Source organism: Balaenoptera borealis, assembly GCF_965194805.1.
Source record: "Balaenoptera borealis genome assembly, chromosome: 1".
Lineage (NCBI taxonomy): Eukaryota > Metazoa > Chordata > Mammalia > Artiodactyla > Balaenopteridae > Balaenoptera > Balaenoptera borealis.
The window spans coordinates 86,882,036-86,954,124 of record NC_138860.1 but is presented as its reverse complement, the minus strand read 5'-3'; the positions used below and the strand labels follow the sequence as shown (position 1 = coordinate 86,954,124).

Sequence of the window (72,089 nt, the reverse complement as noted above, 5' to 3'; positions counted from 1 at the left end):
CTGCAGTGTTTGCACCTGGACAAACTGAGGCAGAAGATACATGGTCCCCAGGCTGACCAGTTGGAATCCGTCCCCTGTGGACAGATACTCCAAGGTAAAACTAATAGCAGCAGCAAGGTGGAGCTGAGTCCTACTTGGATAGAATATAAAGAGAACACATATTTCTTATTCTTCAGGTCAAGGAGACCTCCCAAACTATACATGCTCAGAAAGGTTCCTCTGGGGTCAAAAGGGAGGGAGGGAGCCACCCCATAATAGGTGATGTCAACCTCTCTGTAGGCCTCTGGGCCAGAATCTATCTTGGCAAAAAGATGCACACGCATGTCGGGAAGGGCGCTAGGACAGGTTAGGTGTGAATAAGAATCGAGATAATTGGCTAAAGGTAAACAAAGACGCAGAAGAAATGCCCTATATAAGTGATTTGAATCACCTCTCTGGTGCGCTCTTCCTCATTAGGGAGGATGGCCACACCCTTTATCTCCGGGTGTGTATCTCTGCCTTGCTTCTGTCTTAAACTGTTTCTCCCTCCCACTTGTGCTGTGGCTCTAATAATAAACTTTGAACCTGTTTTACAGTTTTGCCTCCTTGAAAAATTCATTTTTCAATAGGGGCAAGAGCCAGGGCAACTTTGCTCCTAGCCCTAGCTCCTTGTGGACTGCTGGCTAGGATTCCTGCTTTTCACCCAGGCCACCCACGTTCAATTCCTGAGCAGGAAACAAAGATCTCAATTCAAGCCACCACTGGCTGCTGTCTCCTCGAGATCAAAACATCTCCTCCTTCAACAAAATACAAAGAAACTATATGAGACTAAAAATAACTGCGAGCATGCTCAGTTGGGAAGAATTATGAACAACAAGATACAAAAAGACCAAAAACCTAACTGCCACCTCTGAAGAACTAGTAGCAAAAATAGAGTACTGCACATGCCCCCTGCACACACCACCACCAAATGGAGGGGCTAATCTAAGCCACCACCCAGCCCAACCCCGGAACCCACCCCTCTCCTGGTCCCATATAAGAAACCAGTTGGCTGCTTCCCGCCCCCCCCCCCCCCCCCCGCCACCTCCATACCAAGCAAGGGAACCTATTACTAGTTTTCCTGCATCAGGGATCGCAGTAAAGCCTTGCCTGAATTTCTTTTCTGGCCTGCTATCAATTTCTATTGATTAAGAAAGGCCAAGAACCCTTGGTAAACAAATAAGCTAAAAGCCATCAAACTGCTAGTCCGGATAGGTTAATCTGGTGAAGATGACTAATCAGGTAAATATTTTTGGCTATATGTGGATGCTCCAAAAATTCTTGAGAGTTTAGTGGTGAAATGAATGTGACGGCTTTTCTTTGTGTACTACCTGCCAGTGTCCTCCTTTTGGCACCTCTGAGTTACTTAAGCCTAATTGAACTACTTTCCTTATCAGAATTTCTCAATTTCATATACCCCCCCCATCCTTGACTCGTATTGATTCTTAAAAGAGCAAGATTTGATCATGAACACTTGGTTCTCTCTCTGACACAGTATTAACACTGAGATGTCAGCTTAAGGTAATGGTTGTGAGCAGCATATGCGTAAGTAGTCAGATATCCGATAGTGAAGGGAAGCCAAAAATCTGAGGACAGCAAAAATATCACAGTAACTACTTTGAACTGACTTTCCCTCCTAGCCCAGGACAAAGCAGAAGAAAAAGTATCAACATCACTTTACCAATAACCAAGTGGCATTAAACTTTAAAACAATGAGGCATAATATGCATAAAGTACAAAGAGTGTACACTTCCCAAACCATCACCAGGGTACACCAACCTGAATAACTGATGAAGCAACCTAAATAACTAAGGTATGCAAAATTACCAGACCACAGAAGGCTTCCTCATGACTCTTCCCATGCAAGAGCTCAGAGTAATCACACACATACCCCTGCCAACCTCTCTGCCTGTTACTTTCACATAAATTGAATCACAGGGCATGCACTGGGTTTGGGGGGATGGAGGGGCATGGGTCTGACTTCTTTCACTCAACATTATGTCTATGAAATTTAACCCTATTTTTCACGTAGTTCTTTGTCTCTGTGTGTATGCCTTGTAAGAATATAACTCCACATAGTATTGAACTGTTGGACATTTCAGTTGTTTCCAGTTGAGGATATTCTGAAATGGTATGAACATTTTTTTATGACTTTTGGGGGACATACACATTTTTCTAGAGCACCCCATTCCAACAGAATAATGCCAGTGTTGACTTTCAAAATAATACTTTTGGGGGTTTCCCTGGTTGCGCATTGGTTAAGAATCCGCCTGCCAAGGCAGGGGACACGGGGTCGAGCCCTGTTCCGGGAAGATCCCACATGCTGTGGAGCAACTAAGCCCATGCACCCCAACTACTGAGCCTATGCTCTAGAGCCCGTGAGCCACAACTACTGAGCCCTCATGCCACAACTACTGACGCCTGCCCGCCTAGAGCCCGTGCTCCGCAACAAGAGAAGCCACCACAATGAAGAGCAGCCCCCAATCACTGAAACTAGAGAAAGCCCTCGCCCAGCAACGAAGACCCAACGCAGCCAAAAACAAATACACAAAATAAATTTTAAAAATTTAAAAAAATAAAAATATATAAAAGTTGGGGGGGGGTTTGTTTTTTGTTTTTTTCCAGCAAAAAGCGTTTATTCAGGAATAGCGGAAGAATGGCAATTCAGGACAAGCAAGCTATAGCAAAAGCCATAGGCAAGTCCCACAAACAAAGGAGAGGAAGGAACCTTATTTTACAGAGAGAGAGGAGGAAGCTGAGGGAGGTTGTTTTGAACCCAAGTCCACTGGAGAAAAGTGAAAGTTCAGGGTGATGACGGTTTCTCATTGCCAAGTTGCTGATTTCCTGCAGGAGATGCAACGTGCATGTCTTTCTGTTGGGGCCTGTAATCGATGATTCTTCCTGTTGATGCTTCTTCTGTTTGGGTTTGTAATTGACGATACTTCCTGTCTTTGAACTTGAGTGGTACCCCATGAGAGCTCCCACTTCTGGTCTCCCGACTTCATCTGAGTGACGTTTCCCTTTATTAGTTTTCAAACCTGTCACAAGGAATTTTGAATTTTCTATTTTAATCTATTTTAATGTTTTAGGAGACTTACTACATCAAAATATTATCATTACAACCTGTGGCCCTAGCAACTTTCAAGTGTTCAGTAGCTACATGTGGCTTGCACCTATCACATTGGAGAGCACAGGTCAAAGGTATAGCACAGCTAAAAGTACGATTTCTGAGCCACAGCATATAACTGTGTATGTATGACCCTCAGGGGATGCTGCCAAATTTTCTTCCAACCTGTGGAACTTTTTTATACCCTTTCCAGAAATGAATAAGAATTTCCAGTGCTCTCCATCCTGTCACCATTTGGTTTTGTTTGTCCTTTTTTTTTTTAAAGTAAGCTTCATTGAGGTGTAATTTACATAGTAAAACCTGCCAACATTAGATTATTCTACATTCTTTTCAATGATATCATTTCTTTGCCAAGCTGGATTTTGGTGCTTGCTGTGATAAAAAGCAAGTGCCCTGCAAAAAATGAATGTGTAACAAGAAGCAAGGAGGCGCTCTGAGAAGGTTTCAGAAGCCGTGCAGTGCGCAGCATTAAGGTTATGATTCTGACGTGTCAGAGCAGTGAAAACACAAGCCACTCTACTGAACTTTTGTCAAGGGAACACATAAGAATAGCCACAGCACCAGCCACAAACCTACAAACTATAGAAATATATGTGAAGCCAGAAAACAACAGCATTCCCCAACGAAAGCACTGTTGTCGACCGACCTATCATGAAATTAGGGCAAACGGGAAGGACAAAGACAGAGAGAATTTGCAGGCCACCAAAGATGATTCGTTAATTAAATCAATTTACTGTTAGTCAAAGGATTGAAGTTAACTCTAGATCTTGAACTTGTAATTTAAGCTGACGCATGTTGGAACATGGGAATGTTGGAATCATATATTGGTATATAAGGAATCACATATTAGATGACGCCTAAAAATATTTACCAAAAATTGTAAGTGGAATAATTGAGTCGTCTGGTTTCTAGAATTACAAGTATTCATTCCTCTTTAAAGATATTAGTATATTTAATGTAGTTGACTAGTATATTTAATATACTTCAACACATAAATTTAAATTTTTAGTCGTTGAAAACTTATTGGATACGTTTGCTTATTTAACCAGTACACCCAGTACAGGAAATTTAGGAAGTCCAACGTAACTCAGATTTTCAAGCCAAAATAAAGCCAGGACTTACATAACAGTATATTATACCACCATTATTTTCTACATCAGAACATAATCTGAAAATACATATATAGTCGTTTTTAGACCAAAATGATTAAACCAATCTAATTTTTCTGAGTAACCTCGATAAAAGCACATGACATGACATCAACATTTTAAATGTCATTATATGTAAAATGTATAAATTATTTAAATTGCTTAAAAGTATTAAGGGTCATCTTTGTAATCCATTTCATTTCGTTTCTCACTGTTGTTCCGAGTAATCAAGACCATTAATTTAATCTACAGCTAAATCTGCTATTGTTCCTTGTCACCAATTCCACAACAAAATTTTTCCTTATATAAATACCACATTGAAAGCATAAGTAGTAAAGCATTCTTCCCAGAAATTCTTAATTTTCTTATTTTGAATTTATACGAGTGATTATTACTTTCCTGAAATTAATTGGGGAACTGAGTTTTAATTAATTTAAATTTTTAGAGGCCTACTTTGTCTATTCTCTCCCAAGGAAGAGAAAGTATATTGTTTTGCTTCTGAGAAGATATATTTAAAGGGAAAAAAATTCATCAAACTAGTGGGCATTATTTAAGGTGAAAGCAGAGGCAATGACAGGTTTTAACAGCAACTGACAGTGAGGGAAACAAAATGAAATAAGTAAGCCACATTAGGTCCTTGAAGGAAGCTCATTAATGAAACTCGGAGTAATTCTGTGATATGCTTTTGAGTCTCCAGGGTATGTATCTGTGCATGAAGTCATTGCTCCTCATCCATTTTTATTAAGGACCGAACTGGCTTACAGTTCTGGAGGGTTTAAATCTTGATTTGTAGGGTTGTCACAAGTGCTCATGTTGCTGACTTTGTTGCTTGTTTGTAATGCTATGTCTCTCCTCTGCTTTCTGTAGTCTGATTTCAGCCATCCCTGAAGGACATTGGTTTGAATTTTTTCAGTTATTTAGAACCTTGAGTATACCAATGAAAGAAAGCTGCCTATTCCGTGCTAAAAATTCCATATTCTTCCTGTATTAATCCCCCTTATTAATGTTGAGTTCCTTATGAGGGAACCATTGCATATTAAGATCGTCCTTATTGTAGCTACTACACTTTTGCAGTTATTGACAAGGGTTGACTGGGCCCACGTGGTTCTTAGCAAATAGTGGAAAGACAAGAGGTGGACAGCTTCTCACTGCTGCGGTGTCTCATACCAGGAAATACCAGAATCCTCAGGACAAGCATCAGACAAAAAAGACTCATGGTCCGGATTAGCTGTCATCTTCTACCTAACAGGGAATGGATCCCTGTCAACCGCCACCCAACAGGGATTATCCCCAGAAGTTCACTTCCTAAAATTAAAACCAGAATCCCGCACTGAGACGAGAAATTAGTGCTGCACAAATGAGAGGGAGAGAGAGAGACAAAATCCGTGTCCAGTAACCACACAGTATGAAAAAGCCAAAATGCTCCATTCCTGCACATGAGATAGAACAGAAGAGAGCAAACACGAGCCAATAGCTCTAAGGGTCCAGGTCTGAAGCAGGAACTTGTGGGGGGCAGGATTCTGTTGGCTCCCACGAGGTGTCTTAGATGGGCTAATTTTTATCGTCACAGCCAAAAAACAAACAAAAAACGGTCAAGGAATAACATAGAAACACTTATTGCCATGCGAATTCCCCATTTTATAGGAGGAAGGACAGGCATTAGATTGTTTGCATCAAATTAAAAGTATAACCAAAATGTATAAATAAAAGAGAAAAGGGGAGAAGGAAAAAACCTCTGGGATCAGCGAGATTCTTCTCTTTGGATAAGTTGCTTGGCAGGACGTTGTCAAAGAGGTCACTCTGGGCAGTCTTCTCTGGACCCTGTTGACTAGGTCTGCAGAGAAAACCATTACAGTTATTGGGAGACTTTAAAAATATTGAATGTTGAGCTTTCGAACGTATGCAATAGAATATCTCTGTGTACTGCCCACAGTGTCCCCCTGTTGTCCTTCCCCTTAGTTATGTCGGGAGGGCACTGCTCCCTTTATTAGTTAGACTACCATAGAGAGATGTACAGAAAGGTTGCTGTGTTGGCAAGTAAATGAAGAAAGGGACATTGAAAGACTGGAAAATAAAATGGCATATGATTCAGTGCCACTTCTGTGGAGGGCAAACTTGAAGGATTTGCCAACATTAGAAGCATAGAAACACTAAAGGTAGCACTTGCACTTGCAGTTCTCTACGCTCTGGAAACACCTGCACGAGTGGTCAGAGGTGTGTGTACAATAATGATGGTTGCAGCCTATTCGTCATCGTGAAACCATGAAACCAAATACTACACAACCATGGAAGAAATGCCTTTATCAAAAATAATGCAGAGGAGAATTATGATGATGAGTTCACCGATAACATCATTCATAGGAGAATTACTAACGTTCACAGCTGAAAAATTTGAGACACATAAAATATAACTTTCTTGTCCAAGTCTGTAGACTTGGCAGAATAAAGACTATCTATCCCACCAGACCGTGGCTTCCTCGATCTCTTTCAGAAGGCCGTAAGTTAGGCAAGTATAGAGTCCAATAGAGACGACAGACAATAGAGCTGGGAAGGGGAGTGTGGCCCAAGACTGGCAGCAGTCGTGAGGTGGATAGGACCCCGATTGCAGTTCGGTAAACTTTGTGGGAGCAGATGTACAGGTGATAATCAGCATGGAACACCTGCAATGGTAATCAGCACGGAAAACGCTGAATGGGTTCTAAAACCTCTACCCACCGTCCCTGGGTGGGCTCGAACCACCAACCTTTCGATTAACAGCCGAACGCGCTAACCCATTGCGCCACAGAGACAGCAGCACGCCCCTCTCCTGGCCTCTCTATGGAGTAGACACTGACTAATTCCTAGGATGTGCCGCCTTTCTCGCAGGAAAACGGTACCAGTTCCAAAGCTTCGGAAAAACGGAAAGTTTAGAGCAGCCGATCCCACTGGACCTGAGACTGGGTCGAGGTCAGGAAAAGACAACACTAAGCACTATTATCATAGGGCAGCCACCCATGCAGACAATTCTGACAAGCACTTGAGAATACACCCCCTCCCTTGGACGCATTTCCCCTCTGGTCCTCTCATCCTCCCACTCACTACAGGGAAGGATTCGTCACCTTTGTGTCCTGTCAGAACCCTTTACGCTCCGTGCAGGGCACAGAGATCCAGGCAACAGCCAAGGGGCAGCTGCACTTCCCAGAAGGGCCTTTCGCGAGGTAGGCGGTTCCAGCGCTCAGGCTGACCCAAGACCCCACTGCCCGCCAAGGCAACCGGGAAGGAGACCGGAGGGCAGCCGGCCCGGGGGGATTCCTACTAGCACAGAACGTGCCTGGCCTGCACTTCGGGGGAAGCTGAATAAAACTCCTCTTGAAGCTTCTCTACAGCCTGAAGAGAACGGATTTCAGGCTCCTGAAAGGGCAAGGGGGCCTCCTCGCGAGGACAGAGGCTTCCCCTGGTCTTGGAGGACAAGTCCCGCAGAAGCTGCCTTTGAGAGACACGCCAAACGAAAGGAGCAATCTTGAGTGGAGAGGTCTGCACGGAACTCTCAAGTGGTGTCGCCATTCTTATGTACGGAGAGAGAGTGAGAAACCCAACGTGGGAACATGTTTACTGTGCACTTACGTACAGAATATACGATGTTATTCCTCTTGCAACTTTCTTGTATGTTTCAAAGGGCTTTGGTGTTGGTTCTTCATGGATGTTTGGAACTCGAGTCTCCGATTCTCTTGGGATGAAAACGCGGTAAATAAGACTTCGGGTTTGTAACATGCAGGGGGAAAAGAGCCGAGGCGAGAGCCGGCCAGCCCAGGCTGTTCATTACATCTCACGTCCTCCAGCCTGCGCGATGTCAAGGACCCTGAGGCCGGCACTCGCCGGCATTTGGGGACTCAGTGCAGAAGCTCTTCTGCATCTGAACCTTGAAGCAAAACACAGCTCTGGTCGGGGCAGGAAGAGGAAGACTCCTGCCAGTGGAGACGCTGAAGGGGAAAAAAACGAAAAAAACTTTTGCAGAGGCTTCCCTGACCGGGAATCGAACCCGGGCCGCAGCGGTGAAAGCGCCGAATCCTAGCCACTAGACCACCAGGGAACCATTGAGGAGCCTCGACGTAGCGTCTCCAGGTGAAAATTGTAAGAGTCAAGACTAAACTTCAGAGACCCGGAGAGCAGGAACGGAGATTTCCCAGAAGCCCAGGGCTGAAAGCAGCTGTGCAAGGCTCCCAGCCCTTGCCCGGCTGCTCATCACCCTTCACCTCTCCAGTCCTGGGCGACGCCTTGGGCCCTGAGACAGGACACAAGGTCCGTCCTGGTCTAGCTTCAGCGCTGTGTGCTGCCGAGCCAAGGTCCTGCTCTCTTTCTGAACCTCGCTTTTCCCTTGAGTCAGGTGCCGACTGGGATGTCAGCAGGGGATGGGCGGATCCGTCCACTTCCTGATCTCTGCCCTGGCTCTGGGGGCTCTCCTGGAGACGGCACCGCTACGGGCTCCTTCCTTCCCCTCCGCGACCGGCTCAATTCGTGGAGCCTGACATTGTTCATTTCCGTGTCTTTGGCTCGGGTCCCCGGTGCACAGTCGGGTTCGGTCTCTTTTGTGGCGTCACGCAGATCAAACTGTTGCGTAGGTGTGCCGAGGTGGGGGAAAGCCAAGTGTGCTTCCCAGGGATGAACTCCTGGGTTTTCAGAGACATAACTCGTGTGAACATGTGGAAGAGGTTTAGGCGCCTGCTTAGTGGGTGAGGGGATTTCCGGATGTAAAACTGACCCGAAGTCAGCCTTGTCCTTTGCCCACTTGGATTAGCTGGCTGTGGCCTGCGCTCCGCGGTGCCTCAGAGCAGAGAAAGGCGGGCGGGTTCCTGGTGCTGAGCAGGCTCTCAGGCAGTAAGGGAACTCCTGGCCTGTACCTTGGGGATGGAAACTGAGGCTGCGCCCGCCGCCTCACCCCCTGCCTTTCGCCCGTTTTGGTTTTTGGAATGGGAAGGTAAAAACTTCAGAAAGGAAGGACGCTTGTTTCCGCCCGGTTTCGAACCGGGGACCTTTCGCGTGTGAGGCGAACGTGATAACCGCTACACTACGGAAACAAGGCGCGTGCTGCCGCTTAGTGGCGCATCCCTGAAATCCGTAGGTCCTGCCACCACTATCCTAGTCGCCAACTTTTTAAACTGCAGAATGAACCTTGAAGCCCCGAGATCTCTCAGGCAAGGAGACTGCGGCTTCCGAGAGGCCCTGCTTTCAGGGTTCCTCGCCTGGCCCGAAGGGAGGACCCGCGAGCCTCCCACAGTTGGCCTTCGGGCTCCCGCACCGACCGCAGAGTCCTCGGATCCACGGCTATGCCCCCGAGTGCAGGGGTCGCCCCCGCTGCTGACTCCTCAGCTCCCAGAAGCCGCGGGAGCCGGGGGTTCGGGCGAGTGCCCTTTGGGCCTAAGGGGAAAAGGTAGAGAATTAGGTTCATTCCAGTGAGCTTCTCTCTCTCTCTGGAGCGGATCCTGTGGGTCCTAGCTGCATTTCTCCAAAGCCTTCAAACAGAATTCCTTTCATCCAGACTGGATTGAGTCGTCTTCAGGGTGAATGCTAGCTTGCTACAAACACTCCGTCATACCTGAAGGAGGAAATCTACAACTCCCAGGTAAATTCTATTTTCTTCCTTTGATTTCTTCAAACAACAACAACAACCAAAAAGACAGGTCACTGGTACATACTTGCACTTTTCTTATAATACTTAAGGTATGTCTGACTATCTATGAAAAGCTCTTGCTATAGAAACATGTGCAAGAGATTGTCTACCATGAGCTAAACGATCGTCATGCCTGCCCAAGGTCCAAGAATCTGATGAAGCTGGATCCAGTCCCCCACTGCCTATAGATCACCAGTTCGATCACCATCCAAAGCAACCAATTTCCCAGATGCAGGTCACTAACATGAGGGAGAAGAGGTCAGCTAAACATTTAAACAATCGCAGTTTGTTCTGGGGAATGTTGAAAGTCAGCAGTGGTACAGTTAGAAGGGGAAATAAAAGACTTCATAATAACGATAATACCAGCTTGCTCGCGCTTTACTCAGTGACCAGCACTGTTCCTCAGTGCTTTACTGTGGAATCACTTACTAAGTCCACATAACAACCCTGGAAGATAGTGTAGGACTTTACCACCCCTTGTTGCAGATGAGAACACTGAGGCACTGAAAAGCTGAGCTAACCTTTCCAGGGTCTCACCCCTCCCCCCCCCCGCCCCCGTGACAGTGAGAGCCAGCACTCAGACCCAAGCAGTTTGCTTCCAGAGCCCCTCCCCTTGGCCACCATGCTCACGGGTAACTGAGAAAACTTCACTGAGATTTGCATCCCTTCCTTGTTCAACCTCCAATATATCAAAAGGAAGAGAAGATTGAAAGGTAGGCCTACCAACCTCCCCAAACTCATTAATGAAATGAAGAAGAAGAGGAGAAAGAGTAAACAGGACCATTGGAGAAGCAACGACGTTAGACGCAGAGAGAATGACGATGCGTTTGTTAAACACATACTAACTGGAAACTGTCTCTTTAAAGACTAAGAAGGGCCTAGCTTCCAACCATTGAAGGCCTAAACTTTCCCGTTCCATGGCAGTCTCCACCCAAGAATAGATTTCAAAGCTACCAACATAGTGTATACACATGTGAATATGAAAATCATACTTCAACATTAGTAGTAAAGAGATTATTTTTGAATTTAAAAAAATATTTTTAATACAGCAGGTTCTTAATAGTTATTTTATATATATTAGTGTATATATGTCAATCCCAATCTCCCAACGCATCCCACCACCACCAACCCCTCTGCCGCTTTCCCCCCCGTTGGGGTCCATATGTTTGTTCTCTACATCTGTGTCTCTCTTTCTGCCCTGCAAACCGGGTCATCTGAACCATTTTTCTAGGTTCCTCATATATGCGTTAATATACGATATTTGTTTTTCTCTTCCTGACTTACTTCAAGTAGTAAAGAGATTTTGAATGAGTTAGCTCACATGGTTACTAATAAAAATGGGAAACAGTTATTAGGATGTTGTCATTAAACAAAGACAGGATTTATAAAAAGAGCCAGAAAAGAGATGAGAGGAAACACACACACACACAAACACACAGACACACACACACAAAGCCTGAGAAAGGGGAGTTTTCCCTTTCCTGGAGGAACAGATAGCTGAAAGCCATCAAACAGCTTATCAGGAGGGTTTAATCTAGTGAAGTTCCGAGCTAATCAGATAAACGCTTTTGGCTATGTGTGGATGCTCAAAAATTCTTGAGAGTTGAGTGGTGAAATGCATGTGGCGGCTATTCTTTGTGTACTACCTGCCAGTGTCCCCCTTTGGCACCTGTGAGTTAAGCCTAATTGAACTACTTTCCTCATCAGAATTTCTCAATTTCATATACCGCCCACATTCCTTTACTCATATTTATTCTTAAAAGAGCAGATTTGGTCATGAACACTTGGTTCTCTCTTTGACACGGTATTAACAGTGGAATGTCAGCTTAAGGTAATGGTTGTGAGCAGCATATGCGTAAGTAGTCAGATATCCGATAGTGAAGGGAAGCCAAAAATCTGAGGACAGCAAAAATATCACAGTAACTACTTTGAACTGACTTTCCCTCCTAGCCCAGGACAAAGCAGAAGAAAAAGTATCAACATCACTTTACCAATAACCAAGTGGCATTAAACTTTAAAACAATGAGGCATAATATGCATAAAGTACAAAGAGTGTACACTTCCCAAACCATCACCAGGGTACACCAACCTGAATAACTGATGAAGCAACCTAAATAACTAAGGTATGCAAAATTACCAGACCACAGAAGGCTTCCTCATGACTCTTCCCATGCAAGAGCTCAGAGTAATCACACACATACCCCTGCCAACCTCTCTGCCTGTTACTTTCACATAAATTGAATCACAGGGCATGCACTGGGTTTGGGGGGATGGAGGGGCATGGGTCTGACTTCTTTCACTCAACATTACGTGTATGAAATTTAACCCTATTTTTCACGTAGTTCTTTGTCTCTGTGTGTATGCCTTATAAGAATATAACTCCACATAGTTTTGAACTGTTGGACATTTCAGTTGTTTCCAGTTGAGGATATTCTGAAATGGTACGAACATTTTTTTATGACTTTTGGGGGACATACACATTTTTCTAGGGCATCCCATTCCAAGAGAATAATGCCAGTGTTGACTTTCAAAATAATACTTTTGGGGGCTTCCATGGTTGCGCATTGGTTAAGAATCCGCCTGCCAAGGCAGAGGACACAGGGTCGAGCCCTGGTTCGGGAAGATCCCACATGCTGTGGAGCAACTAAGCCCGTGCACCCCAACTACTGAGCCTATGCTCTAGAGCCCGTGAGCCACAACTACTGAGCCCTCATGCCACAACTACTGACGCCTGCCCGCCTAGAGCCCGTGCTCCGCAACAAGAGAAGCCACCACAATGAAGAGCAGCCCCCAATCACTGCAACTAGAGAAAGCCCTCGCCCAGCAACGAAGACCCAACGCAGCCAAAAACAAATACACAAAATCAATTTTAAAAATTTATAAAAATAAAAATATACAAAAGTTGGGGGTGGGGGTTTGTTTTTTGTTTTTTTCCAGCAAAAAGCGTTTATTCAGGAATAGCGGAAGAATGGCAATTCAGGACAAGCAAGCTATAGCAAAAGCCATAGGCAAGTCCCACAAACAAAGGAGAGGAAGGAACCTTATTTTACAGAGAGAGAGAGGAGGAAGCTGAGGGAGGTTGTTTTGAACCCAAGTCCATTGGTGAAAAGTGAAAGTTCAGGGTGATGAAGGTTTCTCATTGCCAAGTTGCTGATTTCTTGCAGGAGATGCAACGTGCATGTCTTTCTGTTGGGGCCTGTAATTGAAGATTCTTTCCTGTTGATGCTTCTTCTTTTTGGGTATGTAATTGACGATACTTCTTGTCTTTGAACTTGAGTGGTACCCCATGAGAACTCCCACTTCTGGTCTCCCGACTTCATTTTAGTGACGTTTCCCTTTATTAGTTTTCAAACCTGTCACAAGGAATTTTGAATTTTCTATTTTAATCTATTTTAATGTTTTAGGAGACTTATTACATCAAAATATTATCATTACAACCTGTGGCGCTAGCAATTTTCAAGTGTTCAGTAGCTACATGTTGCTTGCACCTATCATATTGGAGAGCACAGGTCAAAGGTATAGCACAGCTAAAAGTACGATTTCTGGGCCACATCATGTAACTGTGTATGTATGACCCTCAGTGGATGCTGCCAAATTTTTTTCCAACCTGTGGAACTTTTTTATACCCTTTCCAGAAATGGGTAAGAATTTCTAGTGCCCTCCATCCTGTCAACATTGGGTTTTGTTTGTCCTTTTTTTTTAAAAAAAGTAAGCTTTATTGAGGTGTAATTTTCATAATAAAATCTGCCAACATTAGATTCTTCTACTTTCTTTTCAATGATATCATTTCTTTGCAAAGCTGGATTTTGCTGCTTGCTGTGATAAAAGGCAAGTGCCATGCAAAGAATGAATGTGTAACAGGAAGCAAGGAGGCACTCTGAGAAGGTTTCAGAAGCCGTGCAGTGCGCAGCATTAAGGTTATGATTCTGACGTGTCAGAGCAGTGAAAACACAAGCCACTCTACTGAACTTTTGTCAAGGGAACACATAAGAATAGCCACAGCACCAGCCACAAACCTACAAAAGATAGAAATATATGTGAACCCCGAAAGCAACAGCATTCCCCTACGAAAGCACTGTTGTCAACCGACCTATCAGGAAATTAGGGCAAAGGGGAAGGACAAAGACAGAGAGAATTTGCAGGCCACCAAAGATGATTGGTTAATTAAATCAATTTAATATTGGTCAAAGGATTAAAATTAACTCTAGGTGTTGAATTTTTAATTTAGGCTGACCCATATTGGAACATGAGACTCTTGGAATCATATATTGGTATATATGGAATCATACATTAGATGACGCCTAAAAATATTTATCAAAAATTGTCAGTGGAATAATTGAGTCGTCTGGTTTCTAGAAGTACAAGTATTCATTCCTCTTTGAAGATATTAGTATATTTAGTGTACTTTACAAGTATATTTAATGTACTTCAACACATACATTTAAATTTTTAGAAGTTGAAATACTTAGTGGATATGTTTGCTTATTTGACTAGTACAACCAGTATAGGAAATTTAGGAAGTCCAACTTAACTCAGATTTTCAAGCCAAAATTAAGCCAAGACTTATATACTAGAATGCTATACCATCATTATTTTCTATATTACAAGGTAATCTGAAATATATATACATATATATATATATATATATATATATTCAGTCATTTTTAGAACAAAATTATTAAGCCAATCTAATTTTACTAAGTCGCCTCAAAAAAAAAAAAAAACACAACATGACAGAAACATTTTAAATGCCATTTTATATCCAATGTATAAATTATTTAAATTTCTTAAAAGTATTAAGATTCATCTTTGTTATCAATATCCTTTCTTGTTTGTCCTTGTTGTTCCAAGTAATCAAGACCATTAATTTAATCTATTGCTAAATCTGTTATTATTCCTTGTCACGAATTGAACAACAAAATTTTTCCTTATATAGATACCACATTGAAAGCATAAGTAGTAAAGCAATTTTCCCAGAAATTCTTAATCTTCTTATTTTAGATTTATACAAGTTATTATTACTTTCCTGAAGTTAACTGGGGAAGTGACTCCTTTAAATTGTTAGAGACCTAATTTGTCCATTCTCTCCAGAGGAAGAGAAAATACATTGATTTCTTTCTGAAAAAAATAGATTTAAAAGGGAAAAGAAGCCATCAAACGAGTGGGCATTATTTAAAGTGAAAGCAGAGGCAATGATATGTATTAATAACACTTGCCAGTGAGGGAAACAAAGTGAAATAATTAAGCAACATTTAGGTCTTCGGAGGACCCTCATTGCTGAAAGTGATACGTTTTTGAGTCTCCAGGGTATGTACCTGTGCATGAAGTTATTGCTCCTCATCCATTTGTATTAAGGACCGAACGGGCTTACAGTTCTGGAAGGTTTAAATCTTGATTTGTACGGTTGTCACAAGTGCTCATGTTGCTGACTTTGTTGCGTGTTTGTAATGATACAAATGTCTTTCCTCTGCTTTCTGTAGTCTGATTTAAGCAATCCCTAAGGGACATTGGTTTGAATTTTTTTAGTTATTTAGAAACTTGAGTATACCAGTGAAAGAAAGCTGCCTATTCCGTGCTAAAAATTCAATATTCTTCCTGTATAACCCCCCTTATTAATGTTGAGTTCCTTATGAGGGAACCATTGCATATTAAGATCGTCCTTATTGTAGATATTACACTTTTACAGTTATTGACAAGGATTGCCTGGGCCCACGTGGTTTTTAGCAAATAGTGGAAAGACAAGAGGTGGACAGCTTCTCACTGCTGCGGTGTCACATACCAGGAAACACCAGAATCCTCAGGACAAGAATCAGACAAAAAGACTCATGGTCCGGATTAGCTGTCATCTTCTACCTAACAGGGAATGGATCCCTGTCAACCGCCACCCAACAGGGATTATCCCCAGAAGTTCACTTCCTAAAATTAAAACCAGAATCCCGCACTGAGACGAGAAATTAGTGATGCACAAATGAGAGGGAGAGAGAGAGAGAGAGAGAGAAAATACCTGTCCAGTAACCACACGGTATGAAAAAGAACCACACGGTTCAATCTCACATGAGATTGAACAGAACAGAGCAAACATGAGCCAATAGCTCTAAGGGTCCAGGTCCGAAGCAGGAACCTGTGGTGGGCAGGATTCTGTTGGCTCCCACGAGGTGTCTTAGATGGGCTAATGTTTATAGTCACAGCCACAAAACAGACAGACAAAGAAACAAACAAAAACGTGTCAAGGAATAACATAGAGACACTTATGCCCATGCGAATTCCCCATTTTATAGGAGGGAGGACAGGCATTAGATTTTTCTCATCAAATTAAAAGTATAACCAAAATTTATAAATAGAAGAGGAAAGGGGAGAAGGAAAAAAAAACCTCTGGGATCAGCGAGATTCTTCTCTTTGGATAAGTTGCTTGGCAGGACGTTGTCAAAGAGGTCACTCTGGGCAGTCTTCTCTGGACCCTGTTGACTAGGTCTGCAGAGAAAACCATTACAGTTATTAGGAGACTTTAAAAATATTGAATGTTGAGCTTTCAAACGTATGCAATAGAATATCTCTGTGTACTGCCCACAGTGTCCCCCTGTTGTCCTTCCCCTTAGTTATGTCGGGAGGGCACTGCTCCCTTTATTAGTTAGACTACCATAGAGAGATGTACAGAAAGGTTGCTGTGTTGGCAAGTAAATGAAGAAAGGGACATTGAAAGACTGGAAAATAAAATGGCATATGATTCAGTGCCACTTCTGTGGAGGGCAAACTTGAAGGATTTACCAACATTAGAAGCATAGAAACACTAAAGGTAGCACTTGCACTTGCAGTTCTCTACGCTCTGGAAACACCTGCACGAGTGGTCAGAGGTGTGTGTACAATAATGATGGTTGCAGCCTATTCGTCATCGTGAAACCATGAAACCAAATACTACACAACCATGGAAGAAACGCCTTTATCAAAAATAATGCAGAGGAGAATTATGATGATGAGTTCACCGATAACATCATTCATAGAACAATTACGAACGTTCACAGCTGAAAAATGTGAGACACATAAAATATAACTTTCTTGTCCAAGTCTGTAGACTTGGCAGAATAAAGACTATCCCACCAGACCGTGGCTTCCTCGATCTCTTTCAGGAGGCCGTAAGTTAGGCAACTATAGGGTCCAATAGAGACGACCGACAATAGAGCTGGGAAGGGGAGTGTGGCCCAAGACAGGCAGCAGTCGTGAGGTGGATAGGACCCCGATTGCAGTTCGGTAAACTTTGTGGGAGCAGATGTACAGGTGATAATCAGCATGGAACACCTGCAATGGTAATCAGCACGGAAAACGCTGAATGGGTTCTAAAACCTCTACCCACCGTCCCTGGGTGGGCTCGAACCACCAACCTTTCGATTAACAGCCGAACGCGCTAACCCATTGCGCCACAGAGACAGCAGCACGCCCCTCTCCTGGCCTCTCTATGGAGTAGACACTGACTAATTCCTAGGATGTGCCGCCTTTCTCGCAGGAAAACGGTACCAGTTCCAAAGCTTCGGAAAAACGGAAAGTTTAGAGCAGCCGATCCCACTGGACCTGAGACTGGGTCGAGGTCAGGAAAAGACAACACTAAGCACTATTATCATAGGGCAGCCACCCATGCAGACAATTCTGACAAGCACTTGAGAATACACCCCCTCCCTTGGACGCATTTCCCATCTGGTCCTCTCATCCTCCCACTCACTACAGGGAAGGATTCGTCACCTTTGTGTCCTGTCAGAACCCTTTACGCTCCGTGCAGGGCACAGAGATCCAGGCAACAGCCAAGGGGCAGCTGCACTTCCCAGAAGGGCCTTTCGCGAGGTAGGCGGTTCCAGCGCTCAGGCTGACCCAAGACCCCACTGCCCGCCAAGGCAACCGGGAAGGAGACCGGAGGGCAGCCGGTCCGGGGGGATTCCTACTAGCACAGAACGTGCCTGGCCTGCACTTCGGGGGGAGCTGAATAAAACTCCTCTTGAAGCTTCTCTACAGCCTGAAGAGAACGGATTTCAGGCTCCTGAAAGGGCAAGGGGGCCTCCTCGCGAGGACAGAGGCTTCCCCTGGTCTTGGAGGACAAGTCCCGCAGAAGCTGCCTTTGAGAGACACGCCAAACGAAAGGAGCAATCTTGAGTGGAGAGGTCTGCACGGAACTCTCAAGTGGTGTCGCCATTCTTATGTACGGAGAGAGAGTGAGAAACCCAACGTGGGAACATGTTTACTGTGCACTTACGTACAGAATATACGATGTTATTCCTCTTGCAACTTTCTTGTATGTTTCAAAGGGCTTTGGTGTTGGTTCTTCATGAATGTTTGGAACTCGAGTCTCCGATTCTCTTGGGATGAAAACGCGGTAAATAAGACTTCGGGTTTGTAACATGCAGGGGGAAAAGAGCCGAGGCGAGAGCCGGCCAGCCCAGGCTGTTCATTACATCTCACGTCCTCCAGCCTGCGCGATGTCAAGGACCCTGAGGCCGGCACTCGCCGGCATTTGGGGACTCAGTGCAGAAGCTCTTCTGCATCTGAACCTTGAAGCAAAACACAGCTCTGGTCGGGGCAGGAAGAGGAAGACTCCTGCCAGTGGAGACGCTGAAGGGGAAAAAAACGAAAAAAACTTTTGCAGAGGCTTCCCTGACCGGGAATCGAACCCGGGCCGCAGCGGTGAAAGCGCCGAATCCTAGCCACTAGGCCACCAGGGAACCATTGAGGAGCCTCGACGTAGCGTCTCCAGGTGAAAATTGTAAGAGTCAAGACTAAACTTCAGAGACCCGGAGAGCAGGAACGGAGATTTCCCAGAAGCCCAGGGCTGAATGCAGCTGTGCAAGGCTCCCAGCCCTTGCCCGGCTGCTCATCACCCTTCACCTCGCCAGTCTTGGGCGACGCCTTGGGCCCTGAGACAGGACACAAGGTCCGTCCTGGTCTAGCTTCAGCGCTGTGTGCTGCCGAGCCAAGGTCCTGCTCTCTTTCTGAACCTCGCTTTTCCCTTGAGTCAGGTGCCGACTGGGATGTCAGCAGGGGATGGGCGGATCCGTCCACTTCCTGATCTCTGCCCTGGCTCTGGGGGCTCTCCTGGAGACGGCACCGCTACGGGCTCCTTCCCCTCCGCGACCGGCTCAATTCGTGGAGCCTGACATTGTTCATTTCCGTGTCTTTGGCTCGGGTCCCCGGTGCACAGTCGGGTTCGGTCTCTTTTGTGGCGTCACGCAGATCAAACTGTTGCGTAGGTGTGCCGAGGTGGGGGAAAGCCAAGTGTGCTTTCCAGGGATGAACTCCTGGGTTTTCAGAGACATAACTCGTGTGAACATGTGGAAGAGGTTTAGGCACCTGCTTAGTAGGTGAGGGGATTTCCGGATGTAAAACTGACCCGAAGTCAGCCTTGTCCTTTGCCCACTTGGATTAGCTGGCTGTGGCCTGCGCTCCGCGGTGCCTCAGAGCAGAGAAAGGCAGGCGGGTTCCTGGTGCTGAGCAGGCTCTCAGGCAGTAAGGGAACTCCTGGCCTGTACCTTGGGGATGGAAACTGAGGCTGCGCCCGCCGCCTCACCCCCTGCCTTTCGCCCGTTTTGGTTTTTGGAATGGGAAGGTAAAAACTTCAGAAAGGAAGGACGCTTGTTTCCGCCCGGTTTCGAACCGGGGACCTTTCGCGTGTGAGGCGAACGTGATAACCGCTACACTACGGAAACACGGCGGGTGCTGCCGCTTAGTGGCGCATCCCTGAAATCCGTAGGTCCTGCCACCACTATCCTAGTCGCCAACTTTTTAAACTGCAGAATGAACCTTGAAGCCCCGAGATCTCTCAGGCAAGGAGACTGCGGCTTCCGAGAGGCCCTGCTTTCAGGGTTCCTCGCCTGGCCCGAAGGGAGGACCCCCGAGCCTCCCACAGTTGGCCTTCGGGCTCCCGCACCGACCGCAGAGTCCTCGGATCCACGGCTATGCCCCCGAGTGCAGGGGTCGCCCCCGCTGCTGACTCCTCAGCTCCCAGAAGCCGCGGGAGCCGGGGGTTCGGGCAAGTGCCCTTTGGGCCTAAGGGGAAAAGGTAGAGAATTAGGTTCATTCCAGTGAGCTTCTCTCTCTCTGGAGCGGATCCTGTGGGTCCTAGCTGCATTTCTCCAAAGCCTTCAAACAGAATTCCTTTCATCCAGACTGGATTGAGTCGTCTTCAGGGTGAATGCTAGCTTGCTACAAACACTCCGTCATACCTGAAGGAGGAAATCTACAACTCCCAGGTAAATTCTATTTTCTTCCTTTGATTTCTTCAAACAACAACAACAACCAAAAAGACAGGTCACTGGTACATACTTGCACTTTTCTTATAATACTTAAGGTATGTCTGACTATCTATGAAAAGCTCTTGCTATAGAAACATGTGCAAGAGATTGTCTACCATGAGCTAAACGATCGTCATGCCTGCCCAAGGTCCAAGAATCTGATGAAGCTGGATCCAGTCTCCCACTGCCTTTAGATCACCAGTTCGATCACCATCCAAAGCAACCAATTTCCCAGATGCAGGTCACTAACATGAGGGAGAAGAGGTCAGCTAAACATTTAAACAATCGCAGTTTGTTCTGGGGAATGTTGAAAGTCAGCAGTGGTACAGTTAGAAGGGGAAATAAAAGACTTCATAATAACGATAATAGCAGCTTGCTCGAGCTTTACTCAGTGACCAGCACTGTTCCTCAGTGCTTTACTGTGGAATCACTTACTAAGTCCACATAACAACCCTGGAAGATAGTGTAGGACTTTACCACCCCTTGTTGCAGATGAGAACACTGAGGCACTGAAAAGCTGAGCTAACCTTTCCAGGGTCTCACTCCTCCCCCCCCCCCCCGCCCCCATGACAGTGAGAGCCAGCACTCAGACCCAAGCAGTTTGCCTCCAGAGCCCCTCCCCTTGGCCACCATGCTCACGGGTAACTGAGAAAACTTCACTGAGATTTGCATCCCTTCCTTGTTCAACCTCCAATATATCAAAAGGAAGAGAAGATTGAAAGGTAGGCCTACAAACCTCCCCAAACTCATTAATGAAATGAAGAAGAAGAGGAGAAAGAGTAAACAGGACCATTGGAGAAGCAACGACGTTAGACGCAGAGAGAATGACGATGCGTTTGTTAAACACATACTAACTGGAAACTGTCTCTTTAAAGACTAAGAAGGGCCTAGCTTCCAACCATTGAAGGCCTAAACTTTCCCGTTCCATGGCAGTCTCCACCCAAGAATAGATTTCAAAGCTACCAACATAGTGTATACACATGTGAATATGAAAATCATACTTCAACATTAGTAGTAAAGAGATTATTTTTGAATTTAAAAAAATATTTTTAATACAGCAGGTTCTTAATAGTTATTTTATATATATTAGTGTATATATGTCAATCCCAATCTCCCAACGCATCCCACCACCACCAACCCCTCTGCCGCTTTCCCCCCGTTGGGGTCCATATGTTTGTTCTCTACATCTGTGTCTCTCTTTCTGCCCTGCAAACCGGGTCATCTGAACCATTTTTCTAGGTTCCACATATAGGCGTTAATATACGATATTTGTTTTTCTCTTTCTGACTTACTTCAAGTAGTAAAGAGATTTTGAATGAGTTAGCTCACATGGTTACTAATAAAAATGGGAAACAGTTATTAGGATGTTGTCATTAAACAAAGGCAGGACTTATAAAAAAGCCAGAAAAGAGAAGAGAGGAAACACACACACACACACACACACACACACACACACACACACAAAGCCTGAGAAAGGGGAGTTTTCCCTTTCCTGGAGGAACAGATAGCTGAAAGCCATCAAACAGCTTATCAGGAGGGTTTAATCTAGTGAAGTTCCGAGCTAATCAGGTAAACGCTTTTGGCTATGTGTGGATGCTCAAAAATTCTTGAGAGTTGAGTGGTGAAATGCATGTGGCGGCTATTCTTTGTGTACTACCTGCCAGTGTCCCCCTTTGGCACCTGTGAGTTAGTTAAGCCTAATTGAACTACTTTCTTCATCAGAATTTCTCAATTTCATATACCGCCCACATTCCTTGACTCATATTGATTCTTAAAAGAGCAGATTTGGTCATGAACACTTGGTTCTCTCTTTGACACAGTATTAACAGTGGAATGTCAGCTTAAGGTAATGGTTGTGAGCAGCATATGCGTAAGTAGTCAGATATCCGATAGTGAAGGGAAGCCAAAAATCTGAGGACAGCATAAATATCACAATAACTACTTTGAACTTACTTTCCCTCCTAGCCCAGGACAAAGCAGAAGAAAAAGTATCAACATCACTTTACCAATAACCAAGTGGCATTAAACTTTAAAACAATGAGGCATAATATGCATAAAGTACAAAGAGTGTACACTTCCCAAACCATCACCAGTGTACACCAACCTGAATAACTGATGAAGCAACCTAAATAACTAAGGTATGCAAAATTACCAGACCACAGAAGGCTTCCTCATGACTCTTCCCATGCAAGAGCTCAGAGTAATCACACACATACCCCTGCCAACCTCTCTGCCTGTTACTTTCACATAAATTGAATCACAGGGCATGCACTGGGTTTGGGGGGATGGAGGGGCATGGGTCTGACTTCTTTCACTCAACATTATGTCTATGAAATTTAACCCTATTTTTCACGTAGTTCTTTGTCTCTGTGTGTATGCTTTGTCAGAATATAACTCCACATAGTTTTGAACTGTTGGACATTTCAGTTGTTTCCAGTTGAGGATATTCTGAAATGGTACGAACATTTTTTTATGACTTTTGGGGGACATACACATTTTTCTAGGGCATCCCATTCCAAGAGAATAATGCCAGTGTTGACTTTCAAAATAATACTTTTGGGGGCTTCCATGGTTGCGCATTGGTTAAGAATCCACCTGCCAAGGCAGAGGACACAGGGTCGAGCCCTGGTCCGGGAAGATCCCACATGCTGTGGAGCAACTAAGCCCCTGCACCCCAACTACTGAGCCTATGCTCTAGAGCCCGTGAGCCACAACTACTGAGCCCTCATGCCACAACTACTGACGCCTGCCTGCCTAGAGCCCGTGCTCCGCAACAAGAGAAGCCACCACAATGAAGAGTAGCCCCCAATCACTGCAACTAGAGAAAGCCCTCGCCCAGCAACGAAGACCCAACACAGCCAAAAACAAATAAACAAAATAAATTTTAAAAATTTATGAAAATAAAAATATATAAAAGTCGGTTTTTTTTCTTTTTTTCCAGCAGAAAGTGTTTATTCAGGAATAGCGGAAGAATTGCAACTGAGGACAAGCAAGCTATAGCAAAAGCCATAGGCAAGTCCCACAAACAAAGGAGAGGAAGGAACCTGACTTTACAGAGAAAGAGGAGGAAGCTGAGGGAGGCTGTTTTGAACCCAAGTCCATTGGTGAAAAGTGAAAGTTCAGGGTGATGAAGGTTTCTCATTGCCAAGTTGCTGATTTCTTGCAGGAGATGCAACGTGCATGTCTTTCTGTTGGGGCCTGTAATTGAAGATTCTTTCCTGTTGATGCTTCTTCTTTTTGGGTATGTAATTGACGATACTTCTTGTCTTTGAACTTGAGTGGTACCCCATGAGAACTCCCACTTCTGGTCTCCCGACTTCATTTTAGTGACGTTTCCCTTTATTAGTTTTCAAACCTGTCACAAGGAATTTTGAATTTTCTATTTTAATCTATTTTAATGTTTTAGGAGACTTATTACATCAAAATATTATCATTACAACCTGTGGCGCTAGCAATTTTCAAGTGTTCAGTAGCTACATGTTGCTTGCACCTATCATATTGGAGAGCACAGGTCAAAGGTATAGCACAGCTAAAAGTACGATTTCTGGGCCACATCATGTAACTGTGTATGTATGACCCTCAGTGGATGCTGCCAAATTTTTTTCCAACCTGTGGAACTTTTTTATACCCTTTCCAGAAATGGGTAAGAATTTCTAGTGCCCTCCATCCTGTCAACATTGGGTTTTGTTTGTCCTTTTTTTTTAAAAAAAGTAAGCTTTATTGAGGTGTAATTTTCATAATAAAATCTGCCAACATTAGATTCTTCTACTTTCTTTTCAATGATATCATTTCTTTGCAAAGCTGGATTTTGCTGCTTGCTGTGATAAAAGGCAAGTGCCATGCAAAGAATGAATGTGTAACAGGAAGCAAGGAGGCACTCTGAGAAGGTTTCAGAAGCCGTGCAGTGCGCAGCATTAAGGTTATGATTCTGACGTGTCAGAGCAGTGAAAACACAAGCCACTCTACTGAACTTTTGTCAAGGGAACACATAAGAATAGCCACAGCACCAGCCACAAACCTACAAAAGATAGAAATATATGTGAACCCCGAAAGCAACAGCATTCCCCTACGAAAGCACTGTTGTCAACCGACCTATCAGGAAATTAGGGCAAAGGGGAAGGACAAAGACAGAGAGAATTTGCAGGCCACCAAAGATGATTGGTTAATTAAATCAATTTAATATTGGTCAAAGGATTAAAATTAACTCTAGGTGTTGAATTTTTAATTTAGGCTGACCCATATTGGAACATGAGACTCTTGGAATCATATATTGGTATATATGGAATCATACATTAGATGACGCCTAAAAATATTTATCAAAAATTGTCAGTGGAATAATTGAGTCGTCTGGTTTCTAGAAGTACAAGTATTCATTCCTCTTTGAAGATATTAGTATATTTAGTGTACTTTACAAGTATATTTAATGTACTTCAACACATACATTTAAATTTTTAGAAGTTGAAATACTTAGTGGATATGTTTGCTTATTTGACTAGTACAACCAGTATAGGAAATTTAGGAAGTCCAACTTAACTCAGATTTTCAAGCCAAAATTAAGCCAAGACTTATATACTAGAATGCTATACCATCATTATTTTCTATATTACAAGGTAATCTGAAATATATATACATATATATATATATATATATATATATTCAGTCATTTTTAGAACAAAATTATTAAGCCAATCTAATTTTACTAAGTCGCCTCAAAAAAAAAAAAAACACAACATGACAGAAACATTTTAAATGCCATTTTATATCCAATGTATAAATTATTTAAATTTCTTAAAAGTATTAAGATTCATCTTTGTTATCAATATCCTTTCTTGTTTGTCCTTGTTGTTCCAAGTAATCAAGACCATTAATTTAATCTATTGCTAAATCTGTTATTATTCCTTGTCACGAATTGAACAACAAAATTTTTCCTTATATAGATACCACATTGAAAGCATAAGTAGTAAAGCAATTTTCCCAGAAATTCTTAATCTTCTTATTTTAGATTTATACAAGTTATTATTACTTTCCTGAAGTTAACTGGGGAAGTGACTCCTTTAAATTGTTAGAGACCTAATTTGTCCATTCTCTCCAGAGGAAGAGAAAATACATTGATTTCTTTCTGAAAAAAATAGATTTAAAAGGGAAAAGAAGCCATCAAACGAGTGGGCATTATTTAAAGTGAAAGCAGAGGCAATGATATGTATTAATAACACTTGCCAGTGAGGGAAACAAAGTGAAATAATTAAGCAACATTTAGGTCTTCGGAGGACCCTCATTGCTGAAAGTGATACGTTTTTGAGTCTCCAGGGTATGTACCTGTGCATGAAGTTATTGCTCCTCATCCATTTGTATTAAGGACCGAACGGGCTTACAGTTCTGGAAGGTTTAAATCTTGATTTGTACGGTTGTCACAAGTGCTCATGTTGCTGACTTTGTTGCGTGTTTGTAATGATACAAATGTCTTTCCTCTGCTTTCTGTAGTCTGATTTAAGCAATCCCTAAGGGACATTGGTTTGAATTTTTTTAGTTATTTAGAAACTTGAGTATACCAGTGAAAGAAAGCTGCCTATTCCGTGCTAAAAATTCAATATTCTTCCTGTATAACCCCCCTTATTAATGTTGAGTTCCTTATGAGGGAACCATTGCATATTAAGATCGTCCTTATTGTAGATATTACACTTTTACAGTTATTGACAAGGATTGCCTGGGCCCACGTGGTTTTTAGCAAATAGTGGAAAGACAAGAGGTGGACAGCTTCTCACTGCTGCGGTGTCACATACCAGGAAACACCAGAATCCTCAGGACAAGAATCAGACAAAAAGACTCATGGTCCGGATTAGCTGTCATCTTCTACCTAACAGGGAATGGATCCCTGTCAACCGCCACCCAACAGGGATTATCCCCAGAAGTTCACTTCCTAAAATTAAAACCAGAATCCCGCACTGAGACGAGAAATTAGTGATGCACAAATGAGAGGGAGAGAGAGAGAGAGAGAGAGAAAATACCTGTCCAGTAACCACACGGTATGAAAAAGAACCACACGGTTCAATCTCACATGAGATTGAACAGAACAGAGCAAACATGAGCCAATAGCTCTAAGGGTCCAGGTCCGAAGCAGGAACCTGTGGTGGGCAGGATTCTGTTGGCTCCCACGAGGTGTCTTAGATGGGCTAATGTTTATAGTCACAGCCACAAAACAGACAGACAAAGAAACAAACAAAAACGTGTCAAGGAATAACATAGAGACACTTATGCCCATGCGAATTCCCCATTTTATAGGAGGGAGGACAGGCATTAGATTTTTCTCATCAAATTAAAAGTATAACCAAAATTTATAAATAGAAGAGGAAAGGGGAGAAGGAAAAAAAAACCTCTGGGATCAGCGAGATTCTTCTCTTTGGATAAGTTGCTTGGCAGGACGTTGTCAAAGAGGTCACTCTGGGCAGTCTTCTCTGGACCCTGTTGACTAGGTCTGCAGAGAAAACCATTACAGTTATTAGGAGACTTTAAAAATATTGAATGTTGAGCTTTCAAACGTATGCAATAGAATATCTCTGTGTACTGCCCACAGTGTCCCCCTGTTGTCCTTCCCCTTAGTTATGTCGGGAGGGCACTGCTCCCTTTATTAGTTAGACTACCATAGAGAGATGTACAGAAAGGTTGCTGTGTTGGCAAGTAAATGAAGAAAGGGACATTGAAAGACTGGAAAATAAAATGGCATATGATTCAGTGCCACTTCTGTGGAGGGCAAACTTGAAGGATTTACCAACATTAGAAGCATAGAAACACTAAAGGTAGCACTTGCACTTGCAGTTCTCTACGCTCTGGAAACACCTGCACGAGTGGTCAGAGGTGTGTGTACAATAATGATGGTTGCAGCCTATTCGTCATCGTGAAACCATGAAACCAAATACTACACAACCATGGAAGAAACGCCTTTATCAAAAATAATGCAGAGGAGAATTATGATGATGAGTTCACCGATAACATCATTCATAGAACAATTACGAACGTTCACAGCTGAAAAATGTGAGACACATAAAATATAACTTTCTTGTCCAAGTCTGTAGACTTGGCAGAATAAAGACTATCCCACCAGACCGTGGCTTCCTCGATCTCTTTCAGGAGGCCGTAAGTTAGGCAACTATAGGGTCCAATAGAGACGACCGACAATAGAGCTGGGAAGGGGAGTGTGGCCCAAGACAGGCAGCAGTCGTGAGGTGGATAGGACCCCGATTGCAGTTCGGTAAACTTTGTGGGAGCAGATGTACAGGTGATAATCAGCATGGAACACCTGCAATGGTAATCAGCACGGAAAACGCTGAATGGGTTCTAAAACCTCTACCCACCGTCCCTGGGTGGGCTCGAACCACCAACCTTTCGATTAACAGCCGAACGCGCTAACCCATTGCGCCACAGAGACAGCAGCACGCCCCTCTCCTGGCCTCTCTATGGAGTAGACACTGACTAATTCCTAGGATGTGCCGCCTTTCTCGCAGGAAAACGGTACCAGTTCCAAAGCTTCGGAAAAACGGAAAGTTTAGAGCAGCCGATCCCACTGGACCTGAGACTGGGTCGAGGTCAGGAAAAGACAACACTAAGCACTATTATCATAGGGCAGCCACCCATGCAGACAATTCTGACAAGCACTTGAGAATACACCCCCTCCCTTGGACGCATTTCCCATCTGGTCCTCTCATCCTCCCACTCACTACAGGGAAGGATTCGTCACCTTTGTGTCCTGTCAGAACCCTTTACGCTCCGTGCAGGGCACAGAGATCCAGGCAACAGCCAAGGGGCAGCTGCACTTCCCAGAAGGGCCTTTCGCGAGGTAGGCGGTTCCAGCGCTCAGGCTGACCCAAGACCCCACTGCCCGCCAAGGCAACCGGGAAGGAGACCGGAGGGCAGCCGGTCCGGGGGGATTCCTACTAGCACAGAACGTGCCTGGCCTGCACTTCGGGGGGAGCTGAATAAAACTCCTCTTGAAGCTTCTCTACAGCCTGAAGAGAACGGATTTCAGGCTCCTGAAAGGGCAAGGGGGCCTCCTCGCGAGGACAGAGGCTTCCCCTGGTCTTGGAGGACAAGTCCCGCAGAAGCTGCCTTTGAGAGACACGCCAAACGAAAGGAGCAATCTTGAGTGGAGAGGTCTGCACGGAACTCTCAAGTGGTGTCGCCATTCTTATGTACGGAGAGAGAGTGAGAAACCCAACGTGGGAACATGTTTACTGTGCACTTACGTACAGAATATACGATGTTATTCCTCTTGCAACTTTCTTGTATGTTTCAAAGGGCTTTGGTGTTGGTTCTTCATGAATGTTTGGAACTCGAGTCTCCGATTCTCTTGGGATGAAAACGCGGTAAATAAGACTTCGGGTTTGTAACATGCAGGGGGAAAAGAGCCGAGGCGAGAGCCGGCCAGCCCAGGCTGTTCATTACATCTCACGTCCTCCAGCCTGCGCGATGTCAAGGACCCTGAGGCCGGCACTCGCCGGCATTTGGGGACTCAGTGCAGAAGCTCTTCTGCATCTGAACCTTGAAGCAAAACACAGCTCTGGTCGGGGCAGGAAGAGGAAGACTCCTGCCAGTGGAGACGCTGAAGGGGAAAAAAACGAAAAAAACTTTTGCAGAGGCTTCCCTGACCGGGAATCGAACCCGGGCCGCAGCGGTGAAAGCGCCGAATCCTAGCCACTAGGCCACCAGGGAACCATTGAGGAGCCTCGACGTAGCGTCTCCAGGTGAAAATTGTAAGAGTCAAGACTAAACTTCAGAGACCCGGAGAGCAGGAACGGAGATTTCCCAGAAGCCCAGGGCTGAATGCAGCTGTGCAAGGCTCCCAGCCCTTGCCCGGCTGCTCATCACCCTTCACCTCGCCAGTCTTGGGCGACGCCTTGGGCCCTGAGACAGGACACAAGGTCCGTCCTGGTCTAGCTTCAGCGCTGTGTGCTGCCGAGCCAAGGTCCTGCTCTCTTTCTGAACCTCGCTTTTCCCTTGAGTCAGGTGCCGACTGGGATGTCAGCAGGGGATGGGCGGATCCGTCCACTTCCTGATCTCTGCCCTGGCTCTGGGGGCTCTCCTGGAGACGGCACCGCTACGGGCTCCTTCCCCTCCGCGACCGGCTCAATTCGTGGAGCCTGACATTGTTCATTTCCGTGTCTTTGGCTCGGGTCCCCGGTGCACAGTCGGGTTCGGTCTCTTTTGTGGCGTCACGCAGATCAAACTGTTGCGTAGGTGTGCCGAGGTGGGGGAAAGCCAAGTGTGCTTTCCAGGGATGAACTCCTGGGTTTTCAGAGACATAACTCGTGTGAACATGTGGAAGAGGTTTAGGCACCTGCTTAGTAGGTGAGGGGATTTCCGGATGTAAAACTGACCCGAAGTCAGCCTTGTCCTTTGCCCACTTGGATTAGCTGGCTGTGGCCTGCGCTCCGCGGTGCCTCAGAGCAGAGAAAGGCGGGCGGGTTCCTGGTGCTGAGCAGGCTCTCAGGCAGTAAGGGAACTCCTGGCCTGTACCTTGGGGATGGAAACTGAGGCTGCGCCCGCCGCCTCACCCCCTGCCTTTCGCCCGTTTTGGTTTTTGGAATGGGAAGGTAAAAACTTCAGAAAGGAAGGACGCTTGTTTCCGCCCGGTTTCGAACCGGGGACCTTTCGCGTGTGAGGCGAACGTGATAACCGCTACACTACGGAAACACGGCGGGTGCTGCCGCTTAGTGGCGCATCCCTGAAATCCGTAGGTCCTGCCACCACTATCCTAGTCGCCAACTTTTTAAACTGCAGAATGAACCTTGAAGCCCCGAGATCTCTCAGGCAAGGAGACTGCGGCTTCCGAGAGGCCCTGCTTTCAGGGTTCCTCGCCTGGCCCGAAGGGAGGACCCCCGAGCCTCCCACAGTTGGCCTTCGGGCTCCCGCACCGACCGCAGAGTCCTCGGATCCACGGCTATGCCCCCGAGTGCAGGGGTCGCCCCCGCTGCTGACTCCTCAGCTCCCAGAAGCCGCGGGAGCCGGGGGTTCGGGCAAGTGCCCTTTGGGCCTAAGGGGAAAAGGTAGAGAATTAGGTTCATTCCAGTGAGCTTCTCTCTCTCTGGAGCGGATCCTGTGGGTCCTAGCTGCATTTCTCCAAAGCCTTCAAACAGAATTCCTTTCATCCAGACTGGATTGAGTCGTCTTCAGGGTGAATGCTAGCTTGCTACAAACACTCCGTCATACCTGAAGGAGGAAATCTACAACTCCCAGGTAAATTCTATTTTCTTCCTTTGATTTCTTCAAACAACAACAACAACCAAAAAGACAGGTCACTGGTACATACTTGCACTTTTCTTATAATACTTAAGGTATGTCTGACTATCTATGAAAAGCTCTTGCTATAGAAACATGTGCAAGAGATTGTCTACCATGAGCTAAACGATCGTCATGCCTGCCCAAGGTCCAAGAATCTGATGAAGCTGGATCCAGTCTCCCACTGCCTTTAGATCACCAGTTCGATCACCATCCAAAGCAACCAATTTCCCAGATGCAGGTCACTAACATGAGGGAGAAGAGGTCAGCTAAACATTTAAACAATCGCAGTTTGTTCTGGGGAATGTTGAAAGTCAGCAGTGGTACAGTTAGAAGGGGAAATAAAAGACTTCATAATAACGATAATAGCAGCTTGCTCGAGCTTTACTCAGTGACCAGCACTGTTCCTCAGTGCTTTACTGTGGAATCACTTACTAAGTCCACATAACAACCCTGGAAGATAGTGTAGGACTTTACCACCCCTTGTTGCAGATGAGAACACTGAGGCACTGAAAAGCTGAGCTAACCTTTCCAAGGTCTCACTCCTCCCCCCCCCCCGCCCCCATGACAGTGAGAGCCAGCACTCAGACCCAAGCAGTTTGCCTCCAGAGCCCCTCCCCTTGGCCACCATGCTCACGGGTAACTGAGAAAACTTCACTGAGATTTGCATCCCTTCCTTGTTCAACCTCCAATATATCAAAAGGAAGAGAAGATTGAAAGGTAGGCCTACAAACCTCCCCAAACTCATTAATGAAATGAAGAAGAAGAGGAGAAAGAGTAAACAGGACCATTGGAGAAGCAACGACGTTAGACGCAGAGAGAATGACGATGCGTTTGTTAAACACATACTAACTGGAAACTGTCTCTTTAAAGACTAAGAAGGGCCTAGCTTCCAACCATTGAAGGCCTAAACTTTCCCGTTCCATGGCAGTCTCCACCCAAGAATAGATTTCAAAGCTACCAACATAGTGTATACACATGTGAATATGAAAATCATACTTCAACATTAGTAGTAAAGAGATTATTTTTGAATTTAAAAAAATATTTTTAATACAGCAGGTTCTTAATAGTTATTTTATATATATTAGTGTATATATGTCAATCCCAATCTCCCAACGCATCCCACCACCACCAACCCCTCTGCCGCTTTCCCCCCGTTGGGGTCCATATGTTTGTTCTCTACATCTGTGTCTCTCTTTCTGCCCTGCAAACCGGGTCATCTGAACCATTTTTCTAGGTTCCACATATAGGCGTTAATATACGATATTTGTTTTTCTCTTTCTGACTTACTTCAAGTAGTAAAGAGATTTTGAATGAGTTAGCTCACATGGTTACTAATAAAAATGGGAAACAGTTATTAGGATGTTGTCATTAAACAAAGGCAGGACTTATAAAAAAGCCAGAAAAGAGAAGAGAGGAAACACACACACACACACACACACACACACACACACACACACACAAAGCCTGAGAAAGGGGAGTTTTCCCTTTCCTGGAGGAACAGATAGCTGAAAGCCATCAAACAGCTTATCAGGAGGGTTTAATCTAGTGAAGTTCCGAGCTAATCAGGTAAACGCTTTTGGCTATGTGTGGATGCTCAAAAATTCTTGAGAGTTGAGTGGTGAAATGCATGTGGCGGCTATTCTTTGTGTACTACCTGCCAGTGTCCCCCTTTGGCACCTGTGAGTTAGTTAAGCCTAATTGAACTACTTTCTTCATCAGAATTTCTCAATTTCATATACCGCCCACATTCCTTGACTCATATTGATTCTTAAAAGAGCAGATTTGGTCATGAACACTTGGTTCTCTCTTTGACACAGTATTAACAGTGGAATGTCAGCTTAAGGTAATGGTTGTGAGCAGCATATGCGTAAGTAGTCAGATATCCGATAGTGAAGGGAAGCCAAAAATCTGAGGACAGCATAAATATCACAATAACTACTTTGAACTTACTTTCCCTCCTAGCCCAGGACAAAGCAGAAGAAAAAGTATCAACATCACTTTACCAATAACCAAGTGGCATTAAACTTTAAAACAATGAGGCATAATATGCATAAAGTACAAAGAGTGTACACTTCCCAAACCATCACCAGTGTACACCAACCTGAATAACTGATGAAGCAACCTAAATAACTAAGGTATGCAAAATTACCAGACCACAGAAGGCTTCCTCATGACTCTTCCCATGCAAGAGCTCAGAGTAATCACACACATACCCCTGCCAACCTCTCTGCCTGTTACTTTCACATAAATTGAATCACAGGGCATGCACTGGGTTTGGGGGGATGGAGGGGCATGGGTCTGACTTCTTTCACTCAACATTATGTCTATGAAATTTAACCCTATTTTTCACGTAGTTCTTTGTCTCTGTGTGTATGCTTTGTCAGAATATAACTCCACATAGTTTTGAACTGTTGGACATTTCAGTTGTTTCCAGTTGAGGATATTCTGAAATGGTACGAACATTTTTTTATGACTTTTGGGGGACATACACATTTTTCTAGGGCATCCCATTCCAAGAGAATAATGCCAGTGTTGACTTTCAAAATAATACTTTTGGGGGCTTCCATGGTTGCGCATTGGTTAAGAATCCACCTGCCAAGGCAGAGGACACAGGGTCGAGCCCTGGTCCGGGAAGATCCCACATGCTGTGGAGCAACTAAGCCCCTGCACCCCAACTACTGAGCCTATGCTCTAGAGCCCGTGAGCCACAACTACTGAGCCCTCATGCCACAACTACTGACGCCTGCCTGCCTAGAGCCCGTGCTCCGCAACAAGAGAAGCCACCACAATGAAGAGTAGCCCCCAATCACTGCAACTAGAGAAAGCCCTCGCCCAGCAACGAAGACCCAACACAGCCAAAAACAAATAAACAAAATAAATTTTAAAAATTTATGAAAATAAAAATATATAAAAGTCGGTTTTTTTTCTTTTTTTCCAGCAGAAAGTGTTTATTCAGGAATAGCGGAAGAATTGCAACTGAGGACAAGCAAGCTATAGCAAAAGCCATAGGCAAGTCCCACAAACAAAGGAGAGGAAGGAACCTGACTTTACAGAGAAAGAGGAGGAAGCTGAGGGAGGCTGTTTTGAACCCAAGTCCATTGGTGAAAAGTGAAAGTTCAGGGTGATGAAGGTTTCTCATTGCCAAGTTGCTGATTTCTTGCAGGAGATGCAACGTGCATGTCTTTCTGTTGGGGCCTGTAATTGAAGATTCTTTCCTGTTGATGCTTCTTCTTTTTGGGTATGTAATTGACGATACTTCTTGTCTTTGAACTTGAGTGGTACCCCATGAGAACTCCCACTTCTGGTCTCCCGACTTCATTTTAGTGACGTTTCCCTTTATTAGTTTTCAAACCTGTCACAAGGAATTTTGAATTTTCTATTTTAATCTATTTTAATGTTTTAGGAGACTTATTACATCAAAATATTATCATTACAACCTGTGGCGCTAGCAATTTTCAAGTGTTCAGTAGCTACATGTTGCTTGCACCTATCATATTGGAGAGCACAGGTCAAAGGTATAGCACAGCTAAAAGTACGATTTCTGGGCCACATCATGTAACTGTGTATGTATGACCCTCAGTGGATGCTGCCAAATTTTTTTCCAACCTGTGGAACTTTTTTATACCCTTTCCAGAAATGGGTAAGAATTTCTAGTGCCCTCCATCCTGTCAACATTGGGTTTTGTTTGTCCTTTTTTTTTAAAAAAAGTAAGCTTTATTGAGGTGTAATTTTCATAATAAAATCTGCCAACATTAGATTCTTCTACTTTCTTTTCAATGATATCATTTCTTTGCAAAGCTGGATTTTGCTGCTTGCTGTGATAAAAGGCAAGTGCCATGCAAAGAATGAATGTGTAACAGGAAGCAAGGAGGCACTCTGAGAAGGTTTCAGAAGCCGTGCAGTGCGCAGCATTAAGGTTATGATTCTGACGTGTCAGAGCAGTGAAAACACAAGCCACTCTACTGAACTTTTGTCAAGGGAACACATAAGAATAGCCACAGCACCAGCCACAAACCTACAAAAGATAGAAATATATGTGAACCCCGAAAGCAACAGCATTCCCCTACGAAAGCACTGTTGTCAACCGACCTATCAGGAAATTAGGGCAAAGGGGAAGGACAAAGACAGAGAGAATTTGCAGGCCACCAAAGATGATTGGTTAATTAAATCAATTTAATATTGGTCAAAGGATTAAAATTAACTCTAGGTGTTGAATTTTTAATTTAGGCTGACCCATATTGGAACATGAGACTCTTGGAATCATATATTGGTATATATGGAATCATACATTAGATGACGCCTAAAAATATTTATCAAAAATTGTCAGTGGAATAATTGAGTCGTCTGGTTTCTAGAAGTACAAGTATTCATTCCTCTTTGAAGATATTAGTATATTTAGTGTACTTTACAAGTATATTTAATGTACTTCAACACATACATTTAAATTTTTAGAAGTTGAAATACTTAGTGGATATGTTTGCTTATTTGACTAGTACAACCAGTATAGGAAATTTAGGAAGTCCAACTTAACTCAGATTTTCAAGCCAAAATTAAGCCAAGACTTATATACTAGAATGCTATACCATCATTATTTTCTATATTACAAGGTAATCTGAAATATATATATATATATATATATATATATATATATATTCAGTCATTTTTAGAACAAAATTATTAAGCCAATCTAATTTTACTAAGTCGCCTCAAAAAAAAAAAAAACACAACATGACAGAAACATTTTAAATGCCATTTTATATCCAATGTATAAATTATTTAAATTTCTTAAAAGTATTAAGATTCATCTTTGTTATCAATATCCTTTCTTGTTTGTCCTTGTTGTTCCAAGTAATCAAGACCATTAATTTAATCTATTGCTAAATCTGTTATTATTCCTTGTCACGAATTGAACAACAAAATTTTTCCTTATATAGATACCACATTGAAAGCATAAGTAGTAAAGCAATTTTCCCAGAAATTCTTAATCTTCTTATTTTAGATTTATACAAGTTATTATTACTTTCCTGAAGTTAACTGGGGAAGTGACTCCTTTAAATTGTTAGAGACCTAATTTGTCCATTCTCTCCAGAGGAAGAGAAAATACATTGATTTCTTTCTGAAAAAAATAGATTTAAAAGGGAAAAGAAGCCATCAAACGAGTGGGCATTATTTAAAGTGAAAGCAGAGGCAATGATATGTATTAATAACACTTGCCAGTGAGGGAAACAAAGTGAAATAATTAAGCAACATTTAGGTCTTCGGAGGACCCTCATTGCTGAAAGTGATACGTTTTTGAGTCTCCAGGGTATGTACCTGTGCATGAAGTTATTGCTCCTCATCCATTTGTATTAAGGACCGAACGGGCTTACAGTTCTGGAAGGTTTAAATCTTGATTTGTACGGTTGTCACAAGTGCTCATGTTGCTGACTTTGTTGCGTGTTTGTAATGATACAAATGTCTTTCCTCTGCTTTCTGTAGTCTGATTTAAGCAATCCCTAAGGGACATTGGTTTGAATTTTTTTAGTTATTTAGAAACTTGAGTATACCAGTGAAAGAAAGCTGCCTATTCCGTGCTAAAAATTCAATATTCTTCCTGTATAACCCCCCTTATTAATGTTGAGTTCCTTATGAGGGAACCATTGCATATTAAGATCGTCCTTATTGTAGATATTACACTTTTACAGTTATTGACAAGGATTGCCTGGGCCCACGTGGTTTTTAGCAAATAGTGGAAAGACAAGAGGTGGACAGCTTCTCACTGCTGCGGTGTCACATACCAGGAAACACCAGAATCCTCAGGACAAGAATCAGACAAAAAGACTCATGGTCCGGATTAGCTGTCATCTTCTACCTAACAGGGAATGGATCCCTGTCAACCGCCACCCAACAGGGATTATCCCCAGAAGTTCACTTCCTAAAATTAAAACCAGAATCCCGCACTGAGACGAGAAATTAGTGATGCACAAATGAGAGGGAGAGAGAGAGAGAGAGAGAGAAAATACCTGTCCAGTAACCACACGGTATGAAAAAGAACCACACGGTTCAATCTCACATGAGATTGAACAGAACAGAGCAAACATGAGCCAATAGCTCTAAGGGTCCAGGTCCGAAGCAGGAACCTGTGGTGGGCAGGATTCTGTTGGCTCCCACGAGGTGTCTTAGATGGGCTAATGTTTATAGTCACAGCCACAAAACAGACAGACAAAGAAACAAACAAAAACGTGTCAAGGAATAACATAGAGACACTTATGCCCATGCGAATTCCCCATTTTATAGGAGGGAGGACAGGCATTAGATTTTTCTCATCAAATTAAAAGTATAACCAAAATTTATAAATAGAAGAGGAAAGGGGAGAAGGAAAAAAAAACCTCTGGGATCAGCGAGATTCTTCTCTTTGGATAAGTTGCTTGGCAGGACGTTGTCAAAGAGGTCACTCTGGGCAGTCTTCTCTGGACCCTGTTGACTAGGTCTGCAGAGAAAACCATTACAGTTATTAGGAGACTTTAAAAATATTGAATGTTGAGCTTTCAAACGTATGCAATAGAATATCTCTGTGTACTGCCCACAGTGTCCCCCTGTTGTCCTTCCCCTTAGTTATGTCGGGAGGGCACTGCTCCCTTTATTAGTTAGACTACCATAGAGAGATGTACAGAAAGGTTGCTGTGTTGGCAAGTAAATGAAGAAAGGGACATTGAAAGACTGGAAAATAAAATGGCATATGATTCAGTGCCACTTCTGTGGAGGGCAAACTTGAAGGATTTACCAACATTAGAAGCATAGAAACACTAAAGGTAGCACTTGCACTTGCAGTTCTCTACGCTCTGGAAACACCTGCACGAGTGGTCAGAGGTGTGTGTACAATAATGATGGTTGCAGCCTATTCGTCATCGTGAAACCATGAAACCAAATACTACACAACCATGGAAGAAACGCCTTTATCAAAAATAATGCAGAGGAGAATTATGATGATGAGTTCACCGATAACATCATTCATAGAACAATTACGAACGTTCACAGCTGAAAAATGTGAGACACATAAAATATAACTTTCTTGTCCAAGTCTGTAGACTTGGCAGAATAAAGACTATCCCACCAGACCGTGGCTTCCTCGATCTCTTTCAGGAGGCCGTAAGTTAGGCAACTATAGGGTCCAATAGAGACGACCGACAATAGAGCTGGGAAGGGGAGTGTGGCCCAAGACAGGCAGCAGTCGTGAGGTGGATAGGACCCCGATTGCAGTTCGGTAAACTTTGTGGGAGCAGATGTACAGGTGATAATCAGCATGGAACACCTGCAATGGTAATCAGCACGGAAAACGCTGAATGGGTTCTAAAACCTCTACCCACCGTCCCTGGGTGGGCTCGAACCACCAACCTTTCGATTAACAGCCGAACGCGCTAACCCATTGCGCCACAGAGACAGCAGCACGCCCCTCTCCTGGCCTCTCTATGGAGTAGACACTGACTAATTCCTAGGATGTGCCGCCTTTCTCGCAGGAAAACGGTACCAGTTCCAAAGCTTCGGAAAAACGGAAAGTTTAGAGCAGCCGATCCCACTGGACCTGAGACTGGGTCGAGGTCAGGAAAAGACAACACTAAGCACTATTATCATAGGGCAGCCACCCATGCAGACAATTCTGACAAGCACTTGAGAATACACCCCCTCCCTTGGACGCATTTCCCATCTGGTCCTCTCATCCTCCCACTCACTACAGGGAAGGATTCGTCACCTTTGTGTCCTGTCAGAACCCTTTACGCTCCGTGCAGGGCACAGAGATCCAGGCAACAGCCAAGGGGCAGCTGCACTTCCCAGAAGGGCCTTTCGCGAGGTAGGCGGTTCCAGCGCTCAGGCTGACCCAAGACCCCACTGCCCGCCAAGGCAACCGGGAAGGAGACCGGAGGGCAGCCGGTCCGGGGGGATTCCTACTAGCACAGAACGTGCCTGGCCTGCACTTCGGGGGGAGCTGAATAAAACTCCTCTTGAAGCTTCTCTACAGCCTGAAGAGAACGGATTTCAGGCTCCTGAAAGGGCAAGGGGGCCTCCTCGCGAGGACAGAGGCTTCCCCTGGTCTTGGAGGACAAGTCCCGCAGAAGCTGCCTTTGAGAGACACGCCAAACGAAAGGAGCAATCTTGAGTGGAGAGGTCTGCACGGAACTCTCAAGTGGTGTCGCCATTCTTATGTACGGAGAGAGAGTGAGAAACCCAACGTGGGAACATGTTTACTGTGCACTTACGTACAGAATATACGATGTTATTCCTCTTGCAACTTTCTTGTATGTTTCAAAGGGCTTTGGTGTTGGTTCTTCATGAATGTTTGGAACTCGAGTCTCCGATTCTCTTGGGATGAAAACGCGGTAAATAAGACTTCGGGTTTGTAACATGCAGGGGGAAAAGAGCCGAGGCGAGAGCCGGCCAGCCCAGGCTGTTCATTACATCTCACGTCCTCCAGCCTGCGCGATGTCAAGGACCCTGAGGCCGGCACTCGCCGGCATTTGGGGACTCAGTGCAGAAGCTCTTCTGCATCTGAACCTTGAAGCAAAACACAGCTCTGGTCGGGGCAGGAAGAGGAAGACTCCTGCCAGTGGAGACGCTGAAGGGGAAAAAAACGAAAAAAACTTTTGCAGAGGCTTCCCTGACCGGGAATCGAACCCGGGCCGCAGCGGTGAAAGCGCCGAATCCTAGCCACTAGGCCACCAGGGAACCATTGAGGAGCCTCGACGTAGCGTCTCCAGGTGAAAATTGTAAGAGTCAAGACTAAACTTCAGAGACCCGGAGAGCAGGAACGGAGATTTCCCAGAAGCCCAGGGCTGAATGCAGCTGTGCAAGGCTCCCAGCCCTTGCCCGGCTGCTCATCACCCTTCACCTCGCCAGTCTTGGGCGACGCCTTGGGCCCTGAGACAGGACACAAGGTCCGTCCTGGTCTAGCTTCAGCGCTGTGTGCTGCCGAGCCAAGGTCCTGCTCTCTTTCTGAACCTCGCTTTTCCCTTGAGTCAGGTGCCGACTGGGATGTCAGCAGGGGATGGGCGGATCCGTCCACTTCCTGATCTCTGCCCTGGCTCTGGGGGCTCTCCTGGAGACGGCACCGCTACGGGCTCCTTCCCCTCCGCGACCGGCTCAATTCGTGGAGCCTGACATTGTTCATTTCCGTGTCTTTGGCTCGGGTCCCCGGTGCACAGTCGGGTTCGGTCTCTTTTGTGGCGTCACGCAGATCAAACTGTTGCGTAGGTGTGCCGAGGTGGGGGAAAGCCAAGTGTGCTTTCCAGGGATGAACTCCTGGGTTTTCAGAGACATAACTCGTGTGAACATGTGGAAGAGGTTTAGGCACCTGCTTAGTAGGTGAGGGGATTTCCGGATGTAAAACTGACCCGAAGTCAGCCTTGTCCTTTGCCCACTTGGATTAGCTGGCTGTGGCCTGCGCTCCGCGGTGCCTCAGAGCAGAGAAAGGCGGGCGGGTTCCTGGTGCTGAGCAGGCTCTCAGGCAGTAAGGGAACTCCTGGCCTGTACCTTGGGGATGGAAACTGAGGCTGCGCCCGCCGCCTCACCCCCTGCCTTTCGCCCGTTTTGGTTTTTGGAATGGGAAGGTAAAAACTTCAGAAAGGAAGGACGCTTGTTTCCGCCCGGTTTCGAACCGGGGACCTTTCGCGTGTGAGGCGAACGTGATAACCGCTACACTACGGAAACACGGCGGGTGCTGCCGCTTAGTGGCGCATCCCTGAAATCCGTAGGTCCTGCCACCACTATCCTAGTCGCCAACTTTTTAAACTGCAGAATGAACCTTGAAGCCCCGAGATCTCTCAGGCAAGGAGACTGCGGCTTCCGAGAGGCCCTGCTTTCAGGGTTCCTCGCCTGGCCCGAAGGGAGGACCCCCGAGCCTCCCACAGTTGGCCTTCGGGCTCCCGCACCGACCGCAGAGTCCTCGGATCCACGGCTATGCCCCCGAGTGCAGGGGTCGCCCCCGCTGCTGACTCCTCAGCTCCCAGAAGCCGCGGGAGCCGGGGGTTCTGGCAAGTGCCCTTTGGGCCTAAGGGGAAAAGGTAGAGAATTAGGTTCATTCCAGTGAGCTTCTCTCTCTCTGGAGCGGATCCTGTGGGTCCTAGCTGCATTTCTCCAAAGCCTTCAAACAGAATTCCTTTCATCCAGACTGGATTGAGTCGTCTTCAGGGTGAATGCTAGCTTGCTACAAACACTCCGTCATACCTGAAGGAGGAAATCTACAACTCCCAGGTAAATTCTATTTTCTTCCTTTGATTTCTTCAAACAACAACAACAACCAAAAAGACAGGTCACTGGTACATACTTGCACTTTTCTTATAATACTTAAGGTATGTCTGACTATCTATGAAAAGCTCTTGCTATAGAAACATGTGCAAGAGATTGTCTACCATGAGCTAAACGATCGTCATGCCTGCCCAAGGTCCAAGAATCTGATGAAGCTGGATCCAGTCTCCCACTGCCTTTAGATCACCAGTTCGATCACCATCCAAAGCAACCAATTTCCCAGATGCAGGTCACTAACATGAGGGAGAAGAGGTCAGCTAAACATTTAAACAATCGCAGTTTGTTCTGGGGAATGTTGAAAGTCAGCAGTGGTACAGTTAGAAGGGGAAATAAAAGACTTCATAATAACGATAATAGCAGCTTGCTCGAGCTTTACTCAGTGACCAGCACTGTTCCTCAGTGCTTTACTGTGGAATCACTTACTAAGTCCACATAACAACCCTGGAAGATAGTGTAGGACTTTACCACCCCTTGTTGCAGATGAGAACACTGAGGCACTGAAAAGCTGAGCTAACCTTTCCAGGGTCTCACTCCTCCCCCCCCCCCCGCCCCCATGACAGTGAGAGCCAGCACTCAGACCCAAGCAGTTTGCCTCCAGAGCCCCTCCCCTTGGCCACCATGCTCACGGGTAACTGAGAAAACTTCACTGAGATTTGCATCCCTTCCTTGTTCAACCTCCAATATATCAAAAGGAAGAGAAGATTGAAAGGTAGGCCTACAAACCTCCCCAAACTCATTAATGAAATGAAGAAGAAGAGGAGAAAGAGTAAACAGGACCATTGGAGAAGCAACGACGTTAGACGCAGAGAGAATGACGATGCGTTTGTTAAACACATACTAACTGGAAACTGTCTCTTTAAAGACTAAGAAGGGCCTAGCTTCCAACCATTGAAGGCCTAAACTTTCCCGTTCCATGGCAGTCTCCACCCAAGAATAGATTTCAAAGCTACCAACATAGTGTATACACATGTGAATATGAAAATCATACTTCAACATTAGTAGTAAAGAGATTATTTTTGAATTTAAAAAAATATTTTTAATACAGCAGGTTCTTAATAGTTATTTTATATATATTAGTGTATATATGTCAATCCCAATCTCCCAACGCATCCCACCACCACCAACCCCTCTGCCGCTTTCCCCCCGTTGGGGTCCATATGTTTGTTCTCTACATCTGTGTCTCTCTTTCTGCCCTGCAAACCGGGTCATCTGAACCATTTTTCTAGGTTCCACATATAGGCGTTAATATACGATATTTGTTTTTCTCTTTCTGACTTACTTCAAGTAGTAAAGAGATTTTGAATGAGTTAGCTCACATGGTTACTAATAAAAATGGGAAACAGTTATTAGGATGTTGTCATTAAACAAAGGCAGGACTTATAAAAAAGCCAGAAAAGAGAAGAGAGGAACACACACACACACACACACACACACACACACACACACACACACACACACAAAGCCTGAGAAAGGGGAGTTTTCCCTTTCCTGGAGGAACAGATAGCTGAAAGCCATCAAACAGCTTATCAGGAGGGTTTAATCTAGTGAAGTTCCGAGCTAATCAGATAAACGCTTTTGGCTATGTGTGGATGCTCAAAAATTCTTGAGAGTTTAGTGGTGAAATGCATGTGGCGGCTATTCTTTGTGTACTACCTGCCAGTGTCCCCCTTTGGCACCTGTGAGTTAAGCCTAATTGAACTACTTTCCTCATCAGAATTTCTCAATTTCATATACCACCCACATTCCTTTACTCATATTTATTCTTAAAAGAGCAGATTTGGTCATGAACACTTGGTTCTCTCTTTGACACAGTATTAACAGTGGAATGTCAGCTTAAGGTAATGGTTGTGAGCAGCATATCATACATTAGATGACGCCTAAAAATATTTACCAAAAATTGTAAGTGGAATAATTGAGTCGTCTGGTTACTAGAAGTACAAGTATTCATTTCTCTTTGAAGATATTAGTATATTTAGTGTACTTGACAAGTATATTTAATGTACTTCAACACATAAATTTAAATTTTTAGAAGTTGAAATACTTAGTGGATATGTTTGCTTATTTGACTAGTGCAACCAGTATAGGAAATTTAGGAAGTCCAACTTAACTCAGATTTTCAAGCCAAAATTAAGCCAAGACTTATATACTAGAATGCTATACCATCATTATTTTCTATATTACAAGGTAATCTGAAATATATATATATATATATATTCAGTCATTTCTAGAGCAAAATTATTAAGCCAATCTAATTTTACTGAGTCGCCTCAAAAAAAAAAAAAACACAACATGACAGAAACATTTTAAATGCCATTATATATCCAAAGTATAAATTATTTAAATTTTTAAAAGTATTAAGATTCATCTTTGTTATCAATATCCTTTCTTGTTTGTCGTTGTTGTTCCAAGTAATCAAGACCATTAATTTAATCTATAGCTAAATCTGTTATTGTTACTTGTCACCAATTCAACAACAAAATTTTTCCTCATATAGATACCACATTGAAAGCATAAGTAGTAAAGCAATTGTCCCAGAAATTCTTAATCTTCTTATTTTAGATTTATACAAGTTAATATTACTTTCCTGAAGTTAACTGGGGAAGTGACTCCTTTAAATTGTTAGAGACCTAATTTGTCCATTCTCTCCAGAGAAAGAGAAAATACATTGATTTCTTTCTGAAAAAATAGATTTAAAAGGGAAAAGATGCCATCAAACGAGTGGGCATTATTTAAAGTGAAAGCAAGGCAATGATATGTATTAACAACACTTGCCAGTGAGGGAAACAAAGTGAAATAATTAAGCAACATTTAGGTCTTCGGAGGACCCTCATTGCTGAAAGTGATACGCTTTTGAGTCTCCAGGGTATATACCTGTGCATGAAGTTATTGCTCCTCATCCATTTTTATTAAGGACCGAACGGGCTTACAGTTCTGGAAGGTTTAAATCTTGATTTGTACGGTTGTCACAAGTGCTCATGTTGCTGACTTTGTTGCTTGTTTGTAATGATATAAATGTCTTTCTTCTGCTTTCTGTAGTCTGATTTAAGCAATCCCTAAGGGACATTGGTTTGAATTTTTTTAGTTATTTAGAAACTTGAGTATACCAGTGAAAGAAAGCTGCCTATTCCCTGCTAAAAATTCCATATTCTTCCCGTATAATCCCCCTTATTAATGTTGAGTTCCTTATGAGGGAACCATTGCACATTAAGATCGTCCTTATTGTAGCTACTACACTTTTGCAGTTATTGACAAGGGTTGACTGGGCCCACGTGGTTTTTAGCAAATAGTGGAAAGACAAGAGGTGGACAGCTTCTCACTGCTGCGGTGTCACATACAAGGAAACACCAGAATCCTCAGGACAAGCATCAGACAAAAAAGACTCATGGTCTGGATTAGCTGTCATCTTCTACCTAACAGGGAATGGATCCCTGTCAACCGCCACCCAACAGGGATTATCCCCAGAAGTTCACTTCCTAAAATTAAAACCAGAATCCCGCACTGAGACGAGACATTAGTGATGCACAAATGAGAGGGAGAGAGAGAGAGAGAGAAAATACCTGTCCAGTAACCACACGGTATGAAAAAGAACCACACGGTTCAATCTCACATGAGATTGAACAGAACGGAGCAAACACGAGCCAATAGCTCTAAGGGTCCAGGTCTGAAGCAGGAACCTGTGGTGGGCAGGATTCTGTTGGCTCCCGCGAGGTGTCTTAGATGGGCTAATGTTTATAGTCACAGTCACGAAACAGACAGACAAAAAAACAAACAAAAAAGTGTCAATGAATAACATAGAGACACTTATGCCCATGCGAATTCCCCATTTTATAGGAGGAAGGACAGGCATTAGATTGTTTGCATCAAATTAAAAGTATAACCAAAACTTATAAATAGAAGAGGAAAGGGGAGAAGGAAAAAAACCTCTGGGATCAGCGAGATTCTTCTCTTTGGATAAGTTGCTTGGCAGGACGTTGTCAAAGAGGTCACTCTGGGCAGTCTTCTCTGGACCCTGTTGACTAGGTCAGCAGAGAAAACCATTACAGTTATTGGGAGACTTTAAAAATATTGAATGTTGAGCTTTCGAACGTATGCAATAGAATGTCTCTGTGTACTGCCCACAGTGCCCCTCTGTTGTCCTTCCCCTTAGTTATGTCGGGAGGGCACTGCTCCCTTTATTAGTTAGACTATCATAGAGAGATGTATAGAAAGATTGCTGTGTTGGCAAGTAAATGAAGAAAGGGACATTGAAAGACGGGAAAATAAAATGGAATATGATTCAGTGCCACTTCTGTGGAGGGCAAACTTGAAGGATTTGCCAACATTAGAAGCACAGAAACACTAAAGGTAGCACTTGCACTTGCAGTTCTCTACGCTCTGGAAACACCTGCACGAGTGGTCAGAGGTGTGTGTACAATAATGATGGTTGCAGCCTATTCGTCATCGTGAAGCCATGAAACCAAATAATACAGAACCATGCAAGAAATGCCTTTGTCAGAAACAATGCGGAGGAGAATTATGATGATGAGCTCACTGATAACATCATTCACAGAACAAGTACTAACGTTCACAGATGAAAACTTTGAGGCACATAAAAAACAACTTTCTTGTTCAAGTCTATAGACTTTGGCAGAATAAAGACTTTATCCCACCAGACTGTGGATTCCTCGGTCTCTTTCAGAAGGTCGTGAGTTAGGCGAGTATGGAGTCCAGTAGAGACGATAGACAATAGAGCTGGGAAGGCGGGGTGGCCCGAGACTGGCAGCAGTCTTGAGGTGGATAGGACCCCGAATGCAGTTCGGTAAAGTTTGTGTGAGCCGATGTACAGGTAATAATCAGCATGGAACACCTGGAATGGTATTCAGCACGGAAAATCCTGAATGGGTTCTGAAAAAAAAAACAAAAGTCGAACAAAACTCTCCCACCGTCCCTGGGTGGGCTCGAACCACCAACCTTTCGGTTAACAGCCGAACGCGCTAACCGATTGCGCCACAGAGACAACAGCGCGCGACTCTTCTGGACTCTCTTTGCAGTAGACACTTACTAATTCCCAGGGTGTGCCGCCTGCCCCGCAGGAGCACCGTGCCAGCTCCAAAGCCTCGGAAAAACGGAACGTTTAGAGCGATGAATGATGTTCTTTATCCTGTTTGAAACTGGTGCCTTAGGTGCCTTATCCGAAACCAAAAGGGCAGCAGAATGGCCTGACCCCGCCTTGCCCCTTACCCGCCTCAGATGCCAGCGCCCCCAGAGACACCCGGAGCCCGGGCCGGGACCCTCCGGGCCTGAACCCTCCGGGCCTGAACCCAATGGGGTCCAAGGATAGCTGAACACCCGGTGGGCATCCATGACGGCTCTTCCGGTTTTCTCGCCGACACCCATTGAATGAGAGTTTGCCCACCCTTCCGAGAGGCCTCCGGGGGCCGGTGTGGTGCTTTGGTTTCCTGTGTCCATCACGCGATTTCCACAACGGCAGCGGTCGCCGTGATGGTCGCCCCTGCGTCCCCACGCCCAGAACAGGGTCTGGCACTCACCAGGACGCTCTTAGCACTTGGATGAATACATTGTCGTCTTTAGCCCTTGGTCCCATGAAGACCCCTGAGAATGGAAATAAGGAAACGTTTTCGAAGTGAACATTCCTTTTCTAAAAGCCTTTATTCTGCTTATTTGATTTCGCAGCATCCCGTGGGGCGGGCAACGGAAAGGCCTACAGGTCCCCGTCTGCGCGGTGCAGCTCCCCGCGCCCAGCTAGCTGAGCAGGCTGCGTTCTGTGGGGTCGATCCTGGGAGCGGGGAACCGGCGGGAAGCGAAAACCGACGGGGGAAGGCGGGTTTGGGGACGTGGGCATTGAGATCTCCCATGAGGCTGGTGCGGGGATCCCAGAGAGATGAGCCTTGTTTCTGTCAGAGAGTGGGGAAGGAGGGAAAGAGAGAGTGGGGAAGGAGGGAAAGAGCTGGCGTCGGAGAGAAAACGGGAGGCAAGAGGAGAGCGAGGGAAGCAGGGAGGAAGGGGAAGGGAGGGGAAGAATAAACGAATTTGTGCTTCCACCCCTCCCTCGCTCCCTCTCTTGCCCTCTCTCTCCTTCTTGCTCTTCTTCCCACCCCTCCAGCTGAGAAATCCTGATACACCCACATCTGAGAAGAAAGACCCAACTCATCTGTGCTCTCGGGCGCACAGGCTCTGGGTTGTAAAAATGGTTCTCCCCTTGCGTGGCCTTGAACAAATAAAGTTTCTGTGCCTCCCTTCTTTCTTCTGTAAAATGGGACCAATGAGAGCATTCTACTCCATTCTGTTGTTGCCTGGGTTTAGTAACTGCTGGGTCAATAACGTCACAAGCAGTGAAATCATAAATACTATGGTCATGATCCTCTGACTCTTTTGACAACCCCTACCCTTATTTATTTCACCTTAAATTAGTTTGCTTCTTCTAGAAATTTCTGTAAACGGCATCAAAGCATGGGCTCCTGTGATTGCTCTTCCGGTTTGCTCCGCTGTCGCCGGGCCGCCCTTCATCGCCAGTTCTCTGCTTGCGGGACCGGGACCGACGCGCGGGCTGGAGGAAACGGGAAGAACCTGCGGCGGTGAGAAAATGAGCGTTTGCCCACCCTTTGGAGAGGCCTCTGGGGCCGGTGGGGTCCTCCGCTTCCTTCTTCGGTTTCCTGCGTCCATCAAGGGAGCTCCACCAGGTCAGGGGTCTGGTGATGGTCGCTCTTGCGTCGCCTCGCCGCGAGCAACTTGAGCGCCGCCTCACTCAGTCTCCCAAAGACCCGCAAAGAGGCCTGACCAGAGAGAAAGGCATTCGTGCTTCTCGCGATGGTGGAAAATATTCCCACATCTTCCTCGCAGACTGTGGAAACCTCCCAGACTGTGCGATGTCTGGTGGCATTCTTCACGTGCAAAGGAAGGAGGAGCGCTAGCGACAGAAGGCGGCGGCGGCGCGGAAGGACAGGACGGATCGGAAGGTGAAGGGGCGGCGCGAGGGGGTGAGGAGAAAGCGAGCGAGGAACGAGGGGAGAGGAGAGCGAGGGAGAGCAATAGAAAGGGAGGGGGCGAGGGGGCGAGGGGGAGGGAGAGGGGAGAGGCCTTGGAGGAGCGGGAGGAGCGGGAGGAGGAAGAAGAGTTACATTCCCAGGGTAGTTCTGCTCACTGGCCCCCGACACACGGCAGCTCCCACCATCACCACATCCCCACCTCTCGCCTTGGGCTCTCAGTCCCAACACGCACGCTTTGGTCCCTCGAAGACCGCCCCTCCACCCGCCGCGGTTCTAACCTCATTGGATTTCTCTGCCCCTTGTCAGAGCCCGGCTCTCCGGGTCTCCCGGCCATTCTGTGATCCCTCAACGTCCTTTCCACGGATTTCTTTTCTTCCTGTATCAGCCAGAGTCCCCTTCTGGTCCTTGCACTCATAAACCTTGACTGATCTTGAAGTTCTCCTGGAGGAGCGCTTCGTGTTGTTTGTTGCCGCTCAACTTCTTGATTTTCCAGAAGGAAGTTTCATCTTCTCCTCAGCCCGGTGCTGTGAACTTCCTCCTGGTAACAAGGGCCTCCTTCCCCCTTGAGTCAACTCTTGTCCAGTCCCTGGGACGTCTCTCAGCAACACTGGGCATCTTTCTGACTCTGTTTATTGGCCGACAGCTTTTTGAATGCGAATTTTTCTGTTCTGTGTATTGGATAAGGGAAGAAATGGCTTTGGGAGAAAATGAAGAAGTAAAGGGGAAATGAAATAACGCAGATTATTTTTTTTTTTTCACACACACACACTGTATTTTATTTTTACAAGAGATAAATAGACTGACACCAAGCATTGTACATGGATGACCACAACAAAAGCAACAATGATTGCAATTACCAAACATGAAACACACTCATACTATGTCATAATATTGACATTCAGTCCAGTAATCCTCCACTGTAACAGCTCCTTTACTTTGCAGTGAAAATTGATTTGTATATTCTTTGCCTCTGAGTCCTTGTGGGATTTTTTTTTTTTTAAATTCAGACAGAAAGTCACAAAAATTATACTCATCCTCATCAGTTCACTCAGTCCCATGTAATTAATGTGTTTTTTCATCTTGATCTTTTGTTAGCACTTTTATGAGTTCATCAGTTTTTCATTAGAGTTCTGAAAATGCTTATTCATTCAGTTCAGCAGTACAGTCAGTTACCAGAAACCTGTACTTGTCAGAGTCTTTTCCATGAATTTCTTAAAGATGAAACCCTTTTATAGGAACATATTTGCAAAAGCATCAGAGTACACCCAGAACTGTCTGTAAATGACAAAAGACTTAAAAATGACCACAGTTAAAGATTTGATGAAAGTTCATAATAATGCAGTTGACAAGAAAATTAGTTATTTCTGAGATATACATTTTAAGGTAATAACTAGGATTATGACTTATAACATTATACCAGAACATATAAGATTTTTAGAAATTTCATGTAATGTCTGAAACATTTATATTAACATATTTCCAAACAAATAACCCAATGAAAGTTTAGTATTAGTTGTTTTTTTGTTTGTTTGTTTGTTTTATACTGCAGGTTCTTATTAGGCATCAGTTTTATACACGTCAGTGTATACATGTCAATCCCAATCGCCCAATTCAGCACACCACCATCCCCACCCCACCGCAGTTTTCCCCCCTTGGTGTCCATATGTCCGTTCTCTACATCTGTGTCTCAACTTCTGCCCTGCAAACCGGCTCATCTGTACCATTTTTCTAGGTTCCACATACATGCGTTAATATACGATATTTGTTTTTCTCTTTCTGACTTACTTCACTCTGTATGACAGTCTCTAGATCCATCCACGTCTCAACAAATGACTCAATTCCGTTCCTTTTTATGGCTGAGTAATATTCCATTGTATATATGTACCACATCTTCTTTATCCATTCGTCTGTTGATGGGCATTTAGGTTGCTTCCATGACCTGGCTATTGTAAATAGTGCTGCAATGAACATTCGGGTGCATGTGTCTTTTTGAATTACGGTTTTCTCTGGGTATATGCCCAGTAGTGGGATTGCTGGGTCATATGGTAATTCTATTTTTAGTTTTTTAAGGAACCTCCATATTGTTCTCCATAGTGGCTGTATCAATTTACATTCCCACCAACAGTGCAAGAGGGCTCCCTTTTCTCCACACCCTCTCCAGCATTTGCTGTTTGTAGATTTTCTGATGATGCCCATTCTAACTGGTGTGAGGTGATACCTCATTGTAGTTTTGATTTGCATTTCTCTAATAATTAGTGATGTTGAGCAGCTTTTCATGTGCTTCGTGGCCGTCTGTATGTCTTCTTTGGAGAAATGTCTATTTAGGTCTTCTGCCCATTTTTGGATTGGGTTGTTTGTTTCTTTAATATTGAGCTGAATGAGCTGTTTATATATTTTGGAGATTAATCCTTTGTCCGTTGATTCGTTTGCAAATATTTTCTCCCATTCTGAGGGTTGTCTTTTCGTCTTGTTTATGGTTTCCTTTGCTGTGCAAAAGCTTTGAAGTTTCATGAGGTCCCATTTGTTTATTTTTGTTTTTATTTCCATTACTCTAGGAGGTGGATCAAAAAAGATCTTGCTGTGATTTATGTCAAAGAGTGTTCTTCCTATGTTTTCCTCTAAGAGTTTTATAGTGTCCAGTCTTACATTTAGGTCTCGAATCCATTTTGAGTTTATTTTTGTGTATGGTCTTAGGGAGTATTCTAATTTCATTCTTTTACATGTAGCTGTCCAGTTTTCCCAGCACCACTTATTGAAGAGACTGTCTTTTCTCCATTGTATATCTTTGCCTCCTTTGTCATAGATTAGTTGACCATAGGTGCGTGGGTTTATCTCTGGGCTTTCTGTCTTGTTCCATTGATCTATGTTTCTGTTTTTGTGCCAGTACCATATTGTCTTGATTACTGTAGCTTTGTAGTATAGTCTGAAGTCAGGGAGTCTCATTCCTCCCACTCCGTTTTTTTTTCCCTCAAGACTGCAGAAATACAAAACATCCTAAGAGACTACTACAAGCAACTTTATGCCAATAAAATGGACAACCTGGATGAAATGGACAAATTCTTAGAAAGGTATAACCTTCCAAGACTGAACCAGGAAGAAACAGAAAATATGAGCAGACCAATCACAAGTAATGAAATTGAAACTGTGATTAAAAATCTTCCAACAAACAAAAGTCCAGGACCAGATGGCTTCACAGGTGAATTCTATCAAACATTTAGAGAAGAGCTAACACCTATCCTTCTCAAACTCTTCCAAAAAATTGCAGAGGAAGGAACACTCCCAAACTCATTCTATGAGGCCACCGTCACCCTGATACCAAAACCAGACAAAGACACTACAAAAAAAGAAAATTACAGACCAATATCACTGATGAATATAGATGCAAAAATCCTCAACAAAATACTAGCAAACAGAATCCAACAACACATTAAAAGGATCATACACCACGATCAAGTGGGATTTATCCCAGGGATGCAAGGATTCTTCAATATACGCAAATCAATCAATGTGATACACCATATTAACAAATTGAAGAAGAAAAACCATATGATCATCTCAGTAGATGCAGAAAAAGCTTTAGACAAAATTCAACACCCATTTATGATAAAAACTCTCCAGAAAGTGGGCATAGAGGGAACCTACCTCAACATAATAAAGGCCATATATGACAAACCCACAGCAAACATCATTCTCAATGGTGAAAAACTGAAAGCATTTCCTCTAAGATCAGGAACGAGACAAGGATGTCCACTCTCACCACTATTATTCAACATAGTTCTGGAAGTCCTAGCCACAGCAATCAGAGAAGAAAAAGAAATAAAAGGAATACAAATTGGAAAAGAAGAAGTAAAACTGTCACTGTTTGCAGATGACATGATATTATACATAGAGAATCCTAAAACTGCCACCAGAAAACTGCTAGAGCTAATTAATGAATATGGTAAAGTTGCAGGATACAAAATTAATGCACAGAAATATCTTGCATTCCTATACACTAATGATGAAATAACGCAGATTATTGTTTTGAGACATAATGTGGATTTATACCTATTACACATGTAAATATTTAGTGTGGTGGTATTTTGTGTACATAAATACTGTAGACACTGTCAGACAACTTGGATACACATGCTCTATGACCCAGCAATGAGTGCTCTTGGGTACCCGGATATGTGTACACATTTTTTAAGCCGTGCAATTTCTGGGTCATGACATATTAAGAAATTGGAATGAAACTGACTTGACCAAGCTCTGAGGAAAGAGTCTGTGACTGCCCAAGTGTCAGAGCCCTGCCTTGTGGTCTCCACAGCATGTCGTTGACTTTGAGTCACCCCAGGTGAGCATGGCCTGGTTTGTCTCAGTGTTTGGTGTAAACGTTAATTTTTACTTGCACTGTAAATCTAACAAATCTACATTGGTTGTAAGAAAAACTTAGCCCCCCTTCATCAGAAGTGTATGAAGAAGAAAAGGAGAGGTGTGGGAAGCATGCAGTCTTAGCCGGAGGTAACTCCTGGAGGAGACAGTATGTCTCTCACAAAAAGCAAAGCCCTTACCTTGGAATGCACTCTTTTTCCCAGGCCTGAGGAATGTAAAAGAGATGAGCAAAGCTATCTCAAGCCAGGAGACCTCAGGGAACTGAGAGAGTCCTGGTGGTTCCTTATGGCTGGGGGCTGTGTGTGAGCCTGGTTAAGGGAAGATAATGTTCAAGGATAGTTGTTGTAAACTTGTTGACGTCAGTGGTAGTGACTGAACTGAGACGATAAGCAATTCCATGGGATTATTGTCTAATAATGAGTTCCTCTTCTGTCTATATAAGATTCAGTAAATTCTAAATAACGTGCCTAGCAACCATCAGTTGTCTTGGTCCTTCTGACCCCATGCTCGAGGTGCTATTCAGTCCCTTGCCCCTCTCCGTCGGGACCTGGAAGACCCCCTGCGGTGGCTGGACCGTCGCAGAGAGGTCTCCTGCCTCCCGTTCCCACTCCACTGCTGACACACTTTATATATTACACATAGGAGGTGGTGGCAGCTTTGGAGTGTCATCGGTGCTGTGTAGCCAAGGGACCCAGGAAGTCCCAAGTCCTGCCCTGACAATCGTCTGCCCTCTCTGGGCAATGGGAAAAGTGTGAAGGCAAAGAAAAGGAAAGTAACACTATTATTTGCAGAAATTTCACCTCAGGATGGGACACTCTGGCAAACTGAGGCAGAATATGTGGTTTATGATGGAGACTTTCAGGGGCTCTTCCCTGGCCCGAAGCCCAAAGTGGATTTTACCTCATTTTCTGAGGTGCAAGTGAACTGAGAGAAGTCAGCCAAAGGAGAGGAGCAGAGAGAAAGCAAGACGGATGACCACCCACGCGGGTCAACCGTATTCAAGTCTTGTCGGGACCGTAGAAGAAATGCCTTGGCATTATCGCTGGGAGGCATGGAGGCGAAATAAGTACTTACCCATCTTCGGTGGCATAGAGTAAGCACCTCTCGAGGAGGTTCCATGGTGTAATGGTGAGCACTCTGGACTCTGAATCCAGCGATCCGAGTTCAAATCTCGGTGGGACCTTTCTGTTTAGTTAGAAGAAGGGGATTTTTTACTCCTCAGACGGGACGTGCTTTCCCGCTCCCGCGTCCCCGAGAGGCGCGGTCCGCGCGCTCCACGCGGACGTGGCGGGCAGGTGGGGGGACGAGCCCGCGGCGTCCCCGCTGGACCCTGGCGACTCTGCCCGTCGCGGGCCATCGGAGTCCCCGGCCCCGCCGCCCTGGGGCGCAGCGACCGAGCCAGTGCCGCCCCCTCGTCGGGTCACCCTGGGTCTCGGGGGCGAAAGGCAGAGGCTGCGCCCACTGAGTCCTGCCCCGCGAGAGGGCTTCGCCCCGCACGTCTTGTAGCTAACTGCGCGGTTGTCCCTGTGAGTAAATGGTCGCGGGGCGGGGCTGTGACGTCGCTGAGCAGCCAGGGTGACAGCGTCTTAGCTTTCGGGTCGAGGGTTCCAGACCTGGATGGGAAGTACTGTATTGTATTCAGGTGCCCTATTATTCCGAATATTAATGGATCCTATCCCAGTTTATTATGGTTTTATTCACAATTTCTCGCTCCTAAGTCTCCGTTGGACACGAAAAGCCGCTGTTAGGCTAAGATTTGAACCTTCCCTCCAGGAAACCTCGTCCTTCCGTCCCAAGCTCAGCCAGAGAGGGGAGCCCCGGCCGCGGATTCCGGCGTCTGAGGAGACCCCAAGTCCCTGACCCACGGCCGCCCGGCCCGGCTCCTCCGGGGCCGAAGGTGAGACGAGCCGGAGCCGCTCCGGCTCCGGGACCGGCGGGCGCCCCTTCGTCCTGCCGCGACTCTGCTCCACCGAGAAGACGCCCCAGGACGTGACCGGATGGAAGCACTTCTGCCCTCTTACTGCTCGGTAGAAACGTACGGACGAGGACTGTGGTGGACTTGAACAGCGAATTAAAATGTCCTCTTCCAGGTGCTAAGGAGCATCTCTCTGAGTTTTAGATTTTGGAACTTTCAGAGGTTACGAAGGACCGACTGACACAGCTGTCTTTGGAGGACGTGACGAGAAAGGTGTGAGGCCGGCGAAAAGATCCGAGGACGGGCAAGAGCAGGAAGGAGGAGAGAATGACACAGAAGGGAGAAAGGGGCTGGAAGGGAGAGGAGCTGGGCGAGCACTGCAGCGGGGGCAGTCGCTGGGTTTGGGCGACCACGGCTCCTCACTCTGGAGCGCTCCCACCCTTTACCGACCTGCCCGAGAACCCGGTTCCACCCCAAATCGCCAAGCTGCTTGCCTGGCATTTGTTCTTGCAAAGTTCCCTCTGCCGGTTGGGTTTGGAGGGGTGAGGTGGGCTGTGTTGGTCTGCAAGCGAGTGGAAGTCCTGGCGGCTGCCTTGGAGACGACTGGCGGGTAGGGAAACACACAAACTCCACTCTTCCCTCTGCAGGCCGGTCTGCAGGGCCTGGGGTGGGAAACTGGAAAATCAGAGTCTCAATATTTATTTAGAGATAAGGAGATAAATAGCCAAACATTTGGTTGTGTGAGTAGAAAGTGGTTATCCCTGGAAAAAAGAAATGTGGGATGGGATCAGGGGACTACTGTTTCCCATAACAAGTTTTGGGGCATATGTAACTTTGTATCACATGTGTGATATTTTTAAAGTTCATTGCTTGTATTTTGAATATAAATTTTTATGTAGTCATATGTACCACTCTTTTAAAATTCTGGGTCTTGTGTCATGTGTAGAAATGTTTTCCACTGTAAAATCATAATTTTTCTTTTTTTAAAAAATTGGGGCCTTCTTGAAGCAAGGAATTGGACCATTATTCCCCTATTGATGAGCTGATCACGTGCGCTAATATACTTGCAGATCCTCCCAGGCCAGGAGGTTACTGCTGGTCAGAGAGGATTGCTTTACTCTCTCTAGGAGGGTCCACAGCCACTGAAAAGTATCAGTAACTTAAATAAAATCCCACCCAGTCTTTATGCAGTGCTGTGCCCAAAACACAAGAGCTTACACTCAGTGATTACATGTTAGTGCCATGTGCCCAGGCATAGTCTACAAGTTTTACATGGGTTTACTCATTTAATCCTTTCAACAGGCCTATATCATATCATCATCCTCACTTCCCATATGAGAAAACTGAGGCATGGAAAGGTTAAGTAACTTGTCTCGTCGCTCAGTCAGTGAGTGGGATTTGAAAGCAGGACTTTGAACGGAAGCCCGCCTGGCTCCACAAGATATGCTCCCAATCAAAGAGGAACACAAATGGTAAAGATGCTTGACAAGAAATTTAAGTCTGTATATTTCTTTTGAAAAAAACACCAAGGAGGAGTCACGCAACGGGCATAAAACTGTCCTAAATATCCTCGTGACCCACCTGCCTCCCAAACATCCTTCTTATCCCAACAGCTGCTCCCCGCACACCTCCAACTTAAACACAATTCCTGCCAGAGCTAGGTTTTTCCTTCCCTTTATCTTTTCCTCTCACCTACCCCATACCTCTTCCATAGCTATTCTGTTCTTTCACTTCCAGGTCATTCATTTTCTTTAAATTAAAAAGTGTTAAATATATATAAAGAAGAAAATAAGCAGCCATCCATAGTCCCACCTCCTGGAATTAACTACTGTTAACATCTTTACGTATTTTTCTTCAAATCTATTTTTAAGTTATTCTAATTTTTGCAAAAATTATATATGCTTATTATGTAAAATTCAAATGATGCAGAAAATGCAAATATGTAAAAATTTGAAACATCTTAAATTCAAAACTAACTTCTGTTAAGGTAGGTAAATATTGATGGAGTCATTTTGGTATATCAATATATATATAAATTTGTTTTTATAAAATTGAGCTCTTATAGATTCTATTTTTATTTTAAAGTATTCAATTTAATAGTGCATAAAGTTAACGGAAGAAAAAGATACAAAAACAAAAATGAAGAAATTGTTGAACTTTCAATCAAATTGTTTACCACAAGAGAGAGACTTTTCTAAAAGAACCCTCTAAGGCTAATAATAATGATAATAATTTAATTAAGACATTAAAATTTGGAATGATTCTTATTACTTTTTAAAATCAAATTTCTTGAGTTGTAATTTGAAAATAATACAATGCATCCATTTCAAGTTTGATGACTTTTGACAAATGAATGTACCCACGTAACCACTACCCTGTTCAAGAAGAAAGAACATTTCCAGTACTCCAAACTGTCCTCTGCCGTCCATCCCCCTACCACTTCCTGTCCCAGGTAATCAGTGATCTAGTTCCTGTCACTATGGATCAGTTTTGCCTGTTCTAGAAATTCACATAAATGGAACCACAGACTATGTACTCTTTTCATCACTCAGCATGATGTTTTCGAGAGTAATGCATATTGTGGCCATGTATCAGGAATTTGTTTCATTTTATCCAAGAGTAGTATTCCTTTGAATGCATATATCACAATTATAGCCGTTCACCTCGTGACGGACATTTTGCATTGTTTCCAATTTGGGGACTATTATGAACAAAGCTGCTATAAACAAGTCCCGTTTATATGTTTCATAAATTCCATATAAAATATTTTCTTCTTTAATAAACGAGTTTATTTTGTGAATGGATGTCACATTCGCAAATACAAAATTTATTCAAATGTTACAAAAGCCTGAAGTACAAGCTTATCTTTGCTTCCTGTCAGGACATACTTAATATAAGCCACACACTATGCTAGGTGTATTATTAGGTTATCTCATTTAACCTACACAAGTTCACGAAGTACTAAATATCATTTTCAAATGACACTTGCAAAATTGGCCTAGCAAATTGGAGTTGGCCCAAGCTCAAACAGAAGGCACCAGGACTGAAAAGGAGCCCTCCCCCCTCCCCCCTCCCCCCTGGTTGGGCTCTTAACCCCAGACGCAACCCAATGTCTTCGTAATAACCTCGGTATGTCTGATAGGCCTGGAAACCAATATCCAAGCAGTTCCTAGTCACGGTATTGTTCGGCTTCTTTTGGTCAGAAACTCCTCGATCAGGGCTCCAGAGCATAATATCGTGGACAACCTTGAGACTAAGGAAATCTGTTAAAAACTCTAAAAACCCGTTTTCTCATCAGTAACAGGGAAAACTCCCGCGGCTAGGGAGAAGAGCACTTTTATTTTTTACTTTTACTTCCAATGATCTATACTCGATCTGCACCGTCTGCTTTTTAGTTAGCTTTCTTTGGACCTACCCTTAAGTCTCACCCCTCACCCCTCACCCCTCACCCCTCACCCCTCACCCCTACGGGTCGCCGAGGCTTCCGGAGCTGAGCGGATCTATGAGTGCCGTCCCCGAGGTAGCCACGAGGCAGCGACAGTTCTTCCTTCCATGGTCCTAACTTTCCTGTTTGGGCCAGCAGTTTCTAGTTGCCAGGACTTCGTGGAGCAGAAGTGACAGTGAGGCAAGGGAACACCACATCCGGGGAAAAGGCTTTGCAGAAAGCCCCCAACTGCCAACGCTGAGCCTGGGGTTTTCTTCTAAACTGTAGTTCCACAGGAAAAAAGCTGAAACAACTTGTGACTGAATAAAAAAATGTTATGTACAACTCCGGCGGCCATTTAACGAAACAAAAACGGTTGTGAAGGAAACTTCATAATTTGCCAGGCTAGTGCAGCAGGTCTGGCGTAAACTGCAGCCTGAAAGAGAGCTGGTGTTTCTGGTTTATGAAGGTAAGTAATAAGACAAGGCCTGAGAGAAAAGGCGGAGAGAAGAAAATGAAAAGGGATCGAGAAATAAAAACAGACTGCTTGGGGTGGAAGAAAGGAATGAGCACGACGGTTACACAGTAAAATCTGCAGCAACGATTACCAACCAAGCAGCTGATCACGCCGGAAGCGAAGTCCAGGCTGAAAAGGCATGAAATGCGGAAATGCGTAGGAAAGGAATCTGTTTCCGGTCGCTCACCGCACAGGCCGATAAAATTGGTTATCTCGCAGCGCCTTGCCTCTTTCTGCGGGTCCGTTTCTGCAGAGACCGCTGAGACCTGAGCTCTGAGCCTAGTTGCAATCTGTGTGGTTTACACACGGAAAACTACGCACAGCGCAGAAAACAACAGCGCGGAACACAACCGAAAGTACGACAGCTCTACTTTTCAGCAGCCGGCACTCAGAACACTGTTTCGCACAAACGGTGCGCGCGGGCGCCGCCATAGTGAACAGAAAAACGCGGGAAACGTTTCTTATTTATAGGACCCACAATGTCGCCACCGCAGACAACTGGGTTAGCGACGCGGTTTTTGTCGGTGTGAGTAGCCATCTTCAAGAGCAAGCTAGAAAAACGCAGGGAAAAATAAACCGCACAGCAACTCCCACCGTTCTATTCTTGAACCTTGAAAAATATCAGGGGAAAGCGCGAACGCAGTCCCCCACTACCACAAATTATGCAGTCGAGTTTCCCACATTTGGGGAAATCGCAGGGGTCAGCACATCCGGAGTGCAATGGATAAGCCTCGCCCTGGGAAAACCACCTTCGTGATCATGGTATCTCCCCTGCCAGGTAAGTATGAGCTCACTACTTTCTGCCCTCCCACAGCCTCATACGCCTTCTACTGTACACACACGGTCACTTTCCTCCCCGCAGCCCCGAGCCTTCCCGCCCCTTCCACACAGCTCGTCCATGCACTTGCAACCAACAGCCCTCGATTCGCTCCCACACCACGGGAGATCATGTCGTCTTTCACCACCAGATCACGAACCAGCAGCCCCTGCGCTGAGATATCTACATACGACACGCCCCATCCGTCAAGCCGACGGGAATTACCGCTCCCCTCCAGCCCACGCCCCGCCCTACTCCGCGCCTCCCTCCTCCCACGCCGTCCAGCCGAGCCTACCAGAGGGCGGGCGCCCTCTGGGGGAAGTGACGTCCACCGCTCGCTCTTCTCCCACCCGCCCCCACCCGCCCCCACCCGCCCCCGCCCGTTGGGGCCGTGCGCGCGCGGCTGGCTGCTTAACCTCTGTCCTGCCGGGCACCTGTCTGGCGGCCTGCCGAAGCCTGAGCACCTTTTTTGAACTGCAACGGCTTTCAATGCGTAGACTAGAGAACATTTAGGAGTCCAGGGGAAACCGGTTCCTTTCAAATCCAGTTGTCTTTGTGACGTACTATCGTGTGTATGTCTAGTAAAACGCGTTAACCATTATGACTGGCGGTGAACTCTATTCCATTCTTGAAAGTTCAATTTCGTTCATCGGAAATTTCATTCATTTTATTCCCCGTCTTCAGGTGTTGTTTTGACTCTGTCCTTGAACAGATTTTAACACCTATCTGCTACCCTCTGACTTTGGAGTCAAATACGTTCTTTAACACATGCTCATTTGTTATAACTACGCGAGTCATGATTTTACCTTTCTCTGAAAATTATTTTTTAACACTTCTTGCATATGTTCTGTGCGTTATGAGTTGCACATTTTTGGAAATTTTCTCTTTCACATTACAGTTGTGCTGAAAATTCTCTGCCCTTCCACATTCCCTCTATACCTTTCTCCCCTGATCTCTGTGCCTGAGGCTGACCCCCACAACCAGCATTTCCTGCTCTTTCCTGCCCTCGGGATCCAGGTGGGTACAGCCAAAGAAAGGAGTTCAGAAAGGAGAGGAGAGAGATGTGAAAGAAAAAGGTTGCCTGCCTGATCAGCAAACAAAGGATGCTGGGCCATCAAACCATCAGCCAATACCCCCCGACGGTGAGTCCTGAGGGAACTCAGGAGGGAGACAGACAGGCTGCCCGCTGCCAAGCCGTCAGCCAATGCAGCCACCCCCAACGGTGCACCCTGACGGGGCTCAGGATGGGAAAGAAATGGATACTGGGCCCAGGTAGCTGTGGTGCATAGCAAAGGACTGATTTCAGTGAGCCCAGACTTGCATCTTCCCATACGTAGAAAAGTACTAAATTCATTAACTTGAGATGTCTGGTTTTCTTTAATTAATAGTAATCTTTTGATGTTCCCACTACCTGGTTATTGTTGTAAAACTCCTATATATCCTGGCTCCTCCCTCACCTCTTTGGAGCAGTCCCTCAGGGCTATCTGAGAGGCTGCCTCAGGCTTGGCGTCCTCAGAACGTCCGCTGAATAAAACTTAACTCTCAACTTTTAGGTTGTGCTTTTCTTTTCTTTTTTTTTTTCAGTTGACAGAAGTCAGAGTATTTTTAAAGTCTCCATCACCTTTCCTGCCAAGCCTCAGTTTGGAGTTACTACAAAGACCACGGTCCTGTGCAGTGATCCTCCCCAACATTACACTGCGTCTTGTAACTACTCCTTTCTCTTCCTCTTGCTATGGACTGAACTGCATTCCCCTCAATTCATATATTGAGGCCCTAACCCTCAATGTGACAGTATTGGAGATAGATCACAAGGGTGGGGTTCTCAGGATGGGATAGTGCTGGGAGGGGGGTTAAAGACGGGGATTTTCCCTTTTTATCCCTCTTGAGTTCTTTAGGCTAGATTAATAATAAAATTGACACAAGGCAGATTAACAGGAGAAAAAGAAACAAATTTTAATTCATGTGCTGGGAGATCTTGAGGCAGGAGATAGATGGTCCCCTGGCTGTGTAACCAAGTAGGACCCCGTGGGGCCTTTGGCGGGGGAGGACAGGCCTTTCCCCATATTCTCTGCTTTTAGCTCCTCTCTGAAGTACCTAAATAATAGTGTTTGATACACACTTCCTGAGTTGTTTTGCATATGTGAAAAACCCCACCTCTCCAACAAATGGAAGATGTTAACTACTTGACAACCAAGAGCACATAGCCCCAGGCCACCTGGAGCCTAAGGACTGATAATGTTAACCCCTGTGACACCGCCCTGCTACCTCACCATCAGCCAATCAGAGAATTGTACACAAGCTGATCACATAACCTGCAACACCCCCTCCTTCACCTGGCTTTTCAAACAGCTTTGCCCAAACCCTTTGGGGAGCTCAGGGCTTTTTAGGTCATGAGCCACCTCATCTCCTTGCATGGCCTCGCAATAAACCTTTTTCTGCTCCAAACTCCGATGTTTCCGTTTCTTTGGCCTCACTGTGCGTCGGCACACGAACTTGCGTCAACAGCTGAGCAGCAGGAGTCTGTTCCCTGGGGACAGATACTCCAAGATACAGATAAAGGCAGGGGCAGAGCGGAGCTGAGTCCTGCCCAGATAAAAGATAAGGAGACCACATATTTCTCATTCTTGAGGTCAAGGAGACCTTCCCGACTACACACGTGCAGAAAGGCTCCTCGGGGGGCCAAAAAGGGAGGGGGGGCGCCACCCCATAATAGGTGGTGTCAACGTTCCCGCAGGCCTCTGCGCTGGAATCCATCTTGGCTAAGAGATGTGCGCGCACACAGGGAAGGACCCTGAGTTATACCAAGTACGGACTCAGAGCCAAGCAAAGCAAGATGATTGGCCAGAGGAAACCTGGAAGAAATGCCCCGTATAAGTGATTTAAACTACCACGAAGGTGCTACTCTCTTTCTGAGCCCGCTCCTGTGTGTCTATTCACAAGTACTCTTTTTTTTCCTCCTAATAAAACACTTCATTTGTTTCTGTACTTTCTGTCTCTTTGTTGAAATTCATTTCTACAAAGCAGACAAGCTAGAGCCTTGTCACTAGCCACTGGCCCTCGCGGTCTAGTGCTTAGGATTCAGTGCTCTCACTGGCTTCAATCTCTGGTCCGGGAACTGAGATCCTGCTTGAAGCCACTGCCAGCGAAGGCCACACGAGATCAATTTAATAGAAATGGAACCTAAGAAGTTGCCAAAGCAGGTAGCTTTTGTATTTTTTAGACAGAGAAACTGTAAGTTTGTGAGTAATTGACATGACAAAGGAACTTAGGTTTTGGGCGCTCAACTAGTAAACAATCTAAGTGGAGTTTGGGCTTGGGATAGTAAATTAAAGAGGTAGCATGGTTTGTTTATATAAGCTTCTCAGCTTGAATTCCCTATCTCTGATAATAAGGGTGTCTGTCCTTCTACCACCAGATGCAGGGAGTGCACCTTTTAAGAATCTTTTTTTTTTTAATTAATTTTATTTATTTTTGGCTGCATTGGGTCTTTGTTGCGGTGAGCGGGGGCTACTCTTCATTGTGGTGCACGGGGTTCTCATTGTGGTGGCTTCTCTTGTTGCGGAGCACAGGCTCTAGGCTCGCGAGCTTCAGTAGTTGCAGCACGCAGGCTCAGTAGTTGCGGCACGTGGGCCCTAGGGTGCGCAGGTTTCGGTAGCTGTGGCGCACGGGCTCAGTTGCTCCACAGCATGTGGGCTCTTCCAGGACCAGGGCTTGAACCTGTGTCCCCTGCAGGTGGATTCCCAACCACTGTGCCACCAGGGAAGTCCCAAGTGCACCTTTTATATGAAAGATTTATTTTCTGCTTTCAGGGACACAGAAAGGAGGGTCAGTGCTTTGGCCATTTAAAAAAAATTTTTTTTAATTTAATTTATTTATTTGTTTGTTTTTATTTTTGGCTGCACTAAGTGGCTTGTGGGAGCTTAGTTTCCGGACCAGGGATCAAAACCGCGCCCTTGGCAGCGAAAGCCCGGAGTGCTAACCACTGTGATACCTACCAGGGTTCTTGACCTTCCCCAGTCAATAGAAATTGACTAGAGGCCAGACAGGAAATTCAGGCAAGGCTTTATTGGGGCCCTTGCTGCAGCAGCGGGGAGCGAGAACAGGTAACAGTTTCCCTTGCTGGCTCCCTGAGGGAGGGGCGAGCTGGTTCCTTAGACGGGGTGAGGGTAGGGGTGTGTACGGGGGGGTCAGGCCAGAGGGGTGGCTTAGGTGTTTTGCCCACCCCTATGGTGGTGTTGAGTGCAAAGGGCATGCTCAGTACCTGCTTTTGCTCCAGACACCCTGTTTTTGCTCCCGGCTCTTCAAAAGTGGCCGTTGGGTTTTTTGGGCTTTTTGTCCATAATTTGCCCCAACTGTGCGTGCACGCAGTTAATTTTAATCCCATATAGTTTCTTTGTATTTTGTTGCTGGAGGAGAGGTTTGTCCAGGTGCAAGCATTGCAGCACTGCAGCAAAGTGTCCCAGGTCACAGCCTGTCTCATTCCCCCCGAGAGACTCTACACCCTTAAAGGGGTAAGGGACCAAAGGTCTCTTCTTCTGAAACTTCTTCCTGCTGGACAGGGGCCGCAGACCCTAGCCTACCCTAGAGGTGTAGAAGTCCCTTGCTGACTGTTCCAAGGACCTGTAGGGACCTGAGCCACTCTCCGCTGGAATGGGTTGAATTCCTTGAGCCATCATGAGCCGTACTTCAAACTGTTGGAGCCTAGAAGACACAAACTTAACCAAAAGGTTAAACAAACAAGGGCTAAAAAAAGATGAACAACAATAGCCATTAAAGGTCCTAGAAATGAAAGGAACCAGGTTAACTCTGGGCTTCCTTAACTGTTGACAAGACAGGGAAAGCAATGTTGCCCCTGACAAGAAGCCATTCTCCTTGGATGTATATTTTTGTTAATCTCGGGGTTAAAGTTTAACATGTTTCTCTATTTTTGGAATGGAAGGTCTGGACCTGTTGGTCCCAGGTCTCCTTCTTGGACCAAAAAGTCTTAGTCACAGGTTTACAACAGTAAGGAAGACAACAGAGTACTAGACGAAATATAGCATAAATCAGTATGACTGAAAAGAAAAGGGTTATGAGAAAATAAAAAACTCCTGCCAGAAAGTTTTTTATACTTTGTGAGATCCAAGAGAACAAATCAGAGAACCAGTTTTCAATTTCCCCACCCATTTTTTTTTTTTGGCAGCATTGGGTCTTTGTTGCTGCGCGCGGGCTTTCTCTAGTTGTGGCTTGCGGGGGCTATTCCTCGCTGCGGTGCGCGGGCTTATTGGGGTGGCTTCTCTTGTTGCGGAGCACGGGCTCTAGGCATGAAGGCTTCAGTAGTTACGGTGTGCGGGCTCAGTAGTTGTGGTTCGTGGGCTCTAGAGCGCAGGCTCAGTAGTTGTGGCATACAGGCTTAGTTGCTCCGCGGCATGTGGGATCTTCCCAGACCATGGCTTGAACCCATGTCCCCTGCATTGGCAGGTGGATTCTTAACCACTGTGCCACCAGGGAAGTCCCTCCCCACCCATCTTGAATAGTGAGGAATAGTGGTTAATTGCCTGCTGAAACTGTTGCCGAATTTTTTCAATGTTTGTTTCTACCTGGAAAGGGGTGTTGACATATGTGCAACAAGAAGTATTGGCAATAGCACATACCTCTCCTTGTTCTGACAATAGATAATCAAGGGTCAATCGCTTGTCTAATACCATCTTGGCCAGGGAACCTAGACTTGTTTTGGGTTTTTAACTGCTGCTATGAGATGTAAAATCTCAGCCCCATATTTTACAGGGGAATTTTTTGCATTTAAAAGTCCTCTTTCTTTCCAGATAGCTGCATGGACATGTAAAGCAAGGAAGGCATATTTTGAGTCTGTGCATGTATTTATAATTTTTCCTTCCCCTAAGGTTAAGGCTCAAGTTAGGGCTATTAGCTCAGCACTCTGGACTGACGTGTTAGGTGGCAAAGGTTTTGTTTCTATAACACTATGAGTGCTCACAATAGCATACCCTGTCCTACTGACTCCATCTTTAACAAAACTACTGCCATCAGTAAACCATTCTTCCTCAGGGTTGTCTACGGCCTGGTCTGTTAGATCAGTCCTACTGGCATAAACCTGGTCAATGGTTTCAAGGCAGGAATGTGTTAGTTCTGGGCTTTCAGCGGGCATCAATGTAGCCGGGTTGAGGGTATGGCAAGTTTTGAGGGTTAGCTCTGGGGAGTCAAGGAGTAAAGCCTGCTACTTAGAAAGGCAGCCTCCAGTTAGCCAGTGGTGGCCTTTAATCTCCAGAATCCCTTGTACTTGATGAGGGGTCTGGACTTCCAGTGGCTGTCCAAAGGTAAGCTTGTTAGCTTCTTCCACTGATAAAGCAGTGGCAGCTAGTGCCTGGAGGCAGTCAGGCAAATCTTGGGCCACAGAATCTAGTTGTTTGGAAATTAACCTGTAGGCTGAGGAAATTCTCCTAGCTTTTGCGCAAGGACCCCCAGAGCTGCCCCCTGTTTTTCAGCTACGTACAAGATAAATGGTTTTTTTAAATTGGGGAGACCCAGAGCAGGAGCTCTGGTGAGGGTCTGTTTGATATGATTAAAAGCCTTTTCTTTTTCCCCAGTCCAAAGTAATGGTTCTGTACCTGGGCCTTTAGTGACTTCATATAGAGGCTTAGCCATTAGTCTGAATCCTGGAATCCAAATTCTGCAAAATCCTGCCATGCCTAAGAAAGTATGATGTTTTTATGTCTTGGGTGCACTTAAGCCTAATATAGCTTGTTTTCTATCTGGAGATAACTGTCTACTTCCAGAGTTTATAATATATCCTAGATATTTAATTTGTTTCTTTGAGATTCGTGCTTTTTTCTGGAAGATCCTGTAGCCCCAGGACCCACAGAAATTAAAGGCTTCATTAGTATTCTGATCTGAGGCTTCCATGGTGGGACTACATATTAATATGTCATCTACATACTGTAGAATGGCCCCTTCTTTTAGATGTATTTCCCTTAGTTCTTTTCCTAGGGCCTGGGTGAACAAGTGTGGGCTGTCCCAAAACCCCTGAGGCAATACTGTGCAGGTATATTTTTGCATTTGGCCTGAGTGGGGCTTAGTCCACTTGCAGGCAAAAAGATACTGAGATGAGGGATGAACTGGGATGCAGAAGAAGGCATCCTGAGGTCAAGCACAGTAAACCATTTGGCATCTCCAGAAACCTGGACTAATATATTATAAGGATTGGCTACAAAGGGGTGTAGAGGGACCATTGCATCATTTACTGCTCTAAGGTCTTGTACCATTCGATAGTCCCCATTTGGCTTAATAATTGGCAGAACAGGGGTATTGCATGGAGACTGACAGGGCAGTAAGATGCCATGTTTTAAGAATTTATCTATGAGGGGTTGCAAACCTTTTTTTGCTTCCAACTTTATGGGGTACTTACTGTCTCTTGTTAGGATAAGCGACTTCTGGCTTAAGGCTAATTTTTACAGGTTGGATGTTTATAGCCTTCCCAGGGATTCCCTTGTCCCAAACTGCAGGGTTTACTGCGTGTAGAATATGGCTGGGAATAGGCCGTTGTTCTTCCAGCTGATTTGTCTTAGTCAGAGACAAGAAAATGGGCTGCTCGGGGCCTCCTAACCGTAATATGGCTCCAAGGGAGCCCAGAAGGTCTCTCCCCAGTAGTGGGGTAGGACACTCAGGCACAACTAAAAAGCCATGTGAGATCAAACGCTGTTCAAACTGGCAAGTGAGAGACCCAGTGAAGAAATGGGTGCAAGGCTTTCTGTCAACACCAGTCATGGTACAGCTTTTGGAGGAAAGAGGCGCAGTGTGAGAGATCAGGACAGAGTAAGTGGTTCCCGTATCATTTTAAAAAACTGATTTTTTTACCTGCCACGTCAAGGACCACCTAGGGCTCCCCAATGGAGATAGACATCTTGCTGGGGGGAGCCGCCAGAATCCCTGGGCCACCTCAGTCATCCGGCATGGCCATCTCAGGAGCAGGAGCCCCCCTTCCCCTTCGGAACTGGGGATAGTCCCACTTCCAATGACCTCTTTGTTTGCAGACTGGGCACGGACCGGGGGGTTCTTTTTGACACTTTTGGGCCCAGTGGCCAGTTGACTTACATTTGAAGCATTCTCCCTTGCTAGTTTTACCTCCAGGTGGATGGTTAAACTTCCTTGGCCCCCTTGGGTTGTCCTGAGGTTGCGAGGCATGGCTGACAGCTATGGCCATCAGTTTGGCTTGAGCCCTGGCCTGCCTGTTTTCACATCAGGTTCTCTCTTCTTCCTCAGCTTGATCTCGACTATTAAATACCCCAAAGGCCACCCCTAGGAGTTGGGGAATCAGGATTTGTGGGCCTAATTGTAATTTTTGGAGTTTCCACCTAATATCTGCGGCAGACTGGCTGATAAGATGTTGTCCCAGCAGGGATTGACCCTCAGGCGTGGATGGATCAGCGTTAGTAAACTTTCTAAAAGCCTCCACGAGCTGTCCCTGAAAGAGGGCTGGATTTTCTTTTTCTTCTTGGGTCATTCCTTTAACCTTTTCATAGTTAACTGGCTTTTTGATACACTTTCTCATCCCTTCTAATACACACTGTATCATGTGTTTCCTGGCTTCTGTTCCCTCCCGGGAATTATAACTCCAACAAGCCTTCTGATTTGGGACTGTGCCTCCACCCATAACAAAATGTTCCGGCTGGTCCCTGGCAAGCTGGTCAGTGTGCCCCTGTGCTGCTGCCCAAATTCTGATTTTCCTCACGGGCACAGAAAGTTGATAGGACTGTTTGGACATCCTTCCAAGTTAAATCAAAGGCCATAGTTAGGGCCTGAAACCCTTCAACAACCTTACTAGGGTGTTCAGAAAATCGGCCCAGGGGCTTCCCTGGTGGCGCAGTGGTTGAGAATCTGCCTGCCAATGCAGGGGACACGGGTTCGAGCCCTGGTCTGGGAAGATCCCACATGCCGCGGAGCAACTGGGCCCGTGAGCCACAACTACTGAGCCTGCGCGTCTGGAGCCTGTGCTCCGCAGCAAGAGAGGCCGCGATAGTGAGAGGCCCGCGCGCCGCGATGAAGAGTGGCCCCCACTTGCCGCAACTGGAGGAAACCCTCACACAGAAACGAAGACCCAACACAGCCAAAAATAAATAAATAATAAATAAATAATAAATTAAAAAAAAAAAAAGAAAATCGGCCCAGTCTCTGTTTGCATTGGGCTAAATCGGTTAAAGAGAAGGGCACATGTACTCTGATTGTCCCTTTGCCATTTGCCACTTCCCTAAGAGGGCATCCTTTTCCCGATCCTGGGTGATAGGAAGTTCCACTATGAGTTACTCTGGAGGGACTAGTCTCTCCCTCCTGGGGTAACAGCGGTTATAAAGGGACATAGGAAGGTGGAGTTTGGAATTGGTCAGAAGGATCTGGAGAAGTAGGTGCCTCCAGAGAAGCAGGTGGCTCTGGAGAAGCAGGGGAAACTTGGCTCCCTGCGCGGCCCCCACCCCCGAGAATTGGGGAAGCTTAGAAGGGGATCATCTAAAATGTCAGGAGTGCTTTCTGATTCCCCAGCCTTTTGATTACAGGAGGCACATAGAGCAGGCTTTTGGTAAAGGACCATGAAGGCTTGGATATATGGAATCTCAGTCCATTTTCCCATCTTGTGACAGTAAAGATCCAATTGCAAGATGATATTGTAATTTCGAGACCAATTTTCAGGCCATTTAACTCCATCCCCCCCCCCCCCCCGCAACTTATATAAAGGCCAGGCCGTGTTACGGTAGAGTTTAAGTTTTTTCCTTTTCAGCCCATCTATTTAAAAATTTTTCCAATTTTTAAGGATACATTCCAGAGGTATTTCTTCTGGCTTAGAAGAGGACCCTCCCATGCTGAGTAACCTGCACCCGAGAGCACTCCTAGAAATGAAGTCTGGCGTCCCAGAGACATTTTACCAGGAGGCTTCTGTTGGAAGGGGGTCGGAGTGTCCTCTGAATACACTTCTTACCTAATGGGATTTTGAGCGTCCTCTACTCTCCCATCAATTCCTAACCAGATGTCTCAGGTCGACCCAGTCCCTTGCGCGAGGGGTCCCCGATAGGGGACGTTTGAACCAGTGCCAGTGCATTGCCAGGACTCTCCTTGAGGAGGATCTGTTGTCCATAAAGCTTATGTCCTATAACAAGTTTCCCTATGTTGGGGTGTATTCCTTGAGATTGAGCATCTATAAAGCCTAGGATGTGGGCTGCTTGGAAGTGGCCAGCCCAATAGGTAGTCTGTAAAGGTATGGGCTGCCAAGGCCTGGAGTGAAGAGGGTCCTAGAAGTGCAAAAAGGAACTCCTAGAGGAATTGGAGTTGGGTGCAACGGAAAATGTCACGGAGGTGTCAGGACCTGAAGGCCTAGAGGTGGGAGTATTCCCACAGGGGATTTTTTGGACATAGAGTAAGGTGAGAGACTAGACAGCAAAAGAACCCCAAACCCTTTCCCCTATCTGTATGGCGGCTGCAATAAGACTGGGGAGAGCCTGATGATTCCAGTTGACACAGGCAACAGCGAGTTTGGACAATGTTTCCCATGTAATTTAACATATCAAATGAACCCAGTTAGTTTAGGATCTCTGGGATGTTCCAGGTGCCCTTTGAAGCACCCCAAAGTTAGCTGGAGGTCAAAAGAACTTTAGTTAGAATTTGATACTTGGGAAGTCTGTCAAAAATCTCAAAAAGTTTTAAAACACCTGGTCAGATAGAATCAATCGTAGGTTGCTATGATACAATTATTCCTTGAGCTAAGGTGAAAAAAAGATTTCAAAAATAAATACAGATCTGGGACTTCCCTGGTGGTCCAGTGGTAAAGAATCCTCCTTCCAATGCAGGGGATGTGGGTTTGATGCCTAGCTGGGGATCCCACATGCCGTGGGGCAACTAAGCCTGCACACCACAACTACTGAGCTCGTGCGCCTCAGTGAAAGAGCTCATGTGCCACAACTACAGAGCCCATGCGCCACAACTACGGAGCCCACGTGCTGCAACTACTGAAGCCCGCAAACCTAGAGACCTTGCCACCATAATCAGAAGTCCGCGCACCGCAATGAAGAGTAGCCCCTGCTGTCCACAACTAGAGAAAGCCCGTATGCAACAACAAAGACCCAACGCAGCCAAAAATAAATAAAATTTTTAAAAAAAGAAAGAAAGGCTATTAAATAGTCTCTCCAAATTTTGGTAACTTGAAACTAACTTATATGATAGTGATAGGGACAGAGTAAAGGGACAAAGTAGGTAATTAAATAGTTACTCCCACTAGGGGTTTGTAGGTAAAGAAAAAAGTATGGGAGACCCCGAAAGTTAATGATCACTCAAGAAAGCAGGTTTGCTTAAGCACAAAGCCAAGCAGGCCTGCTTAGCAACAAAGCCATGCAACAGAGCATGAGATATGCCCCCAAACAATAAAATAATGGTGGCACGAGAGCCACATCCTGCCCAATGATCTCAGTAAGTTAATGACCCCTAGGCCATGCTCTCTGCACACATGAAAAACAATAATTTATGGAAAGGTGACATTTCAAAGTGAACGACTCTCATTTTACTGAGACCTAAAATAATTAACAAATGAGCATGTGTTAAAGAACGTATTTGACTCCAAAGTCAGAGGGTAGCAGATAGGTGTTAAAATCTGTTCAAGGACAGAGTCAAAACAACACCTGAAGACGGGGAATAAAATGAATGAAATTTCCGATGAACGAAATTGAACTTTCAAGAATGGAATAGAGTTCACCGCCAGTCATAATGGTTAACGCGTTTTACTAGACATACACACGATAGTACGTCACAAAGACAACTGGATTTGAAAGGAACCGGTTTCCCCTGGACTCCTAAATGTTCTCTAGTCTACGCATTGAAAGCCGTTGCAGTTCAAAAAAGGTGCTCAGGCTTCGGCAGGCCGCCAGACAGGTGCCCGGCAGGACAGAGGTTAAGCAGCCAGCCGCGCGCGCACGGCCCCAACGGGCGGGGGCGGGTGGGGGCGGGTGGGGGCGGGTGGGAGAAGAGCGAGCGGTGGACGTCACTTCCCCCAGAGGGCGCCCGCCCTCTGGTAGGCTCGGCTGGACGGCGTGGGAGGAGGGAGGCGCGGAGTAGGGCGGGGCGTGGGCTGGAGGGGAGCGGTAATTCCCGTCGGCTTGACGGATGGGGCGTGTCGTATGTAGATATCTCAGCGCAGGGGCTGCTGGTTCGTGATCTGGTGGTGAAAGACGACATGATCTCCCGTGGTGTGGGAGCGAATCGAGGGCTGTTGGTTGCAAGTGCATGGACGAGCTGTGTGGAAGGGGCGGGAAGGCTCGGGGCTGCGGGGAGGAAAGTGACCGTGTGTGTACAGTAGAAGGCGTATGAGGCTGTGGGAGGGCAGAAAGTAGTGAGCTCATACTTACCTGGCAGGGGAGATACCATGATCACGAAGGTGGTTTTCCCAGGGCGAGGCTTATCCATTGCACTCCGGATGTGCTGACCCCTGCGATTTCCCCAAATGTGGGAAACTCGACTGCATAATTTGTGGTAGTGGGGGACTGCGTTCGCGCTTTCCCCTGATATTTTTCAAGGTTCAAGAATAGAACGGTGGGAGTTGCTGTGCGGTTTATTTTTCCCTGCGTTTTTCTAGCTTGCTCTTGAAGATGGCTACTCACACCGACAAAAACCGCGTCGCTAACCCAGTTGTCTGCGGTGGCGACATTGTGGGTCCTATAAATAAGAAACGTTTCCCGCGTTTTTCTGTTCACTATGGCGGCGCCCGCGCGCACCGTTTGTGCGAAACAGTGTTCTGAGTGCCGGCTGCTGAAAAGTAGAGCTGTCGTACTTTCGGTTGTGTTCCGCGCTGTTGTTTTCTGCGCTGTGCGTAGTTTTCCGTGTGTAAACCACACAGATTGCAACTAGGCTCAGAGCTCAGGTCTCAGCGGTCTCTGCAGAAACGGACCCGCAGAAAGAGGCAAGGCGCTGCGAGGTAACCAATTTTATCGGCCTGTGCGGTGAGCGACCGGAAACAGATTCCTTTCCTACGCATTTCCGCATTTCATGCCTTTTCAGCCTGGACTTCGCTTCCGGCGTGATCAGCTGCTTGGTTGGTAATCGTTGCTGCAGATTTTACTGTGTAACCGTCGTGCTCATTCCTTTCTTCCACCCCAAGCAGTCTGTTTTTATTTCTCGATCCCTTTTCATTTTCTTCTCTCCGCCTTTTCTCTCAGGCCTTGTCTTATTACTTACCTTCATAAACCAGAAACACCAGCTCTCTTTCAGGCTGCAGTTTACGCCAGACCTGCTGCACTAGCCTGGCAAATTATGAAGTTTCCTTCACAACCGTT

The 72,089-nt window shown here is 45.4% G+C and overlaps 2 long non-coding RNA genes across 2 annotated transcripts; both read right to left on the bottom strand.

Annotated features, from left to right (window-relative positions):
* Nucleotides 1-3,991: 3,991 nt before the first annotated feature.
* On the bottom strand, nucleotides 3,992-8,756 carry LOC309609482. The gene is made up of 2 exons (XR_014233433.1): nucleotides 7,901-8,756; nucleotides 3,992-6,127 (listed from the first exon to the last, which is right to left on the bottom strand). It is a non-coding gene; the product is annotated as an uncharacterized lncRNA (long non-coding RNA).
* A 22,655-nt stretch (nucleotides 8,757-31,411) lies between these two features.
* Nucleotides 31,412-57,473, bottom strand: LOC309634023. Its single transcript, XR_014247819.1, has 2 exons — nucleotides 53,193-57,473; nucleotides 31,412-33,832 (listed from the first exon to the last, which is right to left on the bottom strand). It is a non-coding gene; the product is annotated as an uncharacterized lncRNA (long non-coding RNA).
* Nucleotides 57,474-72,089: the final 14,616 nt, after the last annotated feature.